We start from the raw sequence: 70,475 nt of genomic DNA, 5'->3' as shown, positions 1-70,475 counted from the left end.
TGGGATGTTGGAACGTTTAAAGATGTCCTGGAGGTTCCTAAGCCTCTCCTCATTTTTTTGAATTCTCAGTTCTTCATTCCTTTCTGGTCGGATGTTTAGTTCTTCCTTCTGGTCCATTCCATTGATTTGAGTCCCAGTTTCCTTTCCATCGCTATTGGTTTCCTGGACATCTCCCTTCATTTCAATTAGTTTAGCCTTCATATGTTCCTCTAATTTGTGACTAAAATCAATCAGTTCTGTGAGCATCCTGATCACCAGTGTCATGAATTGTGTATCTGAGAGGTTCACTATTTCCTGGTCGCTTGGAGTTATCGGCTCTGGGGCTTTGAGTTCTTCTTGAGCCATATTTTGGACTGTTCGTGCCTGTTACGAATAAGGAGCGGAGCCCTAGGTGTTCACCAGGGCTGGGCCACTCAGTCGCTGGGTTGTGACGCTGTATGTGGGGGTGGGGCCAAAGGAAAGCAAAGTCGGGCCCCCTCTGCTGCCACCTCGGCTTGCGCAGTGTGTTCCACTGCGCGTGAATGTGCGACTGCGGTCAGCCCGCCGCTGGGTTCGCTGCTGGGGCCTGCATGGTCCGGTCCGTCTCACTGCGCACTCCCCTGCTGGTTTATCTGCACACGAATGTGTGACCGCAGCCAGCCCGCCTCCCCGAGCCCTCACTGGGTCAGCCTGACGGGCTGCCTGGGCGCCTGGGGTCGGGGGATCCTTCCTGCCCGACCCTGCCCCGCTGCTGGCTCCGCCCCTCTTACCGGTTCAGTTGAACGGTTCGTTGTTGTCGGACTTCTGTATAGTTCAATTTTCTGTTCTTTGGCTGCATCTTTGTTCTCCAAACCTTTGTTGTATTCAAACTTGGTTGTGGGAGAAGGCACAGTGTTTCCACCTACACCTCCATCTTGGCGGAAGTCTCCCACTTTGACATTTTAATTATAATGTGTCCAGTTGTCGGTCTCTCCGGGCTCATCTTATTTGGAACTCTGCGGGCTTCCTGGATCCATTGTCTGTTTCTTCTCCCAGGTTAGGGAAGTTTTGAACCATCTTTTCCTTAAATAAATTATTGTCTGGGACCCCGCCCCTATCACGTGGACGTTGGCTGGCTTGACGTCGCCCGCTAAGTCCCTTCAGCTGCTCTTTTTACTCTTCATTTTTGCTGCTCCGGGTCCCTCTGTCCTTTTCCTGCCTCGTCCAGTCTGCTGGCGAGCCCTCTGCCAGATTTTTAAATTTCAGTTACTGTGTTCTTCAGCCCTGTCCCTTCTGTTTGGTGCTTTCTTGTGTTTTCTTTATGACCCCATTTTGGGGACATTTTATGAGGTAAGTCACTGACTTCCATCTCATCAAGGTTGATTTCTGAGGTTTTTTCTTCTTCATTTCCTGGACTCTGTTGGTGTCTGTGATTTGATAAAACCACCCCCGTCATGCCCTGGAGACTGCCCTGGCCCGAGGTGGTTTCTCAGTCCTCTGTGCCTCTCCCCACTGCCTACCCTACTCGCAGTGGCTGAGGGTGGCGCTGCCGGGGAGCCAGTCCCCTGCTCAGGCACATGTACCTCTCCCAGGGCCAGGCCGGGCGATGGGCTGCTGCGTGCACCCTCTGCACTGCGTCTCGGGGTGATGGCTCGGCAAGAACCCCTTGGTTTGCCTCTCGTTGGACCTGTGAGCCTGTCCCCCACTGGCCAGCAGCGTCTGGTGATGAGGGGTGGCACCTGGCAGCGGTGCAGAAGCTGTTTTGTGGTCCAAAGTCCCAGGTTCCCAGGAGACACGCCAATGGCAGCTCGCACTGACACCAAGTGTGAAGATGGCCCCTGCCACCTGTGTCCCCAGCAGCCTGTGTCCCCAGTGGCACCCCAGCGGCTGGTATAAGCGTGTGTGCCTGGGAGCCTGGCCCAAGACAGACAAATAGGCCGCTTTCACAGAACGGCTGAGTGTGTTCCTGTTCACTGTGCCATGTCCCGGGGGTGGCCCTTGCCAAGAACTGTCATTTACTTGGTCCGGTTTCATTATTTGATTTTGTATTACTTGAATGTGATTTTAATGGCTCTGGCCCCCCAGCCCTGTCTGTGGCAATCCCTCCTGTGTCCAGCAGGTGGTGCTATTGGCATAAACTTCCTTCCCTGACCTTCAAACTGGACTTTTACATTGAAACTTGAAAAAATTTCAGCCCCACAGCATATTCTTTCACAGTCTTCCTCACACCAACCCTCAGTAGGAAGCAAATCTAAATTTTAAACTCCTGCTTGGTTACTCATCTGTGACCCTGGTTCAGGACGTTCAGTGTGTTTTCTTCCCCCTCATGATATTTTGTAGTCTGAATAGTTCCCACCTTCTCTCGTGCCTCCCGGCTGCTCGGTGGAGCGCAGAGCACGCCTCTTCCCTAGAGAGGCTCTGGGTGTTTCTGCAGACGAGGTACGTGGCTCTCCTGCTTGAAACCTGGTAACAGTTAAATTCACGGACAGCGGTGCCTGGGAAGGAACCCTTTTCTGCACAATGAGTCCCCCTTCCCAGGTTTGATATTTGAAATGGAAGAATGTCCTAAACGTTTGAATTTACTTTTTTCCTCCTGTTTTATTCTCATACACGAATGTCTGAAACTACTGTCCTGTCTCCTGTAGACAAGTTCGTTTTCCCGAATTCTTTATTTCTGGTAGAGGCTCTAAAACCCGTCTGCGTGTGGGTCTCCAAGTCTGGGGAAGAGTTTCGTACCTCCTTGTGCCCTTCAGGTGAAATCAGTGAGCAGGTGCAGACCATCTCCCCTCCCTCTGCCTGTCACTGGCCCCCTCCTCCCCCTCCCCCACCCTTCCCCTCCTGCTGGGAACCTGGGTTTGGAATCCCCATGTATTTGGACGACCTCAGTGACTTCTTTGTGTTCAAGAAAGAGTTTATTCTCATCAAAGCAATAAAGACACCAGTGTAAAAAGTCAAACGGCATGAAGTTTCAGGAAAAGAAGCCCTTCTCCCCTCGCTTCCCTGCCCCGTCCTGCCCCCTTGGCGAGGCGTCACAGCGTCAGCCATTTGTGTCACCTTCCATGTGAGTGTTTTCCAGGCTGCTCAGTTGTATTTCTGAGCCTGCTCCCTCACTCGTTCATCTGGCCTCTCCCTGTGGGTCCCCTGCTGCACTCGACGGGGATGGGGACCGAGCTCCACACATGTTGACTCTTCCGAGCCCCTCCCTCCCTCAGTGACACATTTGTTCCTTGTTCCATCAGCGACGGGCAGCCTAGAGACTCCTCCTGCTGGAAGGGGAGGTCACAGGGACGCTGCCGCCATTTTTGGCCCCTTTCCACCTGCTGACTCCCGTCAGCTGTGGCTTTGCTTTTTCAGTGGTCAGGATTCACACTCTGTCTGCTGGCCTCTGGACGTCCCTTGTCAGTGTGTTGGTTCTGGAACTTGGGAATAGAAAAGGTGTGCCGGCTGACGAATAGCTAATCTGTGATTCCGTTTCCCTTCCCGAGCCTCGGGTCCCCTGCCCTGTGGCACCTGCCCGTGTTGTTCAGTGTCTGCAGGCGTCGAGGCTTGTGTGACGTCTGTGCCACCTTGCCCATGTTGTCTCCTGGAATTTCTCACCCGGAGCCCCTGTCCTGTGGTTGGATCGACTCCCCCCAGGCCACACTGGGGACCTCTAACACCAGTGCGTGGTGGCTGGCTCATACCATACACTGACATGACTCTCCTGGGATGGGTGGTTCCATCTTTCTAGAAGAGCCCACCCACCCGCCCTCTCTGTTCGTGGCTGGGGTAGGGGAGGGTGTTGACCGGAGAGGCACTGAGCTCCAGGGAGACTGGAACGAGAGGGAGGGCAGGGTTCAGACAGTGCCCCCCCCCCCCCCGTAGGTGCCAGGGGCATGTTCGGGCTCCCACGGGCTCTTGGCTCATTCCAACGAGTGGTCAGCATGCAAACAGCCGAGTCTCAGGTGGAAGGCGGTATGAAATTGTACCTGGTGAGAAAAAACAGCACATTATTTTCCAATTGGAAGGTCCAGAGGCTCTGCTCATAATACAGAATCTTTAAAGGAGGCAGAAAGTCATTATCTGAGCTTCTTAGCAATGAAATGGCTATTACTTTGCTTTTTGTAATTCTCCTGGAGGAGAAATGAAAGATCTTTTGTAGGATACGGCTTCCCACACAGTGTCCCAACCGTACTTCCTGCTGAAATCGTGGAACATAATAACACCATTATTATTTTAAGTGGGCAGCCTGTTTGAGAAGACGGTCTCGCTGAGTGGGGGTGAAGAATGTGACCCACGAATTATCTTTTGTCCCGAGCAAGGAACAGACTTGAGTGGCTGGGCTGCCCAGCTTCTTCAGGGAAGTGATTAGAAGGCTGTGATTCGTCTCCATTCCCAGGACCCAACCAGGGAGGCGCTTGCAGACCTTTGGTTGAGTGAGTGAATGGAGGCCGTCTTAGAGAAGTTCCAGGCTTTACCTCTAGGGGGCAGAATCCTCTTCGGTGCAGACAAGCGAACTAAATTCCAGAATTTGGACATTAATTCCAGCAAGGACTCCTCAATCTTTTCATACATGATTCCCTGATGTGACTATTTATTATTTTGACTTGTCTTTTTCTTTGGCTACTACTCAATGAGTTTGTTGAAAAAGGGTATTTGTGAAATACTTAAGTTTGTGCACATCTGTGAACGCCATTTTCTTGCCCCATCCCCCGCAAGACGACTTGGTTGTTTATAAAATCTCTTTTTCTCAAAAGCTGTAGGTGTCCCTTTTCTTCACTTAGTGATATAGAAGAAACAAAAAACCGAAGGCCGTCTCGGTAACCTTCCCTCCTCCCTCCACTTCCATCAGCCTCCCTGTTTACAAGATGTTTTCATTTATTATTTCAATTAAAAAAAATTTACCAGGATGCTTCTAAGGATGAATTTCTTTCCGTTAGTTTTCCTTGGAAAGAAGTGAACTGTTTTAATCTGTGAGCCCGAGACTCTCTTTCAAATTTAGGTAGTTGTTTAATTATAGGCTTGATTATTTTCAGTTGTTTTGGTCTCTTCCTGAGGAAAAGGCATAATTCTTAGGTTGAATCCCTTTTTGTATCCTGCTTGGCTTCCATTCCTTTATGAATCCCACTGTGCCTTGAGAATATCTGGAATTTGCCAGATATTCTGTAATGTTAATTCCGATCTTTTCTGCCTCCAGCACGAACTGCGCGGTGGAGCATCTGAATTAGAAGTTACTGACGATCTGTCGTCCTCCTGTCTGGCTTCCGTCCTGGCTTTGCCATCTCCCTTCAGGGTGTCATTTCCGTATGCCGGCTGTACCTTTTTCGTGCTGGCCACAGAGTTTACTCTTGTGTAGAAAATGTCAGAAAGTTCCATCCCTTTTAATAAAAACACTGGTTATCACTTTCAGAAGACTCTCAAATCTTGTTCTGGCAAACACAGGCAGTTTTCTGAAAAGGAAATTAAGAAAATCAATGATAGCTTGGCCAAAACTGTTGCTTGCTGGAGCGAATTCCGCCACCACTAAAATGTGGTGAGTGTTTGTGAAACCTAGTTCAGTGGGGGTGGTCAGACCCTCAGAACCTCTGTGATGGGAGGGAAGACAGCTGTGGGGCAGGAAAGGCTGCAGACCTGCGGCAGGGAGCCCAGCCTGGCAACGTGACACCCTTGCCCCCCGGGACACCGGTGTGGCCGTGCAGAGCTCTTGTCCCCTGGATCACATGCCAGCCTCCTGTCTCAGCAGCCGGTGTGGCTGCCTCCTCCATCCAGCGCCTCCTTGGAGGGAGACCCGATCGGACCCTTTTTCAGGCACAGCAGGGCAGGTGCTGGAAGGAGCAGGGGTGCTCGCAGGCCCTGCTCCGCCCTCTCCTGGCGGAGCTGCACTGGGACCCCGCAGTGTGCAGTGTGGGAAGGAAGAACAATCACTCCACAGTGCGGAGAGCTGGCAGACACCTCCGCCCGGGACCGGCAGCCATGGTGGTGCATCGCGGGCGCAGTGGGCACTGTTGACATGGTGTGTGTCCCCCTCCTCAACGCCTACAGCTCCGGTCACGAGAAACAGCGGGCAGGTTCTGTGGAGCGTCGCCCCGTAAAACCCTGACCAGTACCGGCAATCAGTCAAGGTCCTCAAAAACAAGGGAAGCCTGAGGAACGGGCGCAGTCCCGAGCGCCCTAGGGAGCCCTGGCGACGCCGTGCAAGGTGGGCTCCTGGAACAGGAAAAGCTTCATAGGTAGATGCTGAGAAATCTGAGTAAAGAATTGGCACCGGTTATTACCAACCATGGACCGCTCTCGGTTCCTTGATGTGGCCAATGGACCAAACCAATTAAAAGATGCTAATAAAAGGAAACCGGCTGTCCCGTGTATGGGAAAAACATTTTTTCTGTATCACTACAACTACTCTAAGATTTTAAAAGTTATTAAAAGAAGTAGATTTAAACTTTTTTTCAAATGCTATAGTCAGAAATCAAAGAAGAGCAGGCTGGGACGAGGTGGACCCAGGGAGGCAGGGAGGACAGGGACAAGGACACCGAGGACATCCAAGTGCGTGAGGGGTGGAGAGGGTTGCCTGGCTGACGCAGGTCCAAACGGTGCCTGTTCACAAGAAGCAGCGTCTGAAACCACAAAGGCTTGTGGAAGCCACTTATGAAACGGGCATACTTATGTTTTAGCTCTTACCCTGGGGAGATGGGGACTCATTCTACTGAATTAATTCTTGGGGCGCTGGTTCCTTATTCTTTTAGAAACTTTTACTACTAAAAGTTATCACTGTAGGAGCAGAGAAATGCACAAAGGTTTCGAGACCCAACAAAACGCATCTGTGTTCGCTAAACGTAGATGCCTATTTTTTAAAATTTTTATTTCTTTTTAGAGAGAGGGTAAGAAAGGAAGAAAGAGGAGAGAAACATCAACTGGCCACCTGCCCTGGGACTGAACCCCACACTCGGGCATGCGCCCTGCCAGGGAGCAAACTGGCGGCCTGTCGGTTTGCGGGACTGCGCCCCAACCCACTGAGCCACACCAGTCAGGGCAAAATAGGGGTATGTTTAGTCCGCAACACTGCTGGCTTCTCTTTCAACCCCAACCCCCCAGAATGTGCCCTGTTGAGCGTGGGTTAAAGAACTGGGTGTAGTGGGGGGGAGGCTCAATAGATGGGTGGTTATTTGTGCCTTTGCTGCAGCTGGGGGCCTGGGGGGGCAGAAATGTGGGTGATGCAAATCTCACTAGAGTGCCAGGCGTGTCCAACCTTGTGGCATTTCTGGGCCACACTGGAAGAAGAAGAGTTGTCTTGGGCTACACTTTAAATACACTGTGACATGTAATCACAAAAAAATCCCACAATGTTTTAAGTAAATGTGTGATTTTTTGTTGGGCCCCATTCACAGCCATCTTGGGCCACATGTGGGCTATGGGTTGGGCACCCCTGTCTGTCTCTCTCTCTCTCTCTCTCTCTCTGCGGTGGCACTGTGACCACACAGAGAAACCACAGTGGGAACAAGGAGTGAGCGCTGCCCAGGCTCTCAAAGTCACACCCGTGCGGGAGAGAGGCCCCACTCCTGCCCTCGCCCTCGGGGCTCCCTGGCCAGGCCCCCCAGGCCTCGCAAGCCCTGCTCTCTGGGTGCTAGTTATAGCCCTGGCCCCGCCCTTGCCCAGAGGGGAGAGCCTGGGCCCACGGGCCCACTGGAGTCACTACCCCCTCAGCCCTCACCCAGCACAGGGGCTCGAGGCCCTGGCGGCCGTCTCCACAGACAGCCAGAGGGTTTCTGCGGGGTGTTTGGCTTCCCCCACCATCACAGTGACACAAGCCCATGAGGCCACAACGCTCATTGGAGAAAGTGGCCGGTATGCCTAGCAACAGCTGAGGTTGCTCGGTTTCACTTCCTGTGATTTGTCCGGGAATCTCTGGTGCGCACACGCGCCTCCCCATCCCTGTCCCCTCCCTGCAGGGGGTGCACCTGCCTCCTCACCTGGCCACTGTAGGTGATTCGCGTCCACACGGATTCGGATTTGGCTCCCTTGTCATCGTCCTCGTCCAGAGAGCTTGGCGCTGTGGCCCGGGTTCCCGTCTGCTGGTATGCTCCTGGGCCTTCTCGGGTACATGCTGGTCCTGGGCTTCCTTTCGTGAAACGTGCAAGGAGATGCTGTTTTTAGTCTCTCTCGTCTCTTAGGGTTTTGTTTACGACGGCGCCCAGTGTTTTACCCTTGGCCCTTGTGTCCCCAGAAGCCCCGACACAACGGTGAGACGTGGCTTTGGACGTGGGTTTGTTGGGGCAGCAGAACCTGACCCCTCCTGGTGCTGCCTCGGGCAGCTTGCCCGGCGTGCACCTGTCTCACCCTGCACCTGTCTCGCCCTGCTGGTTCCACTGCGTCCCTCCGCTTGTTTTTACAGACTGGCCTTACCACACATGGTCTGGCCTGCCGCCCCTGACATCGCCCTCTGGTATTTCTGTGCACCCGGGTGCTGCATCCGCTCACAGGTGCCTTTCATTGAACTTGGCACAGTCTGAATGTGTGAGGCGCTCCATGAGTTCTTCCTGTTTAAAGAGGTGTGAGATCCTTGAGGGTGCTTCTTCCGACCCACCAACTTCTACAGGGCTGGCACACTCATTTATGTTTCCTCACTCGTTCAGGTTTTCTGAACGGATGAATGGAAGGAAAGAGATGGACACTTGATTATCTTCTTGCTTGGCCGCAAATGTTTGTCACAAACCCCCCACGTATTGTTCACCTGTCAGATCAGGAAGGTGTCGCAGGTCTTCCTCTAACTTTCCCGGGAGTGAACAGTGGCATCTGCCACCAGAATGAGCAGTGGAAAGAGAGAAGTACGCAGACTTGTGGAGCACACGGAACCGCACGCTGGCCCTGAACCAGGGCACCCGAACGCCACTGTGCCCCACTAGCCAGCACGGCTGACGCTGTCCAGTCAGGTATGGGGTTGGGCCTCCATGCAAATCCCTGTGGGCTCGGTCACTCTGTAGACTCCTGTGGTTCTCGCCTGCGTCACTGAATGTGCATTTGAGCAGATGTGCTTGTCAACTGGAAGAGTCCTCTCTCAGGTTCTGTGGCCCAGGAAGTAGAGATGTGAGGCAGGAAGGCCCCCGTGGCTGCCCTGGAACGTCCCCTCCCCTAAGGTCAGCAGCGGGAGCAGGTCTCTGGAGAAACCGCACAGACTGGGGACCCCGTCGAAGACCCGGGCGATGCAGGGATAGTGACGCAAGTCTCTTCTCCGTTTAATGTGCTTGTTCAGTCTCTGCAGAAGTGGGTGGGTCTTGGAGAACGACGGTGGAATATTCTAGGTGTCATCAGGGGACTTCAATTGCAGCTGTGTGAGCTGTGGTGCCTGTTACAGAAGTGAATCAGCCTTGACCTTGGAGTTCTCATGTTGCTTGAAAGTTCAAGTGTAGGGGTTGGGGTGGCCAAAAAGTTTGTTTAGTTTTTTTTTTCCCATAAAATAAAAGACACATTTTTTCATTTTCACCAATAACTTAATTGATCTGGATATTTTGAGCATGTCAGCTATCTCCTGCTTTGGCTTCTGGTGGGTAGTGGGCAGAGGCCAGGGGTGCAGCCAAACACCTTCCAGACGTAAGACAGGCCCACAGCAGAGAATCATTTGGCCACAATGTAAACAGTCCCAAGAAGCTTGGCAAACCACTCTTAACACATTTGATCAGTCACAGCGCCTTCTCTACACACTGCACACATCTTTTCGTTTTTTGCATTTCAGTTGTGTTTTTACCTTTCTTGAAATAAAGCATAATATGCCAAAAATGATGCATATTTTTTCCACCTCCAATATTAAAATGGCTGCACAAAAATTCGCCGATTTTGATTTTTTAAAAATATGTCAATATGACAGCTGTCACAATACAAAATAGGTTTTTTTGTTTTTTAAAAATATTTATTTATTTTTAGAGAGAGGGACAGGAAGGAGAAAGAGTGGGAGAGAAACATCAATGTGTGGTTGCCTCATGTGTCCCATAATGGGGACCTGGCCTGCAACCCAGGCATGTGCCCTGACTGGGAATCGAACCGGCGACCCTTTGCTTCACAGGTCCATGCTCAATCCACTGAGTTACACCAGCCAGGGCACAAGTAGTTTTGAATGCAGTTAAAGACAATGGAGCAGTACTCGAGCCATTGTACGGAAAAAACGAATTTAACGTTTTGGCCAGCCCAGCAGAGGGATCGGGGCGTAGCTGGGGGGCAGCTACAGGTGGGTTGCTGTGTGCCGGGTGCTGTGTGCTCTGTGCGGTGATGTCGGGGCTGGATTCTGCTCGTGGGGTTTGGGGGCCCGCTGGTTCTGTTGGGCTGTGACACAGGGGCACCCAAGAGACCCGGGAATCAGAGAGCCGAGGAGGGGGTCCTTTCCGCTTGCTCTCAGCGGGGTTCGTGTCGTAGTACTGCAGTGGTCTCCTACCTTCTATCCGAGAGTGACGCCTCATTTTGTGGAGTTTGCTTTGGACATTTCCTGCCTCTGGAGACCTGGGGGTCCGTGTGCCCCCGTGGACGGCAGCAGGGGCCGCAGGGGCGGGGACTCCCTGCAGTTGCTGGTTCCCTGTCACCTCATTCTTTGTTTTGTTGGTGTTTAGTTTTCTGGTTGAAAAATTCTTTTACCTAGTTTAATTCTTTACATTAAACCCTCTCTGTTTGTTTCCTAACAAAGATCTATATGTCAGTGTATATCAAAAAACCACCGTATTCACTGATTTTTAACACTGAGTAGACTTTAAAAACAAAAAACAGAGACCTGGAGTGACGAGTGCTTGTGAATTTGTATCACTCACAAACCGCTGGTGATTCTTGGTGCCCGCACCGTCCCGTTGTCAGCACTGGGAGACGCGAGCTGTTCGTTACCACCTGGCTTCCCAGAGACAGGGAGTTGGAACGGACAGAGTCGGTCCGAGGCCTTTTTGGCCAAGGTTTCGGATTTTGCAAACGGAATCTTTCCAAAGGGAGAAGCGCAGAGCTGGGCACCTGCTGCCTTGGACCGAGCGAGACACACGCCAACGTAACACAGCACTTGCTGAACCTCGTTTTTCGTTTCGGTCTTTGAGAACAAGTAGAGTTAGACATCGGGCTGAGCTGTCCGTCGCACCTTCTCCTTCGGCTCCCGGAAGAGTGTGGTTGCCCCGGGAATTCAGGACTTGGGAAGCAGCACCAGGAAAGTGGGGGGAAGGGCCGGAGATTCTGAGACAACCAAGGCAGCTGGCAGATTTGGGGACAGACGCACAGGCAGAGATGAGAGAATGCGTTGGGGTTTGGCTCTGAGAGGTTCCAGAGCACCCCTGAGGCCAGCGGGACCTGGGGATGGGGGCAGAGGTGGGGCGTTTGAACAACATTACTGCGGGTGATGAATTCAGCTGCCCTCAGGGTTCGTAGGGGTGTGCACACGTGTGAATGGCTTCTCACGTGTACCCGGGGCCTGGGCTCTGCCCCTCTGAGTGTGATGTCACTCAAGGACCAGACTTACTTTGGGGTTCCCTGCAGGTGACAGCTTGCTCAGCCTTGGCCCCGTCCGTTGTGTGGGATCAGGAAACAGCAGGCCAGCCCCTGCAGGTTCCATTGCTTAGGGGACGTTTTCGGGAGTGGCTCAGTGGCTCTCATTCTTCCTGCTTCAATTCACTGCAGTGCAAACAGGTTCTCCGAGAACCTAGTTTATCTTCACCCAGGGGACACGCTTATTGATTTTAGAGGGAGAGGAAGGCAGGGGAGAGAGAGAAGCACGGCTCTGTTGTTCCGCTCATTCGTGCACTCATTGCTCAAGTCCTGTGTGCGCCCCGACGGGGGATCGAACCCTCAACCTTGGTGCATCAAGACCACGGGGAGCTTTAATGTATGGATCTGTAGCCGTGTTTACTGCCTCCCCCCACTCTGATGGGTGACCCCCCCAGCCTGCATTTTTGCTCCGAGCTGGCTGGATGCTTCGGCGCTTGCTTTGGACCTAAGGCGGAGCGTTGTTTTAGAAAGATGTTTCCAAATGTTCGAGACAGCTATTACAGGCAATAAATAAATGTTGCCACTTCCCTGCTAGCATAATGAGAGGTGTTTGAGAAAAGCTTTGATTCCTCACAAAGGAGTCAAACTGTTGCCAATTCGGTGTTTATGTTTATGGGGGGAGGGCTTCGGGCTCCACCGTCTTGCTGACATTACTCTTTCGCCAGCCACTGTCTCTTGCATCACCACATTCTCTTTACAGCTTTTCCACCCTCTGAAATAAACCTCACACACAAATACGCTTGGTTATTTCTGTTTCTCCTCACTGAAAAATTATAAGCTGTACAAGAGCAGGGACCTAAGGCGTTGCCCCTGGATGTCTCAAGTGTCTGAACCCTGCCGGGCCCAGGGTAGACCTTCGGTAAGTCCTGGATTAACTCTCTCAGCAGGGTTATGTTGCAAAGGCATCTCTGCATTCCAAAGTGGAAAGGGCTCTTCCTGCTCCCAACGGAGACAGCACAGTCTGACCCACTTGGCGAGGGCAGGGTCAGGTTCTTCCCACTGTTTTTGAGCGAAGTCACACCCTTTATCCTTTCTGTGCCTTGTGAGGTCAAGTTTGAAGTCCTCCCATCCCTATTTCTGAGGAATGATACCAGGGTAAAATAAAGTCATTTCTGCAAACCTCTTAGACAAAGCTCACTATAAACCAGACACTAGGTGAACCAGACACTTCCCTTCTGCTGCCGGCTGGAAAATATCGTGTGGCCTGAGAACGTGTCTCAGAGAGGAGGGATGCAGCTACAGAGTTGCTCGGGGTGGCATAAATTCAGTCACGGACATAAATATCGTCTAGCAATGTCTTATGGGAATTGCCCAATATCCGCCCCCCCCAAACCCTCTAATCACTGTTAGGGTGGTTGGTGACCCGGGCTGTGAAAGAACTGCAAAGAGAAGAAAGTCTAGAGAGTGAAGTTTTATCCACTCTCCAAGAGGGGAGAGGGGTGGAGAGATCCGCCAGCCTTCAGGGCAGGGAGCCCCCTGGATTATAATCGGATTAAAAAAGGGTGGGGGCTGTGGTGTGGCCCCTGGGCTGCTGGGGTGTTGTAACCTGAGCCTGCCGTTTGCCCCAACATTCCCTTCCACCAGGACCATTGGGAACTACTAGTTCTGCTCCTGCTTCCAGTCACTTCCAGTCCTGGGGACATAAGCTCCCGGGTAAAACAGCCATCCATATAGTTGGGAAAATTGCAGTGAAAGCCAGGACACTGTGGTTAGATATTACTTTACATTTATTTTATTTTTCATAGTGTAATCTTGATTAAAAAAAGACATACCGCTCCAGTTCACTGTTAAACTAGGAGTGTATTGCCTGTAATTGTACTCTCTAGTCTTACGCGCCGCTGGGCTAAATGTTATACTTGTCATCTTATTTTTACACTAAATTCTGAAGCAGATGCCATTATCATTAGTGTTATTTTACATCCATTTTCCAGTAACAGTAGACAGATAATATTATATTAGTTCCGGGCGCACAACATGGTGATTACACATTCATACACCTTGCAAAGTGGTTGCCCCACCGAGTCCGGGGTCCGTCCCACCCCATGCCTAGTTACGGTGTTGCTGACTGTACACCCCCCGGGCCCCCACTGTGCTTCACATCCCGTGACCAGGGTTGTAACTGCCAGTCTGTCCGTGGGTGCTGCTGTGATTGCCGCTTCACAGAAGAGTCAGTGGAGGGGAAGAGGGGTACACCGACGTGTCCAGGGCCACACGGTGCCCAGCAGGGCTGGGGTTCAGACCCGGGCTCGTCTGACCTCTGAGCTCAGAGGTCACACAGCCTGATGCCTGTGGGGCGTGGATGGAGAACTGGCCCAGAGGGGACCCCGCGGGCGTGGCGCTTGGTGGCCAAACTGGCGGGCAGAATTCCCCATCGGGGGCACTGCCATTGCATCTGCAACAGCAAACACAGGACAAGGAACCACAGCCACCACCTGTACACCTCGAGGAGCCCGGTGTCCGAGTTGGCTCCGTGCGCAAACAGCAGGGGCCCCCGTGGGGACGTGCTGAGTGAGTGACTTCCGACCTGCCGTCCCGGCCACTGCTCGCTGTTGCTTGTTCCTCTTTGAGACACCTGACAGACAGAGGTGCTTTAGCCTGTGAGGAACACACTCCTTCTGATCCGGGAGATAATTCTGCATCATAATGCCTTTCTGTGCATCTAGCTATTTGTAAGAGGACGCAGATAACCCTGAAAAGTAGTTTGAGGGTCCAATAAAGGCAGTCCTCAAACTGACTGTAATTTAGCCGCAGTTGTGGCAACGAGGCTCTCTTTGGGCCGACTCGGGAAGCCCATGCCTGCTGTGGGGAGTGGGGGGCGCTTCTTGACCTTCTTTGCTTTTGTTGCTTTTTTAGAGGTGACAGCATCAAAGGAAGCCACGCGATCGATTTATACAAGGAAAGCAAAGTTTGATTATTGAGGGAAAGCTCAGTTTAATGAAATAATGTAGGCACATGCCGAAAAGAGCCAATTAATCATTTTTAGCGAGCAATGTTATTGATCTTTACCATAGAATAATTGAATGTTCTTCACCATTTGCTATCATGTACTTTGTTTTTAGAGGGTACGTAACTTAAAAGCAGTGTTTGTGTAAGGTTTTCCGGTAACTTTTGCTGTGACGGTTGTGAGTGCCGTGTTAAGACTGACACACTGACCGCCGCTCCAAACCGGCCGACATACAAAATTTAACGTGCACACGTAAGGCCCGAATGCCATTTTTGTTTTATCATCCTATGCATTGGTTAATTCAGATAAAAAGAGAAGTTTTGTCAGCTTTATAAGGCAACAACTACATTTCAAGTTCTAATGAATAACTTCAAAGTGAGAACAAAAAAGGGGCCTGTGGAGAGTGAAGTGGTGTTTCTAGCCGGCTCGTGACTTCCAGCACCTAGGTCATGTCCACTCGACTACAGACCCGAACCGGCTCCCCGTGCCCTCAGAAACCCACCGTCGACCCGGACATGTCCCAGCGCTCTCGCACTAAGATGACCATGTCCAGTGGGCCCCTTTCTGTTCGGTCTGCAGGGCCCACCGTGGTGCTGAATGCCACGGACATCAGCCAGAAAACGTGCTCCGGAGGCAGAGGCTTCCCGACCATTTGAAGCTGTGACGAAAGGACCTCTAATCTTACCAGTTCTGTGTTACGGCACTCCCTTAGAGTTCGATCTCTGGAAAATACACCCAGCGTTCAATTCAAAATGCCTAACATTACAAAGGCAACGTCATGTTGTCATTTCTCATTGTGGTTTGCGCTGGCAGTTCAAACTCACGATGCACCCAATACCCATTTGAAAGGCACCCGGAAAAGATCAAAGAGAAGCTTCAAGTTAAGATGGCAGATCGAACACATGCATTTAATGGAATTGCACCCTTTCTAAAACTCCACGGTGAACAACAATAAAAAAAGTGAAAAAAAAGAAAATGCAAAAACCAAAAACAAACAAAAACTCCATTGAAGCTACCAGAAGTAATTTTTTAAGAGATAAACTGATAAGGGAGGATAACAGGAAAGCAGAAAATTATAGTAAGCTTTGGGATTTTAAAAAGCAGACCTAGAAATAAGTGCGTTGGCAGACCTGAGGGGGTCTTAGCTGACGGGGGTCACACGGCAGGACCCTCAGACGGCCCAGGAGTCGCACTGGGTTCCTCTAAGATGTGTGGGGGGGGGTGCTCGGTGCAGACGGATGTTGCCCCTCTTCTGGACTCTCAGTGGGGCCTTCCACTCTGGCAACGGATGTGTTTCCGTTCTGGAAGGATGCTTCTCCCATCACCGTGTTAACGACTCCCCCATAGTTTCTCTCTTCTCTCCGTGAAACCTCTGGATGTTGCAGCCTCTGGGCACTTCTGGCCAACTTACTGCTCGGCGCCCCCGCCCCCCTCCCCGGCCCTGGGCAGAGGGCTGGACGTGTATTCTGGGGATAAAGTAGAGGAGAGGGCCTCTAGAGGAGCGGAATGGGTGTTATTCACAAAAAGGAGGGTTCATCAACCTTATACAAAATCGGTGCTGGATACACAGACCTGTGGGGCTCCCCCAAAGTGGGAGGCCAGGGTCCCACCTCCGGGACCTTCTGGGAAGGAGACAGAAAGTCCATCTCTTGGGCATTTGACCAGCCCAAGAAAAAATGGTTTAATGATGTTAACACCAAAGTTTTGCTCCCAGAACCAGCTCCCCCTGTGCCCCAGAGCACATCAGCCCTGCTCTCTGAAACTAAGCAGACTTCCCCAGGGCTCTGCTATCTTTGGCAGACTTTTAGCCTGGATGGTGACAACCAAAACACACTGCCAAAGCAGCAACGTGGACTAATTCAGCAGAAAGAAAACAACAACTGTAACAAACTGAGAAGAGAAGCTACTGCATGCACGAGACAAGAACAGGAGTAAAAAGAACCCAGAAAACAAGAAATGCTCACAGAAATTAAAAGCGTGGGAGGAATGGAAGAATAAAAAGTTGGAAGAACGTATTGAGGACACCTTTAAGAGACGAGAAGACAAAGACCAAGGGAGGAAATCACAGATACTGGGTGAGAGAAGCGGAAAGAAGCCGAGCACATCTCAGAGACGCGTCACAGAGTGTAGGAAAGCAGGGGTAACGTCCCTCGCAGTAGTCTGAGCAGCCTCCCAGGCTGACCTGAGTCGCCACCACAAAAGCCCGTCCTGGAGAGGCAGCTGTGATGGAAAGGAAAGTGGCTGGTTTGCAGGTGCCGGCCGCCTGGCAGGTGGGGCTCATGTCAGGAAGCCCATCTCCACCTCTCCGTGGAGGCCTCTCCGGCAGAGGCTCTCACAAGGCAGGAGAAGGCAACAGCACAGAGATGGAGGGAGGGGGTTGAAAAGCTCTCCACGTGCCGACCAGCACTGCCTGTTTGGATAAGGCGAGGGTCCTGTTTGCATCATCCTGGTTAGTCACCCCCGTGTCGCGTCCTCCTGCCTCCTGGGTTGAAGGCCAGCAAATCTGTTGGAGCTGGGACGCCTGAAGGTCAGTCTTCTGTCTTCTGAAGTCGCCTCCTAGGGTTCTTATGCTAACAGGCTGTTTATGTCCAAGCCACGTCTTAGACGAGTCAGCATGTACAGAAACTGCGTCAGGAGACCGCTGGGCGGGTTACAGTTTCCCACTGTTATTCCAGTGGTGGCGAAGTACAAGGACAATGGGGATGAAAAGCATCTTTTCATCTCCAAACTGAAAGACTGAAACTCCCAGACACTGAAAAAGCAGGTCACATACAAGAGGTCCGGAACAAAACGGTCTCGTTTGTCAACAAAACCACTAGACAGGGCAGGAAAATTCTGAAAAGATATTATTTCCAACACAGACTTGTATAACAATCGAACTAGCATAGCCATATGAGGATAACATAAGGACATTTTCATACATGCAAGTCCCCGAAACTCCATCTTCCCTGCACCATTTACTAAGAACCAGGGGAGGCTGAGCTGTGACTACCTGAGAGAGCATTCCAGAACAGGGGATGCAGGGAGGGCCCCCTCCCCCGGGTCCCGAGGGCTCACATGTGGGGCTGGGAAGCAGCCCCTGGAGCAGGGCAGCCCCAGCGACTGTGCCCGAGGCACCCGGTGCACGTCAGTGAGCGAAGCAGACAGAGCTGCGTGTGCCCCTCACGGGGCTTAAACTGCAGGGAGAGGAGTTTGAACGAGAGCAGTCAGTGAGTCCTAGGAGAGGCAAAAAGTCAGGGCACGTGACTCTGCCCACAAGCTTCCGAAGGCTTCCTATCGCACGTAGGGTCAATGCCACAGTCTTCACAGGGGCCCACAGACAACCCCCCGCCTTTGCTTCTCTGACATCATCATGGTGCTCGCAGGCTTGGTCACAGTGGCCTTTCTGTAGTTTCTGGAACCTTCCAGGATTCCAGACAAGCTCAGGCATTGCTGTAGCTCTTTCTTCAACCAGAACAATCCTCTTTTCAGACAACTGCCCGCCCAAAAGGGAAGCCTTTCAGTGTCCCTTCCCTGCCCCTCAGTCCCACTGCCACTAGGCAGGGAGAGGACGCGCCAGGGCAGAGGAAGGCCACCCCACTTACCTGGCCAAATAGCACAGTTCTCACTTACACCTGGGAGGAGGCCCCCCAGGAACGGCAAGGCGAGGGAGAGAGGCCGCCTGAAGGAGGGGAGCCGGGCGCACGGCCCAGAGCCTGGCCCCTGCCCCAGCGCCAAACCAGAGCGATCATGAGGCAGAAGAAATGATCAGAATTAGCATTTTCAGAGGGATTATTGTTGGCTAATTTATGCAAAGTCACTGATGTACAGAATGAGAATTCAGATTACTCAGCAATTCCCCCGCTGTGCCCACATCTTCGATGTCACCAAACACAGCCACCACGACCTGTGTCTTTCTTCTCTTTCCCGAACTGTGTCTTAGGCTTAAGCAGGAAACGAAACAGCAGCTACAAGTCAAGGCCAAAGAACAAGAGTACTTTAAAATTAAAAGCTAAAGACAATACAAGTTAAATATATTTTATATAGATATCAACAGATACAGCTGGCGGAGGGTTTGGAACACATTTTGAGGAAATCTCCTTCAGTTCGGAGCCAAAGACGACAAATTCGAGAAGCTTGCTGGGTGCGACAGGGCATTGGTCCAGGAGCTCTGACAATTTAAAGCAATTACAGACCTTGAGTTACAGCAGGGCTGCCCAGTCCACGGCCCGCAGGCTGCATGCAGCCCAGGGCGACTATGAATGCAGCCCGACGCAAAACCATAAATTTACTTACAACCTTTTTTGTTGCTCACCAGTTTTCGTTAGTGTCTGTGTGTTTACTGTGTGACTGAAGACAGCTCTTCTGCTTCCAGTGTGGCCCAGAGATGCTGGCCGAGAGGTCAGACCCCGCCGAGGGGAACTTGTGTTGGACCAGTACAGACCCAACCGAAACACCAGCCCCAACGAGACAAAACCCAGCTCTGCCCGGGGTGGGGGGCCGCGTCACCCAGCGAACACGGTCCTGGCCACCCGGCATCGGGCGTCCCTCCGAACCTGGACGATGGGTAACTGGTAAGAAGTATCGCCCCAGAACCACAGCCTGGGAAACAAGAGTCGTCAGCGCTTTTCCCTGGGCCCTTTCTTTCGGCCTCGTGGAGACCCTCACCTCGGGACTCTGAGATCATGGTGGCTCCGCTGCTCCAGACAGCAGGGGGGATGGAGACTCTCGCCCGAGGCCTGGCAGCTACAAAAAACAGCAAAGGGAAATGCTAGGACTGAAGCTTCGATAACTGAGATTGATAATTCAACACACAGGCTCACTCACACGCCACGCACAGCAGAAAAGAGGTTGCGTGGATGTGGGGAGACGCCGGAAGGGGGGTTCCTCCACACCAAGCCCAGAGGCCAGAGCACGGACAGACGGAAACTTGAGAAAAGAGCTTGGAGCGTTGCGGATGGGGTGTGAGGGCTGACTGACAAATAAGAGGAGCTTCTCAGGGGCAGAGGGGGGAATGCGAGAGCCAGGGGCCAAGAGTTCCAGGTAAGCGAAATATCAAAGAAGCCGTGACTCCCAAGCAGGGCGAAGTATTACAACTAGGTGCAGCAGGAGCAAAACTTTGAAGCCGAAGGGAACAAACTAAAATCGATGCCTTCAGAAGGGAAACCGTGGGGTGTCAGCTGAATTTTAAGCAGAGACTCTGAAGCCAGAATCCACTGGAGGGGCATCGTTAAGGTGCTGAACACAGCTGTGAACTTAGGTTTCTCCTCCTGTGCTAACACCTTCCCAAACGGAGGGACAGGTAAAGAAAAACAAGCCATTGCCGGCAGACTTGCCCCACAAGGAAGTTCCTCGCAGGGAAATGAAGCCAGGTGGAAGGAGCCACGAGAGGTCAGGGTGGAGTCAAATGCGAGCATCGGAAGGGCCTCAGGTCTGCAAACACAGATCTTAATGGATGCTGGAACCCCCGCCCAGCACGTCCCGCAGAGCGCAACCACAGTGCAAGCAGCAGCCGTGATGACCCTGCCCACCCGAGACTTCGGGCAGGAAGTGCATGGAGGACAGACCCCGGGGAGGCATGGGCTGGAGTCTGCTGTTGGGGCGCCCGTGTGATCCGGCTTCCTCCCCTCACGGCCCTTGGCACACATCCGAGGCCTCGGGGCACCTGTCCACCCTGGTGCCTGTCCTCTGTGTCCTGCCATGGGACCTGCCCTTCCCAGTGTGTCCCCTCCAAATCCTCCTCTGTGTTCAGTGGAATGTAAACACCCAGTGCTATACACACATCCTTATTTTCTCTGTTGTCTCCTCGAATGCTCGTCCCCAGTCCCCTCTGCCCATACACTCCCCTGCACTCCGAGTAGGGGACATGGCTGTTTTTGTAGCTTCACTGAGATCCCCTGGATTGGTAACAAACCGCACATTTAAAGGGCTCAGTTTTGCAAGTGTATGTATACATGTACATCCATGAACCTGTCATCACAGGAGAGTGAGCCTGTCTGTCACCCTGGAAGGTCCCCCCACCCCTGGCCTAGCCCTGCCCTCCCCCTGCAGGGCTCTTCCGTGCTCGAAGCCCACCACCCTCGGAGCAGGTGTCCTGCTTAAGGCCCCCGCTCCTCTAGGGACCCCAACCTCCCACAAGCTTGGACACTCAGAGGCTAAGCTGCCAGCTCTCCTCCGCTTCCCTGCTGGGTGTCGACCTTCTTCCAGGTCCTTGTGTCCACCAAAGGCCCAGTTGGCTGGTCAGCATTTCGCACCCCTGTGCCCAAGTTCAATGTTTTGGGCATGGCTCACCCAACACTGGCCTCTGAGTCCCTCCGCCTCCTTGTGTCCAATGATCTCCTCCAGCCACCGAATGCCATGGTGCCACCGCACGTTCCTCGTCACCTCACCCGCACCCCTGGCACACCGGTGACTTCAGGTGCCCTCCTCTTTGAGCATCCCCTCCCCCCTCTCCTCACAGCCCACCCTTCCCAGGACCCGCACCCCCCCCCCCGGCAATACTTCAAGCACATCAAGGTCTCCAAGCCACTGGCCTAAAATTGATGATTCATTTTGTGTTTTAAAAACATTATGCCTTCCCTCCCTCCCACCCTCACCCAGCTTAAAGTTCTAAGTTACGTCATGGAATCGCCGTCATACAAACACGTTTCATTCTCTTCTCCTTGAACACACTAACCTAGGAAACTTCCACCCAGTTGCAGCTGTGTATTGGCCTCCTCTTTGCCTGAGCAGCTAAGAATTCTTAGAGAAAATCAGACAACTTTTTTGATTCTTTTCAATTTTGAGAATGCCCACAAATCCCCTCACTCATACAGCCAGCTCGTCTGTGACAAACAAGGTAAAAATATACAGTGGAGCGGTGGTCTCTTCCACCAGTGGTGCTGGGAGAACCGGACCACTGCCTCCCACCGGGTACAAAAAGAAGCCCCCAGTGCGTTAGGCCTGAAGCCACTGAACTAAAAGAAAACAGAGGTGGTAAACGATGACATCAGTCTGAGTTTTGTCCGATACGTCCCCGAGGGTGAGGGAAGCAGGGGCAAACTGAGTGAGTGGGACTCCGTCAAATGAAAAAGCTCCTGAAGGCAAAGAGAACCGTTAGTGCAGTGGGAGATCATTTATGGCATAAGAGAAAATATTGACATTTCAAGCCGCGTATCTGGTAAGTGGTTGATACAAAAAACACATAAAAATGCCTACCACTCAGTAGCAAAAAACTTGCAACCTGATTACACAATGGGCAGAGGAGCTCGGCGGACACACAGAGGACCCACAGTGCCAGGAAGGGTGGTCCCCCGAGAGGGGCACGCATATCAGAGGCTCAGGGAGGGGCCACCACTCTGTTGTTACAAAGTGGGTGCCCGTGGGCGTGGCTTTGTTAAAAAGCCGGAAGTAGCAAGTGTGGGCAAAGGTGTGGAGAGGAAGAGAGCCTTGTGCACTGTGGGCGGATGTAAGTTGGTGCAGCTACTATGGAAAAGGAGTGTGGGGGGTTGTTAAAAATTAAGAACAGGGCTAACATGTGATCCAGCAGTCCTGCTTCTGGGCACACACCCACCCTGGACGTCAGGTCTGGGCTCCAGGGTCATTGCTCACAGCCATCGGGTTGTAGAGACCACCCAAGTGTCCCTCCATGGACGCACAGATACAGATGTGGTGCAGAGCTCACTCACACCCAGGGGCACACACACACCTATGTGTGTGTGTATGTGGAGCAGCAGTCAGCCACCAGGAAGACACTGATCCTATCATTTGCTTCAATTTGGACGGACCCGAGAACACGATGCCGCCTGAAATATGTCAGAGTGAGACCAATACTGTACGACAGCCATCATGGGCAGAAGCTGAAAATCAGGGGCTCGGTGGAGTGGCGGTTGCCCCTTGTTGGAGAGGGGATGGGTGGGAAGAGACCGGTCAGAGGGTACAAACCTCCGTTATGAGACTAGTAAGCGTGGGGGTCCAGAGTCCGCCACGGTGGTCACAGTGAGTGGTTCTCACCGCACGTTACAGTGCTGTTAGGAGGGTCTTCAATGTTCGCACCCCGAGCAGAAAGGGCGACTCTGTCTCGGGAGGGAAGTGGGAGCCCTTCCCACCTGGTGGCTGCCATTCTGAAGTGTGCGTGTCAGATCAGCACACCTTGTACACCCTCGAATACTTAGGAATACATTTAGCCACAGAGGGAAGATCAGTACACTGCGAACTACGACATTGATGAAGGAAAATGAAGAAGATGCAAATAAATGAAAAGAGCACATGTTCACAGATGGGAAGAATTAAAATGTCCATACTAACCCAAGCTATCTGTAGATTTAACCCCTATCAAAATTCCAACAACAAGGCTGGAGGGGTCCACTTCCTGTAGTTTCAAACTATACTACAAAGCTGTGGTAATCAGAACAGTGTGGTACCGGCAGAAAAGCAGACACATTAATCAGTAGAATAGGATAGAGCCCAGAAATAAATCTGTGGGATCAACTAGTGTTTGACAAGGGAGTCAAGCATGCTCAATGGGGAAATGACGGATGAATGGGCATGGAAGATACATTTTATATACATACGCATACCTATGCGTATATACACATACATAATATAATATTACTCAGCCATAGAACAAGCAGCCCTGCCCTTTGTGCCCCCACCCCCACACACCTCGAGGGTTTTGTGCTGAGGGAAATAAGTCACAGGAAGATCAGTGTTGGATGATCTCACTTATCTGCCAAACAAGGACAACAACAAAAGCCAAACGCACAGGAAAGGAGAACAGAATAAAGATTTCCAGGGTGGGGGTGGGAGAAATGGGGGTGCCTGTGCTGGTTCCCAGTGATGAGATAAATGAGCTGTGGAAGCAAATGCGCAGCATGGTGACGACAATGTGTTACATGCTCGCAGTCTGCCTGAGAGAGTAAACACCTTCAATTGCTCTCCTCCCACTGAAAAATGCACGCGAGCGAGGTGATGGGTGTGTTAGCCGATCTTGCACCAAATCTTCGCACCACGCGCAGCAAACTTACACCAGGTCGTGTATCGACTGTATCTCCGTAAAACTTGGAACAGTGATCTGACCTCATCAGATATAAGAACTCAGTGACACCGGAGTGGAACTGTCACAGCGTATGGCTGACAAACAAGATTGTCAGTGTCCTGCTTTGTCACCTTTAACTCAGGGGATATTTCCAAATACTTCCTGGGATGTGTACGAGGAACTTTGTCCATTTTCCTCTGGCCACACCCTGGTCGGAGGCCAACTCATGCGGAGCCATCTGCCGCAATTCTCCTCTTTAGCCCTCACAACAAACAGCCCTGGGCAGTGGGCACTCTTATAACGCCCGGTTGGGAGGAAAGGGCAGCTTTGCGCTCTGTGTTAGATCCCCAGAGCCACCGTTCTTTCAAACGCCAAGGAGTAAAACAGCCGAACGCCTCCTGAGTTTCTGGCTTTTCCCCCGTCACAGTCCCTCTGAGAGCTCTTGGCCCTGCACACTCGGTTCGGTCTCTGGCCTCCCGCCTGCTCTTGGCCACACACCAGCCGACCCTGACTGGTCGCACAGGTGTTTAAACTCCGAGGGCGTGTGCTCTCCTCTCGGGTCGCCCTCACGTGGAGAAGCATCTCGATGCATTGAAAGCCCGGGGTGGGGGGAGGGGGAGGGCTGGTGGGTCTCTCTCAGACCCCACCCTTCACTGAAGAAACGGGGAGACAGAACACAAAATGTGACCAGGAGACAGGTGACAGCATCCCAGACACTGCTGAGCCGCAGACGAGACGGAGGTGGGTAGTGTTTGATTTTCCTTTGAGGCCAAAACACTGAAAACATTCTAAGTTTAAGGTACTAACTCAAGCACTTCTGACTCTTGCGGAATGTTCTAAACATCTCTCAGACCGGACGCAGAGGAGCACCTAATTATTGTTGATTTGAGTATGAAAATAAACTAAATGAGAAAATGAAAGGTTGCTTTCAAGATGTTCTTACGTTGACTTTTTTATTTTTCATATTTTTTAAAGCAATGCATGCCCATAAATAAAAAAAATTAGCTTTTCATCAAAACGTACAAAACTCAGTTAACGCACCAATAATTTCCCTTTCAGTCTTCAGTCTCGGTAGAAATGAATTGTCCCCTAATAACCCAGGGAGAGGGCGGCTTGGTAGACTTCATTTCAGTGTTATGGCCTGCGGTCCTCAGTCAAGCTGAACTGTCAATCAGAATTTTATCATTCCTGAGACCTGCTCTCAGGTGCAGGGATGATGTAACCATGGCAATTAAATTCTTCCCACAGAGCAGGAAAAGAGACCTGGATTTATTTTTGGATTGCTCTTTTAATATTGCCCGCTGCCTCAGGTACACTGAAAATACAATAGAATCCTGGTTAAAAATCTAAAAGAAGAGTCATCGCCTGTTTGATGATTTCCTCTACTTTTCTGCAGTAAAATAGGGAAGGTTCTGACACTGGCCATGCACACGCTGTCCTTTATTTCCCTTTTAATGCCTTTGCCTCCTAACTCTGAGAAGCCTGCCGGAGGGAGGAAGTGTCTGCTGGGGCCTGGGTCCAGTCCCCTGGGGACGCAGGTGGTCAAGAATGTTCTGGCCCTGGGGGTTTGAAGGCTCTTTCTCCCCTTCGTCTAGACCTTCTGCCAGGCCTTCCCAAGTTGCCTCTGTGGGTTGGGGGCAGGGTGGGGGGAGTGCGGTGGGTGGAGAGGTGCTTGGGGCCACACAGCGCTGGACTTGTGCTGGGTTACGAGACTCACTTTTCTCAGCTGAAAAGAAGGGGGTACTTTCTGGCTTGAGAGAGGGGAATGCACATGGAGCCCCTGACCTGCTGTAGCGGTCAATGCCAGCTGTTCACCAGGGATAACCGACACTCCCTCCTCCCCGCACCGCCTCCCTGCCCCGAGGTCCCCGGCACACTTGATGCTAACTTAGTATTTCATGCGTCTCTTCGAACCCCTGGAGTACAGTGCCACCTAGTAGTGCTTTGCCTCTGGTCATTAAGTGTCTGATGGATAAGCGCGTCTTCGGCTTGTCTGTTTCATGAAGGGAGGCATGGCGTGTCACTAAACCATCCTTGAACACCGTGATCTATCTGAATTCAGTGAACAACATATTTGGCTGTGCTGAGCCAGAAAAGGGCGACAAAGCATCTTTTAGGAAGAGAGGTGAGAAGAGGCTCTCCATTGTAGAGCTGGGAGAGCTGTTTAAAAACCTGGAGTTCTGTGTAGCACCCCCTGGGCCCCCTGCCCCCCCCCCCCCCATGTGGGAATGTAAGCCAAGGAGCAGAGCTGCCTTCCCCTGCAGAACTAGCTCCCTGCGGGCTGCCGCCAGGGGCTCTCTCCCCAGCTTAGCCGCGGGAAGGAAGTTCCAAAGTGTGACGTGCAGACCATGGTGAGGGGGCTCCAGTCCATCGCTGGTCTCTGGCTTTGTTAGGGGGTCCCAGACCCCACACAGCTGCCCCCCACCCTTCAGAGGACTGAGGACCCAGCTCTCTCAGGTGAGGAAAGGAAGGGCTCTCTGGCAGCTGTGGGTGTTTCCTCCTGTCAGGCTGGATTTTTCTTGTGCCCAGATGGCGCCGCGCGTGTTGGGAACTCATGGGTGGGACAGTGTTCTTGGGGCCGGGGNGCTGGGAGAGCTGTTTAAAAACCTGGAGTTCTGTGTAGCACCCCCTGGGCCCCCTGGCCCCCCCCCCCCAATGTGGGAATGTAAGCCAAGGAGCAGAGCTGCCTTCCCCTGCAGAACTAGCTGCTGGCAGCTCCCTGCGGGCTGCCACCGGAGGCTCTCTCCCCAGCTTAGCCGCGGGAAGGAAGTTCCAAAGTGTGACGTGCAGACCATGGTGAGGGGGCTCCAGTCCATCGCTGGTCTCTGGCTTTGTTAGAGGGTCCCAGACCCCACACAGCTGCCCCCCACCCTTCAGAGGACTGAGGACCCAGTTCTCTCAGGTGAGGAAAGGAAGGGCTCTCTGGCAGCTGTGGGTGTTTCCTCCTGTCAGGCTGGATTTTTCTTGTGCCCAGATGGCGCCGCGTGTGTTGGGAACTCATGGGTGGGACAGTGTTCTTGGGGCCGGGGCTGGTTTGCCTGCTCTATTTTGATTTTTACCCGTGGGCTGCCAGGTCTACCCTGCGCTCACTTCTACAAATTCTGCAGAGAAGGCACGACTGTTTCTCCAGGCAAATGTAATCGTGCGGATGTTTGCCCTTTTCCTGCTCACATCAGGCCTTTGGGCCCTGCAGGTCTGACGTTTAGCACAAGAAATCAGCATCTTTGCAGCCCACAAAACCATCAGGTGCAATGAAAGCAACCGATGACTATGAGGTGACCTTTTGCCTGTGACCCTGTTTCTTTTTTTAAAATTAACGTACCTTTTAAATTCATTGATTTGAGAGAGAAGAGAAACTTTGATTTGTTCCACTTATTTATGTGTGGGCTGGTTGACTCTCATAGATGCCCTGACTGGGGATTGAACCTGCAACCTAGGCATAGCAGGGCAGCGCTCTAACCAACTGAGCTACTTGGCCGTGGCCTCTGTGACCTTATTTCTGTGCGAACTCTGGGTTCGATCAGGGAACAAGGAGGCTAGTGGACTGGGCGAGTCCTGAAACTTGCTCTGTTAGCAGTGACCAGGAATGGGGGGTGCTGTGGAGTTCTGGTCCAGGAGTCGGGGGGCTGTGGAGCTCTGGTCCGTTAGCCCCCCCACGAATGGGAACAACTTACAGCTGTGTGGTACTCACGAGTGAGTCATCTGATGCACCCATTTGCTTAGTCTGAGGACAAACACTTAATAGGAGATAAGGAAATGATAGGGACCAAAAGTTTACTAAAAATGAGGAGAAAAAGTTCACGCTCCAACTGCTACTGTTCGGGGCTTCTGTGCAGGGCTTTGAGTGGGAGACCACTCAGAGTGGACGTGCAAGTCCAAACTGGGGACCGCGGTGCCTTCCAGGGCTGCTCCCCCCAGAGGAGGTGAGAGGTGAGCGCAGGGTCTGGAGCCTCTGGGGCCCATTCCACACATGTGGCAGCCCTGAAATTGGGATCCCATCTTTAGGATTTACGCAAGAACATCTCATAACAATTACCCATTATTTGTCACCAGGAAGAGTCCCCTGCCGGTGGAACTGGGTTCAGCTGGCTGTGCACTCCCTGGACCTGCTCCTCTGGGGGGGGGGTGGGGGACAGGGGACAGGGGGGCAGGGGATACGTCCTCAGCCAGCCTCACTGTGGCTCAGGACACCCTTTTTTCTATTTGGCACAGACCCACCATTAAATGCCACGTCAAGGACAGAGAAAACTTTAAGCCACCTCCAGGGAGAACACTGGCAGCTCTGTGACAGATGAGTTCTATGAGCAGAGAAAATTAAACTTTTGGTAAATGTGAGGCTTCGTGTGCAGATGAAACACTCAGTCTCCCGTGTCTGTGTGCTCGCCCAGGTCCTAAGTGACTCACGGTGCCACCTCAGGGTCGCCGTTTTTCATGGGAATGGACAAACTTTTCCAAGCGGGGAGGAGACTCTGGTTTGTGTCGCCTGAATTCTGTCTGAAGGGAAACTGGTAAAAGGCACAGGAAGGGAGAAGTGGGTGAAAGTGCATGTTAACACGCGTGTGCTCGCGTCCCCAAGGTGGCGCTTATAAGGCGACCCGAGCCAGTACTGAGATCGGTAAAGCCCACATTAGGAATACTCAGTTAGTTGAAATGACAAACATGCCTGTGCTTTAAATTAGACAATAACCTCGAGGTTTCATGTTGCTTTCGTTGTTCAGATCACCACCAAATGTCTAAGAGAGATGTCTCACCTGGAAAAAAAGGAGAAGGAAAATGAGGGGGAAATTGCCTATTTGCTTTGCTGGATCAAGATTAAATTATGAGACTAGTAAAGATAAGTAGGGCCCCCATCACCACCCCAAAATCTCTTGCCTCTTCATCCTTTCAAGGGAAGCGTTCTTCCGTGAATTTATTCAACACATCATTTTGAAGTGTGCGAGATCATTCAGACTGGGCTGCAGGCCCTGGAGAAACAGGTGTGGAGAACGACCCCCAGCCTCAGGAAAGGAGCACAGCAGGGGCGGGAAAGGGCGCGCACACCCCGGGCAGCGGTTAGTGCTACGCCTGAAATACACGGCAGGACGAGGGGCTGGAGAGAGCCCCGGGGGGTCAGCTAGAAGGAGCGGCCCTCGAGGGCCTCTCTAAGACGTGCCATCCCGGACATCGGCCTTGGCAGCGATTCCGTGCATTTGGCACCAGAACTAAAGGCAGTGAAAGCAAAAATAAGCAAGGGGGACTGCGTCCAAATAAAACGTGCTGCACAGAAAGGAAAACACTGGAACCATGAGCAGGCAGCCTATGGAACGGTTGAAAAAATATATCCAACAAAGGGTTAATTTTCAAACGATATGAAGAACTACAACCGGAACGGCACCCAAGAGTCTGATTGTAAACGTGGGCAGGCCGGCTGAGTAGACAGTTTCTCAGGAAGGACATAAAGATGGCAAATGGGGAGGTGGAAAGGCACTGAACGTCAGAACCCCGGGGAGATGCCGCCTCACACACTGCTCTCTGTGGCTGGGACATGGGGACAACCTAAGTGACCCCGACACACGAGCAGGTAAAGAAGGTGTGGCGTGTGCGACATTCGCCACGAAAGACTTCGTTCAGAGGGAAGTCCTGCGTGTGCGGTGGCATGGCTGGGCCTTGAGGGTGTTGTGCTGAGCGAGGTGTCAGACGGAGAAAGACTAACACTACACACCTCACTTTTATATGGAATCCTAAAAAACACAAAACCCAAACAAGGAAGGGCCTCCTCTCTGGCCGACACCCCAATTTCAGACTTGTGGCTCCAGGCCACCGAGTTTGTGGCTATCGGCTGGGCAGCCTGAGGACGCAAGCTGGGGAGTTGGGTACAGGCTGCGTTGGGGAGATGAGGCTGGAGCTCGGGAGAGTGGGGGCTGGGGACGGACGTATGGTCGTGGTCTCTCCGCATGGTAGTCCCACTGCAGCGGGGCAGGGCGTGGGGTTGGCAGAGGGAAGGGAGCGGCCTGTCCCTGGAGGTGCACGGGGGGGCGGGCAGGAAACACGGGGCCACTGCCCGGATCCACAGGAGGAGCGGGAAGAGTGCGGGTGCAGGGGGAGGACCAAGGACACGAGTGACGTCGTTGGCACTGGGGACAGTGTCAGAGAGTGCAGCCAGCCTCACAAAACGCTGCTAGGAGGCTGGGTGGGACCAGGCCCTGGACTCAACCCTGCGTTTGCTGGTGGAGGTTATTGGTGAGCTTCCCTGGCTGGTTTCCCGGGCGAGGCCGGAGAGCACAGCAAGAAGATTCCCAAGGTTGTGCAGTGGGAGGAGCTTCGGGGCTCACAGACACGGGGCCATCTGGACCCTGTCCAGGCTCGTAGGTCCCCCTCTGCTTCCTGACAGCCTCCCAAGGCGCGAGCACTGTGGAACCGGGGTGAACGCTCCTTAGCCAGTTGTGGCTATTGTGGCATCGCCGTCATCATCGCTGGTCTGGATTAAGTGCTTACTGTGGGCAGAGCCCTGTGGTAAATGATGCACACATGTACTTGTGTAATTGTATTATTCCATCAACTTTGAGAAGTAGGCTTTGTGCCCAGTTTACAAAAGAGAAAAAAGTATAGTCAGAACTCCCACCATCAAATGATTCTCTAAGGTCAGAGGCACGCGGCATTACAGTGAGGACGTCGTCGCAGCATCTCCTGTGGGGGAGGGAGAGATCCCTTACTTTTTTTCCCCCATGTCCACTGGATGTCTGTCATTCCAGACCAAAGGTATTGAAGGTCAAGGTGCACCTGGAATTTGTACTGCTGGGCTTGGCGGGTGATGCTCTTTCTGACCAGCTGCCAGAGCCCAGTGGGCGAAAGCAGTGCCGTGGGTTACGTATTATGCACCAGACCCCGCGCCAGATGGTTTTCCTCGTGAGCTAATGTCAGCAATGCCCACTGGGGCCTGGAGTGCTGAGTGATTTCAGCCAAGGGCCCACACCTAACAGGTGAGACTCAGATGTGAGCACCTTGGTCCCTCCCCTTAACCACGAGCGACTTAAATACCCTACACCTGGGGATGTTGCTCGTTACCGTGGAGAGGAGGGAGCCTACCTTCCTAGCCTTTTGCATGTGTTCCTCACATGCTCTCTGCGTTTTAGATAAATGCCTTCTGTTTTCCTGCCCATCGAGGTTTTCCTTCCAATCGCTCCCTTTGTTTTCAAATTCTGCTATCCTCAAGGACCCAGCGCACGTGTTCCTGTGAGTCATTCGGAGCCCTCTCAGGGCAGCCCCCCTTAGCCCTCCATTGTCCTCTGCCAGGACCCTCCGCAGATCGTAAGTCCTCTTCTGTCTCTCCTGTTCTGGTTTGTAACGTCCTTTCGAGGCGAAGGCTATTTTCCGTCGTACTATTCAGTGTGTTGGGATGACGGGTTAGGGAGATGACCGAGGTTTCAGGCGGGCGTCTCTGTGGCCTGCGACCGTGCATTGCGCTGTGTGCCCACGGCGCCAGGCTGTCTTCCTGAGCTGTGTGTGTGGGCAGTGAGGCTGTCATTCCCTTCAGTGACACTCGATTCGTGGACTCCATGGCTCTGAAACAAATTTCTGACCCTTTATGAGTTATGATTAAAAATCCCCAAATCCACTGTGCTTCATGAGTACAAAATCAACTTTAGAAACAAGTACAGTGAATATATATATACACACACACACAGAAAATGCTTCTAACCAACACAAAGCACCTTGAGAAACCCGCGCCTGCAGCACATAGAAGGAACCACCGCCAACCCTCCGCCATCTGTCCATTTCCTCTGCGCGTGCGTCCTCACCCCTGCTGGACGGAACCCCACCTTGTTCGGTCAGCAATAGGTTGTGTGAAATCTCACTTTCATTAAAACGACGCGTGGGCAAGTCAGCTGACGTTGGGGAGGTTAGAACGGACACGTGCAAGTTCCCTGAAGGGCCCAAAGGCCTCACTAAATGTCGGCTTTAATACCACTCTTGTGCGCGAATCCTTAAGTAAGTGACCCTTGTGTTTGAAAGAATGAACCTCAGGAGACCTTGAACTAGAGAGACTTACTCTCCAGCAACCATGGATAGGGACCAGACAAAAGAGGTTGAACAAAAATGACAACATTTCCTGAGGATTTTGAGTGTTAAGCTCGGCACAAGCTTTGAAACCCATGCTTGCTGTTTTGACAGAGGAAAATCATTAACAGCTAATGTGCACCAACTGCTTCTCACTGGGCCCTGCGCCAAACAGTTTACACGGAAATGCTCGCAGGTAAGTGCTCACAACAGAACCATTAACATTACGCAGGTACTGGAGTCCCCAGGACACGGCCGCGGCCACGGAAGCTTAGGCGGGCCCAGTGGCAGACGGCTGCTCCTGCCTCGGTGCTCTGCCGCCAGTCTGGCAATGCCATTTAAAAGTGCGGCGTTTCCACGAGACTCCTTCTCACCGGAAACCTGTGCCGGTAACCGCCCTCTCTTCGCCGCGTCCATCTGGAATTGCCCTGGCCTCACCGAGTGGCTGAAACCCCCATTTCCCCTCCTGGGGCAATTGTCGATTCCCTCACACCGAGCAGACGCTGTTTTTCCCGGTCCTCTGGGTCCCTCCAGGTTTTCAGTAGTGCCCCACCCCGTCCCCCCACCGCTTGGCTGGGCAACCCTGCTTTATGGATGTCACAGTCTGTCGCTGGCCTGGTCTGAATCGGGAGGCTGCCCCTGAACGGTGGGCGGACCACGTAGCTAAGCCCCTCAGGGGGTGTCTACGACGAATCCCCTCCCCCGTGCACACGCGGGGCCCAGTGGGGGGCGCTGTTCGAAGGCTACCTCCAAGAGCCAGGGTTGGGCTACTCGAGACACAACAGGTTCAGCTTCCCCAGAGGGCGGCCCAGCCGCCTGCGTTCCCCTTGCCTGGCTCTTTGCACAGGTCGCTTTCTAGAGCTGCCGAGTTGACCCAGACCCCAGCTGGGAGCCCGTTTCCTGTGGCGAGTGGCCGCAGGCAGGATGCTCACCGCTACTGACCCTGCCACGCACTGTGGGCCCCGACACGTGCTGCATAAAAACGGGGTGCTGCGTGCCCCCTGGAGCCCAGCGCCAGGACAGGGGTGGTCCCCTCTGACATGTCTTTTGCTGCCTCTCTTTCCTAAGTCAGAAGGACGGCAGTGCTCCTTGAGATTGTTGCTTGGTCCCCTAGTTGCCGGGAAACTGGTAGCTTCCTGTCTCGTCCTGTAGCCCGGGTCTGCGGCCCAGGTGCCTGCTGGGCTGCCTGCCTTAGCAGCCTCGGGCCCCCGCTGGCCCCCCACTTTGCTTCCTTCCACTAGGCTTATACCTCGTGCTGCTTCGCGATGAAAACAGCGTGGGCTCACGCATCTGGCTGCCTGGGACTTTGAGAATCACGCTAATTGTTTAGCATGCGACGCTGAGTGAGTTCCATAATATTCTGCCTCCCCTTCCCATTTACGTGGACTCAGAGAGCCCCTGCCGAGACCGTCCTTGTGAAAATGAACTGAAGTGACACCTGAGAGCATGGTTCTCAGACATCATTATTGCACTCTTGTCCTTTTTAAAAAGTTGTGGTAAGACATACGTCAGGCACGGAACTTGCCCTCGCAGGCATTCCCCAGGGCGCAGTACAGCAGTAACTGCACCCCTGTGGTTGTGCAGGGCTCTCGGACAGGCAAGCCTGAGGCTCTGCGCCCACCAGGAAACTGCGCGCCCCCCCCCCCGCCCTGCTCCCTGCAGACCCCGCAACTACCTTCTGCTTCCCGTCTCTGTGAGCCCTGCTACTGGAGGGGTCTCGGGGGCATGGGACCCCACTGTGAGTGTCTTTTTCCACCTGGGTGACGTCACTGAGCCTGATGTCCTCAGGGCTCATCTGTGAATTAGCGTATATCAGCATGTCCTTCCTCTTTGAGGCTGAACAACACTCTAGGGTCCGTCTGGAGCACATTGGGCTGGTCTGCTCCTGCCTGATGGGCGCGTGGGTTTCCGCCTCTGGGCCCTGTGACCGGTGCTGTATGAACACGCGCAGACACCCTGCCTCCTCCTCGAGGCCGTCCGCGCCTGCTCCGCTCTGTTCTCCCCGCGGCTCTCTCCGACTGTGCCGTGAGAAACGCACATTTCAGAGCCTGCAACCTTCCTCAGTTAGGTTCGGTTTTGCAAACTCAGGCCAAGAGGTCAGAGGACCTTTTCAAACACCATTCGCTTACTTTCTTGGACTTAGCGCCCTCATCTGAAGGAGCGTGGCGCCTCCTGCCCGCACTCACACTCGGGGTGGGGAGAGGATGGTGACAGTCTTCGCACACCCCCTATCACCCCGCACTGGACAGAATTAGAACAGAACTCCACTTCCACCAGGTACTTGCTCTGCCCTCTCAGTGACAAAGTTCTCAGCCAAGCGAGGAAAACATTTACCATGTTATGTTTTTCCTTTGGACGGTGGATGTCTGGTTCAGCCTCTGACAATGTTGCAATTTTTGCCGAGGGAGCCTGGGTTGCTGCTCGCTCTGGAGGAAGGAACCCAAGGCCGTCCTGTCAAAGCTCCGCTCGCCTCTCAGTCCCGTTCATCCCGGTCGTCCCGCCATGTTCCTGCCTCCCCGCTGGGTGCACCACCCTGCACTCTGTCAGCGCATTGCTGGCGGACAAGGGCCTCTCTCCCCTCACGCCGCTGCCATCGTGAGTATGGGCAACAGTGTCAGGTGCCAGCTGCTGCCATCGTGAGTATGGGCAACAGCGTCAGGTGCCAGCCCCATGGTGCCAGTCCCCTGGTCCCCGACTCCAGCAAAGCCTCTCCGCCTCTGTGTGCAGGAAAGAAGCGGCCTTTCTTCCATCCGCACCCCCCACCCCCAGCCCGGCCGCGCCCTGCTGTATCTGTGCGGCCTTCGTGGGCCCAGATTGGCTCTCGGGTCTAGAGCTCGCCTCTTGGTGTACGGATGTGGCCCAGCCCCCTGGCTCTGGGCTGTGGATTCTTGTGTCCATCTGCCTCTCTGACAAGGTCGGGGTTGGCAAACTTGTCCTTCGAGGGGTCAGGCAGTACCATTTCCCGCTTCGAGGGCCACCCAGTGTCTGTCACAGTGTCCTGACTCTGCGCTGGCACAGGAAGCAGCCGTAGACACACTGGGGGAAAACAGCCAGGGTGGCTCCTGTCAGAGTTCCCTTTTTACAGACCTGAACATTTGAATTTCATCCAGTTGCCATATGTCATGAGATACCACTGCTTTAGGACTGTTTTTCAACCATTGGAAAATGTAAAAACCATTCTTTGCTCACGGGCTGTATAGAAACAAGTGATGGACCATCCCTGTCCAGGCTGTGGTTTGATGGAGAACTGCCTGGAGGCGGCACTGTGTGCTCTGTGTCCTTGGGTGCAGGGGCCGGACCATCGGGAGGTGGACCACCTCCTCCCAGTGGGTGTTGACTGTCAGAACCCACCTTAGGGCAGGGCTGCGGTGTGAAGCCATCCTCTCCTCCAGTGACAGGGCTGTCTCTGTAGAAAGATACCAAGAAATCCACCACGCGCACACACACACACGCACACAACCAAACTTCTAAAACTAATAAGTGAATTCAACCACCTTGTAGGTTTCAAGATCAACATACAAAATCAATTGCATTTCTACACAGTAGCAATGAACACACGGACCTCAACATTAGAAATACAACACCACGCACAAGTGCTAAAAAAAAGCCACTTAAGTGCAAATGTAACAAAACATACAGGATTTGTATGTTGGAAACCCTACAATGCTGCTGAGAGAAGGCAGAAAAGATCTAATTATACTCACAGATGGGAAGGCTCAGCCTAGTGAAGACGTACATTCTGATGAAAATCCCAGCGAGGCTATTTGTAGACGTACACATGTTTATGGTAAAAAATGTATCCGAATGGCACAGGCCCTAGCCTGTCTACTTAGAACAAGAAGAGGAAAGTGGGAGGAACCTCTCCAGCTGAGTTTGGCTACCGAGTTCCAGACCGTGTAGCCTTGGAGTACAGCCACACAGAGCAGCAGAGCAGGCCAGAGAGCTCAAAATGTCAACTGTCGAACCGCGAAACTTTTAGAAAAAGACCCAGGAGAAAATTTGGGGGCCTTAGGACTTGGTGGAGGGTTACAATGGACATCAAGAGCATAATCAATAAAGGGGAAAATTGATCAATAGAACTTCATTGAAATTAAAAATGCTGATCTGTGAGACCCCGTGAAGAGGATCAGTGAAAAGGTCAGACGGCAGAAAATACTGGCAAACCACTCCTTTGGCAAAGGATCAGCTCCTGGCTTATAAAGGGAACCCCCAGAGCTCAGCGGCAAATAGACCAAACAGTTCAAGTAGAATATGGACACCTGGAATGCCAAATGCACACACAGGAAGAGGTGCACCATCGCTGCTATCGGGCAAATGCAAATTAGGATTTGATGAGATACCACTACACGCTCTGAACAACAAAAATAAAAAACAAGAACAACAACAACATCAGGTGCTGGCAAAGATGTGCAGAACCTGAACCTCCCGCATCGCTGGCTGGGATGTGAAATGGGGCCGCTGCTCTGGAAAGTAATCTGACAATTTGACAACCTGAATATACAAACCGTAGGCTGAACAACCACACTTCTCCGCATTTCCCAGAGAAATGGAAGCGTGTGCCTACAGGAAATGCTGGACATTCGTCTTCATAGCAGGTGTATTTGTCACAGCCCCTAACTGGGAACACAAGGCCTGTCCTTCTGTCAGTGAATGGCTGTGGAAACTGTGGTTCATCCCCAGAGAACAGCAACGACAACTGTGGTTGTGCCTGATGACTTGTATGGATCCGAGGGACCGTGTACTGAGTGAGAAAAAATACACCATCCAAAGACTACCCGCTGTGTTTTTCCGTGTCCACAACTTGTAGAAACTGGAATTGGGGGACAGGTTAGAGGTTGGGAAGGGGCGGGGCGGCCGGGGGGCGGGGCTTCCCGGTGATAGAAGGGATTCGATCCCGGTGTTGGTGGTGGTCCCAGGAATCTTTGCTGGGGATGAGATCGCACAGGCGCGCGCACAGCACCTGCGCCGAAGCCGGGGGTTTGCACCACCCCACCCCACGGTTCAGTGAGGTCGAATCAGCGGGAGAAACCAGGTGGGGGCACACGGGACTCTCTGTGCTCGGACTTTTTCTGAAATACCCGAAACAGACGCGCCCTGCGTTATTTCCTCCTAGGAAAGAAAACGCCAGGTCTTGGGTCTGCGCTCCCCGGGAGTCAGACTGAGGTGGGCGCCGCGGCCCAGGGCGAGGGCGGCCTCTCCTTGGGGCGGGAGGCGGTGTCTGTGCAGGGCGGGGCAGCGCCCCTCCGGGAGAGGGAGAAGGTCGGAGCAGCAGCACTTTCCTGGGCCGCCCCTCTCCATACCTGCCTGGTGCCCGGCGGAGCCGGGGCTGTCCAGGCGTCAGACCCGGCGCGGCGCGATGCACTCGCTCAACATCACTCCGGCGCTGCTGTCCCAGCTGCTGCGGGACCACAACCTGACCCGCGAGCGCTTCATCGCGCAGTATGGGCTGCGGCCGCTGGTGTCCGCCCCGGAGCTGCCGGGGCGCGCCAAGCTGGCCTTGGCGCTGACCGGCGGGCTGCTCTTCGCGCTGGCGCTCTTCGGCAACGCGCTGGTGGTCTACGTGGTGGCCCGCAGCAAGGCCATGCGCACCGCCACCAACATCTTCATCTGCTCGCTGGCGGTCAGCGACCTGCTCATCGCCTTCTTCTGCATCCCGGTGACCACGCTCCAGAACGTCTCGGACACCTGGCTGGGGGGTGAGTCCTCCGTTCCCAGGTCCCGCCGTCCAGGGGAGACCCCCCTTTCCCCCTGCGCCCACACACTCCGAGGCTGGGATCTCCTGGCGTTTATCTCTAGCAGAGCAGTTCGGGGCCTTTCTCAGAACTTCCTCACCTGCGCTCACTGGAAGATAAGTTTTTGCCGCTGGTGATTATGCAGCGTGGAGATGTCAGGAGGGTACTGCTCTGCAGGTGTCTCAGCTCCCCTTTTCATAGTTACTAATATGTTTGAATTTTTAATAAAAGATAAAACTATCCCCGCGTTCCCAACCTCCAGGCTCACTCCCCAACGTGCTGGTGTGGCTTTCAGATGGTTATTTGCTGCCCAAGCAGGCACATGGACTTAAAACGTGAGAAAAGCAAATATAATACATTCGCAGAAAAGAGTATATGGGACCAGTCATTGAAAAAGGGGAGAGTAGCGGGGCCAGGCCAGGGCAGGAACCCCAAACCTCAGCCTTCCTGCCAGAAAGGAGGTGGCTTCCTTCCCTTCCCCAGTAGGGGCTGCAGTGGGGGGGGCTGGGGAGTCAATGAGCCCTCCAGTGTGTGGAGGCCCCTGCCCCGAGGCCTGTGGTGCACCTTGGAGGGGAAGGGGAAGCATCCGTTGCAGCCACAGTCGTGGGTGGGCGCATTCCTGTGGCCACCGGGACATCCTCACAAGGTGTCTGGAGACAGAGGGAGGCTGTGAGAGAAGCCGACCTGGGCCTCCAGGCTCTGCGTTTGCACCCCTTTGCCCATTCACTGTCACCTCACGGAGGGTGTCCCTTCCATCCCACCGTTGTGGCCACCATGAGAACTTTGCTGTGTCTCGCTGGCACCTCCTTTTCCATTGATTTGCACTGGGGTTATTGTTCATGGATCAGGGTGCTGAACCTTTGATTCCCATCTCACCAGTGATGAAAAATTTCTCCAAATGCATAAAACATTTGAGCATGTAATGTGGCCTTGAACATGACATGTAACTCGAAGAGTTAGGAATTAATTTATGGACTCGAGACTTCTGCATGTGCACAGACTTCTAAATCCCTGTACTGGAGTGTTTGCAGGTTGCCCAGTGCAGTGAACCCCATAAAGTGTGTGTGCGATCCCAGTGCTGGTGAAGACAGGTGTAGGGAGTGTGCCCGTGTGCCGGGCGGCTGGGATTCCGTGCCTAAAGGACAGCGTCCCTGAGCAAAGTGGGACATATCCTGGGAGGGGTTAGACTGGAGCCTCTTGGGGTCCATTTCATCAACTAGTGGCTCAAAAAGTTCACTTGTTATAATTATTTTCTAGTTTCTATACCGTTTTGGAAACTTTAGGGTCCCTGGGAACATTTAAGTAAAGTAGAATTAATAAAAAAATCAGCAGTATTATGGAGATTTTCAAACATCTTTTAGTTGGAACGATGGAAGCTATTAGCGAAGAATAGGCTCATGGAAGCAGAGAGGTGTAAAGTGAAAGGCGGGGGGTGGGGGTGCCTGCTCAACAGCAACAGTGCTTTGGAAGTAAGATAAAAACCTGACCCTGGGGGCCAGCCTGTGGGCGACTTTCCTGGAACCAGCTGTGTGGACACTGGAGAAGAAAAGCTGCTCGAGGTTCAGGGAGGAGGAAGTTTTCTTGAGAGGTGGCGGGCGCAGCACCAGGATTCGAGTAAAAGATTCTCTCTACTTAGCACCACAGCACGGTACAGTTCATGTGTTTAGCCATTCTGCTGTTTTGACATTTCTTTATACTACATGAGGTTATTACATATTTGTAATAAACACTTTAGTACAAAAATTACATAAAAATTCCACAAATTGTATTATTTCTGGGGAAGGACACTTGATAATGCATTTGGTTTGGTCGATAACCTTCACACTGAAGAATTTTTTCCTAACATCTAGCTTGACCTCCTACATTTCTTCCCTAGTATACAAAAAAAAAAAAATCCCTCCTTTATTACCTGACAGTGACTTCCGTTGACATTTTAAACCAACTGGAACCACCTGGCTTCCTACTTTTCTACCCAAATGTTATCCTGGGGTCATTTCATTCTGTTTTTTTAAAGTCTATTGCCATTAGTGGGGAATAAAAAACCAATTTAGTTATCTTTCTAAAATAGTGTTTGTAGCTCTTAGAATAATGGAAAGTAGGAGGAAACTCCAGAGAAGAATAATTTTTCATCTTGTTTTCTGGCACAAACGTACAGCCAGAGGTTCTTCTTATATCGTGAGGAAGGGTGCCCTGGGGGGAGAACTGAAGGATTAGAGGGAGCTTGGGCAATTCGAGAAGTAGGTGTTCAGGGCAGGCTCTGAGAAACGCAACTCTGACTTGAAACCAGATGATCCCAGAAGGGAAAGAGGGAAGGACGGCCCAAGAATATAGTGCCCCACCCAAGGAATGCTAGAATTACCCCAGTTTAAAACGGCCACTTGTAGGAAAAAAGGTCACCAAGGACATATTCCTGCAGAGTAGCTTAGACCTGCACGAGTCACATGGGGAGGGCCGCAGTGCAGCAGGAGCCGACCAGAGTCACCAGAAAGAAAAGCTAAGAAAGGCCGACGTGTCATAAAGGGCAGAGACCGTTCTCATGCCTCTTTTGCTTCAGATTTCTAGATCTTGAAAAATGATCTCCACATTAAAAAGGGCAACGCAAAGAAGGTTAGAAACAGAAGTAAAGATCAAGATAAATTAGCAGGCAGCAAAAGAGCATCTACCTGCTTTTAAAGGAACTCGTGTCTTGCACGTAGACGTTGGTGGAACTTCCCTGCAAACTCACGCTGGGACTTGGATGGAACTTGGAGACTCTGCTGGTTCCGTGGTTTCTCGGGAAGCTGGTTGGAGAAATGTCCGGAGGGAAGAGCTGGGCAAATGCTGCCTCGGTTCGGGGTAATGCTACTGGGGTAAGATGGCAGCTGGTCGTGGAACTGCGGTTCGGTGCAGAGCTCTCACATGGATTATTCCATGGGCGATCAGGGAGCATGTTAGCCAGGGAGCCCCCCCAGAGCTCGGGGACTTGAAGGTAGGCGGGGGGCGACGCAATAGGAAGAACCGGAGCCGATGGCCTGGGCTGTGTGCCTCATTCTGGGTCCCAGCAAGTCCCGGAACCCCTCGGAGCGGCAGCATCTTTGAGAAACATGGTTGTACAACGGGATGCCCTTTGGGGGCCGTTGGTCCACAAACAGTTGTCAACTCAGATGTGCCAGGTTTCCCTCAGTCCTGTGAACCCAGCTGCCTGATGACTAAAGAAAAAGCTGCCTTTAATTAAAAACACACCCCGTCCTGGGGGCTTATGCCATTGTGGGAAGCACTCAAACACTCAAAGCTGCGCTCGCACGACAAGTGGGCGTCACTCACCCCTTTTCACAAATGATGACTTTGAGGTTCAGAGCACCTGACAAATAGGTCAGAGGAGTCAGGGTCACACTGTACACTGACCTCGGGAAGTCAGGTGACCAATGTCCTGTGCTTTATGATGGACGAGATGGGTTACGCCGCAGGGAGCGAATGCTGCAATAGTGACTCGTATTTGGACGCCTCCTCCTGAAACCGTTATTGACAGACTGGTGCCCATTTCATGGGGAGTTTCTTCTGGTGTTCATTTAGCCTTGACCAGCCCAGGTTCTGTTGTTTTTTTACAAACAGTTTGCTTGAAAGAATAGAAGAAATTCTGATCAAAATTTCAAAAAAAGGGAGAACTATCCAGATACAGAACTTATTCGCATGTTCTACTATGCGAGTATTGCATCTCAAATAGGATTTGAACTTAATTTATTCACAGTATTCAAACAGCAAACTATATTAGTATTGAAAGTAAATTCCTACCCTTAGCATCTGCAGTGTGCTGATGGACCAGAAAGGGCCTTCACTCCGAACCGAAGATGGAGGTGGGAGGGGCTGGCTCTTGGGGTGCCAGGTGGACTCCCGAGGGCTGGGAAGTGAGAGCTGGAAGAACCACACCTACAGGCCCTTCCCCTTGAGTCACAGGACTCCTGGATGAGCAGAAATTGTCCGTTAGATGGACCCAGTGCATTTCAAGTTCAACAAAAACCAACCATTTGAAAATTCTAGCATTAAAGGCACTGTAAATTTCTGTTAAATTCCCAGAACAGGGTGTTTAGACCAGGGAGACAGGACGGTCTTATGGTTTCTGCCTGAGCCAGATCATGCCCTGAGCACAGGGTTGGGGGCGTTTTCCTGTTGGGCCATGGAGGGACAGCTGGGGCAACTAGGACAGACTGGGTGGTGACACGAGGCTTCTTTTAACTCTGGGAAGAGCTCCTGATGGAAAAGGTGGCTGGTGGGTTCTGAAATTCTCTCCGAAGTAAAGTGGCTGAGAGCCTTGTAGCCACTCACTGGTCTTCAATGAAACACATGTTTGTGGAATGCCTGCTGTGAGCCATTGTAAATGCCCTGGGCACTCCTGTGGAGGTTGTGGACCAACGTCCTTGCTCCGGGAGTGTTGACCGTTGAGTAGGCTTGGGGGACAGTGTCCGTAAACCAGACAGCAGACACGTCAGTAAAGGAGACAGGAGGCTGGCAGGTGAAAGGATCAGGAAGAAGAAGAGAATAGGAGAGAGGAGGGATGAGGGGGAGGGTATAGGCTGCCGGCGCCCAGGAGGGTGTCCAGCAGGAGGGCCTGACTGAGGAAGTGACATGTGAGTGAAGGCTTCTGTGCAGTGTGCGAGGGAAGAGCCCGTGCAGCGGGGCTGGGAAGGGTGCTTGCGGGAGACGGGGAGAGAGGAGTCCTGCGTGGTGACGGCTTGGACCACGTGACCTCCGTGGTCTTTGCCGAGTCTCTGTTCCTGAGCTGGTGATCCCACTGACAGTTCAGAATAATTAATTCGGAAACAATGAGCACAATGGATTCAAGAGCAGAGATGTCAGGCCAGGGCTCATAAATACAGATCAGCAGGGTGAGGATGCCAGTCAGATAAAATATGGGCAATGAACTCAAATATTTAAAAAAACTATTGCATCGGCCATGTCTGCAGACCAAATCTCTCCCCGGGGCGGGGGCCGCTGGTTCGAGAACTTCACCTCAGAGAAAGTGAAATCAGCAGGAGAGTGATGGTGAGACCTGGACGGGAAGTCCTGGGCGGGAAGTCAAAGGTGAATAACAGGTAGAAGAGGAGATGCCAGCGTGCCTCTCGAGGACCGCTCCTTTGTGGCGACGTGGCCGGGGACCAGGGGAGGAACCTGAGGCTACTCTGTATCTCGGGACCCAGGAGAGCTGTTGCCCAGGCAAAGGTTGCACAGCTTTTTCCCCCGACCTGTTTTCAAAGGCCCAGACTCACTTGCCCTGTCGTTTTGCTCCGTTGCCCGTAAGTACCTACAATTTAAGACTCAGAACCCTCGCAGGGGGAGAAGCCGTCGGCCAGTACGCGCTGTCTCCATTCTTTTGCATCTCCCTTGTAATTGCAGACTTAAAACTTTTGGGCGGGGCTCACAGTGCATGAACTGAGATAGTTGCAGAGAGACAGAGAAACGGTCCTTCTTTCCATGTCTGCCCTGATTTGCTGCCGCAGGTGCCTTCGTCTGCAAGATGGTGCCCTTCGTCCAGTGCACTGCCGTCGTCACCGAGACTCTGACCATGACCTGCATCGCTGTGGAGAGGCACCACGGGCTGGTGCACCCTTTCAGGATGAAGTGGCGCTACACCCTCCGGCGGGCTTTCACCATGCTGGGTGAGGGCCTGCCCCGGCTGCCCAGTGCGGCCCAGCCCCGAGTAAACCAGGGGGCAGTGGGGCAGCTTCTCTCCCAGCTGGTTGGCATTGGAGGGCTAACACGAGGGCTTTGGCCCTCTCCCCGCCCACGCCACCCCTACCCTCACCCCATCTCTCCCCGGGGTGCTCTATCTGCCATTTCTGAGGTCCCTCCCTTGGTTTAAGTCTCAACCGTGGAAGCCCGGCCTCCACGGACCGTGGCCAGTCCCACAGTGGTGTTGCCACAGTGACACCGATTAGGTCAGGAAACTGCTGTACTGACCTGAGGGGCCGCTGAGACGCCTTTGCCAGGGCAGGCAGCTTGTCACCGGAGCCAGGAAAGGTGCCTTAAGAAGGGCAGAGAGCAGGGTGCTGCCCAGAAGGTGGTGGGCCCTTGGGAACATTGGGTGCTGGGGGCTGGCAACGCCGGACAGAAATATAGCCCAGCCACTTCTCATTTGCTTGTGGCATCCCCGAGTCAGCCGGGCTGGTGTGCAGGGACCTCGGGACACGCAGGCAGCCGAGAGCTGAGCACAGTCACGCAGAGGAACTCTGCGTAAGCATCACCACTGGGCTCTTTGTAAAAACCTAATGGGCCTCGCGGTGGTCTGAGTGCACGGCAGTCAGATAATTGGAGCTTGAGTGAGTGATGAGAGCAATCAGCAAAGAGAACAACTTTTCCCAACTCGAGAGCCGTGCGTGGGCCTTTCTAGCCAGCATGGGGTCGCAGGAGGACAGAAAGAACCCCCGAAGGCTTTGCAACACCAGACTCACTTGAAGTAGTTTGAAATGAATAGACAAACCAACAGGGAAAAGTGGCTAGTTTTAGTGAGTCTCATGTGGCCTCCTTTCTACGAAGAACTCAAAGACCTCTTCGCTTTCAATAACGGACTCCCTCCCACCGCCAGAACATTTAGAAGCAGGTAGGTGTGGGAAGAACTCAAAGACCTCTTCGCTTTCAAAAACGGACTCCCTCCCGCTGTCAGAACATTTAGAAGCAGGTAGGTGTGGGACGAGGCCAAGGAGAGACACGCTTAGTGGAAGGGAATTATTTTAAAAGGGAAGAAGAGTACAGGGAGTCAGCACCCAAAAGCAAAGTTGGAAAAAGGCGGTCCGTGTGGGGGCGACTTCTCTCACAAGTCCCCCTGGGTGCCACAGATGAGAGTGAATATGGCTGAGATGCAGATATGATCTGCTTAGGGAGGAGGGGTGGCCATTTTCCCTGCTGGGAAAAGGCCGTTGGCTGGTGGCCAGTTTCTCAGGGGAAAACGAAGGCCAGCAGCGGCCAGTTTCTCCGAGGAGAAAAAGGCCCCGAGCGCCCTCCTCCATAGCCTTTTATTGGGTTGTAATACACAGGAATACAGGGCAGCAAGGATCAAACAGTGGATTACATTTCAAAGAAATCTGAGGGCTTTGTGTGAGTCAGTGTCTGTCAGGAAGAGAGTTGCAGAAACTTTGGGAGACATACTCATTTCCTCTCGGACCCTTAACATATGAATGAAAGCACTTTTAGCAGAGCAGATTTCACAGGTTTATCAGCAAGTCTTTGTGGTGCCAGATTTTTCCCCAGGACACGCTCTAGCAAGGCAAGGAGCTGCACCCCTCCCCAACAGGTATTCGGGCTTAAGGGGGTTAGAGCCAGGAAGTGCTTTTCCCAGAGAATATGGGGACTTGGGCTTTGACAAAGCAGGGGTGGGGGCGAGAGTCCATTGCTCTTTGTTGCAGCCCCTCCCACCTAGTCCTTCCATGAAGGCCTCCCAAGGGATCGAGTCTGGCTTAGGTTGCCCCCCACTGTGAGGGGTCTTACCCATCACTGACTTCTGCCCAAGCTTTGGGGGCAGGGAGAGGAAGTTGAGGCAGTGTTGGCTACCAGAGACAGGCTTTGTCCCTTGCGGCTCACATTCCAGAGGTCACTCGTTCACCCTTAGCCACAGGGGGTAGAGTTACAATTCCTAGAACCAGGCAGAGCCGTCCACGACAAGTCCGGGCTGTTTCCACTCAAAAAAGCCACTGGGCAGGGAGGGTTTTAAGTCAAGTGGGCTCCTCTTCCACGGGGGCTTCCCTGCTGGGCTGCCCGATGCCCTCCCCGCCCCTGCCCCCAGCTCTGGGACACTGTGAAGCAGCGAGTCTGTGACGCCCAGCTCCGCTGTCCAGTGGAACTGTGTGCCCTGGGCTGGGGCCCTGTCCCCGAGAAGGCGTGGACCTGGGAGGGCTGGCCCCGAACTGAGCCGGTTAGAGTCAGCTCCTCCCAAAATCCTGCTGAAGACTAGGAAAAGGGTTGGGCACAAGGGAACATCGTAAAGCTGGGAGAGGACTGGAACAGGGGTACGGGGCGTGTGCAGAGGGGAGGGGGAGGCGAAGGGAGACCTACTCGAGCCTCGGGGCCGTCTGGGACCGCGCTGGCCCGGCCGCGTCTTCAGAAGGGGCACGGTGAGGGCCTCAGCGAGTGAGTCTCTGTTCCTTGAAATCCAGGATCGTATGTAGTTTCCTGGTGCCCCCACCCATCTAGAAAGCACAAGTGAGTTTGAGCTGGGAAGTCTCCCTCAGAACTGATGTTGGGCCTTTGTCAAGGTCTTCTGTTGTCTATTGCAAGGACACCTCGTGAAAGCAGGTCTCTCAACCAGCTCTCTGGTCTCTGAGGCTGTGTGTGTTACGTAAGCGACGCTGTAATGCCTGTATTAGGTTAAGGTGAAGGCCCTTTCAGTTTTAAGCAGGAGTTTTGGAGGGCGATCTATATCACGTTTGAGATTTTTATTCGTTCAACAAACGCGTTTCTGCTCACCAAGTGCCTGTGATGGAGCGTCTACGGGAAAAGCCAGGTGGTCAGCGCCACCTGGAAGGGGCCGTGGCCTTCAGGGCTCCTGGAGAAGGTGACTTGAGCCAAGTCCTGGAAAATGAGCGCACAGGTGGAGAGCGGGTTTAGGGGCCAAGCCGGGGCAGCAGTGGTGGGGACATGGGGCAGCCCAGCACCCTCTGGGATGTGGGGATGGAAACCAAGTCATTCAAGTCTCCGGGGAGGACTCGGTGTGATGGACGTGGACAGACTCGAGGGAGGAGAGAGAGGCAAGTGAGACTCAGCCTCGGGGGCTGTGGTGGGCAGTTGGGTTCCCCAGAGGCAGTGGGACACTGTGAAAGATGTTTAAACATTGAAACGTGTGTCTGGGACACTCTTCTGGCGGCAGCTCTGAGGGCAGCGAGAGGGTGGTGGTGGGCACCTGCGAGGAGACCGCCGCTCTCCTCCCGGGTGGCGGGTGGGGCCGGGGCAGAGCACCCTATCCAGCTCGAGAACGCGGCACCACGCGCTCTGCTTGGATGCGTCACACTCTGACCGTGGGACCCTTTTCATAGGTGTGGTGTGGCTGGTGGCAGTCGTCGTGGGAGCCCCCATGTGTCACGTGCAGCGACTGGAGGTAGGTTCACGGCTGGGACTGATCACACTCTGTGGGAGATGTGTCCTGCCCTTCATGCAAGGGCTTTACAGCCGACGGGCACGGTCTCAGTCACTGCTACGGGGGTTTTCAGGTGGCCTCAATATGTTCTAAGACTTTCCCACCCTCAGCTTTATCTAGCTCTTTCTGGATCTTTTATTGGTGAGACTAATACCTGAAATACACTCTACCAGGGTCACTTTCTGCATTTTCCTGCCAGCCGCACGTGGCTTTCCCTGTGTCCTGCAGTGTCCACTTACGTTGTAAGAGTCCAGGGGTCACTCCCAAATTTATTTTAAGTGACATAACTTTCTTCAAGCTGTGTATCCTTTTATGCCTTTTGAACTCAACCTAGGCACGCAACGCCCGTCCTCAAGGGTACCAGATACGCCCTCAGGCTAGGGAGATTTAAAATGTGGCGTTACTTGCTCGTTTATTTATATTTTTTAAAATTTGTTTTTTTAAAAGTGTGGTTGATACACAATCTAATATTGGTTGCACTAGTTTGGGTGTACAATAGTGATTCAATCTTTTTATCCCTTACAGTGTGATCACCCCACTAATTCTGGTCACCATCCGTCACCTTGCAAACTTATCACAATACTGTTGACTATATTCCCCTTTACCTCTCCTACCCATCCCTCTGCCCTGCCGGCTGGTAACCATCCCTTTGGTCTCTGTACCTATGAGTTTGTTATGTTTGTTTTTAAATATATTTTATTGATGATACCATTACAGTTGTTCTATTCCCCCCCTTCATTCCCCTCCACCTGCACACTCCCTCCCCCACCATTCTGCCCCCCCTTAGTTTATAACCACGTGTCTCAAGTTCTTTGGATTCTATATTTCCCCCACTATTCTCGCCCTCCCCCCTATCTATTTTCTACCTACCATCTATGCTATTTTCTGTGCCTTCTCCCCCCTTCTCCCCCTCCCACCCCCCTGTTTCTAACCTTCCATGTGTTCTTCATTTCTATGGTTCCACTCCTGATCTAGCTGTCCTCTTGGTTTGCTTTTGTTTTAGGTGTGGTTGTTAATAACTGTGTGTTTGCTGTCCTTTCACTGTTCATGTTTTTCATCTTCTTTTTCTTATATAAGTCCCTTTAGCATTTCATATAATAAGGGCTTGGTGATGATGAACTCCTTGAACTTGACCTTATCTGAGAAGCACTTTATCTGTCCTTCCATTCTAAATGAAAGTTTTGCTGGATAAAGCAATCTTGGCTGTAGGTCTTTGGATTTCATGACTTGGAATACTTCTTTCCAGCCCCTTCTTGCCTGTAAGGTCTCTTTTGAGAAATCCGCTGACAGTCTGATGGGTACTCCTTTGTAGGTGACTGTCCCCTTATCCCTTGCTGCTTCTAGGATTCTCTCCTTCATTTTAGTCTTGGCTAATGTAATTATGATGTGCCTTGGTGTGTTCCTTCTTGGGTCCAACTTCTTTGGCACTCTCTGAGCTTCCTGGATTTCCTGGAAGTCTATTTCCTTTGCCAGACTGGGGAAGTTCTCCTTTATTATTTGTTCAAATAAGTTTTCCACTCATGGCTGTTTCTTTCCCCCTTCTGGTACCCCTATAATCTGGATGTTGGAACGTTTAAAGATGTCCTGGAGGTTCCTAAGCCTCTCCTCATTTTTTTGAATTCTCATTTCTTCATTCCTTTCTAGTGGGACGTTTTGTTCTTCCTTCTGGTCCATTCCATTGATTTGAGTCCCCGTTTCCTTTCCATCGCTATTGGCTTCCTGTGCATCTCCCTTCATTTCAATTAGTTTAGCCTTCATATGTTCCTCTAATTTGTGACTATAATCTACCAGTTTTGTGAGCATCCTGATAAATAGTGTCTTGAATTGTACTTCTGAGAGGCTGGCAATTTCTTGGTCGCTTAGAGTTATTGGCTCTGAGACTTTGAGTTCTTCTTGCACCATCTTTTGGGCTGTTTGTGCCTGTTCCATAGCAGGATCAGAGCCCTAAAGTGTTCACTAGCGCAGGGCAACTCAGTTGCTGGGTTGTGACGCTGTATGTGGGGGCGCGGTCAAAGAGGGACTATGGCGTCCTGTCTGCCGCCTGCCGCCGTGGCCCTCACCGGTGCCGCAGTTGCTGCCGTCACCGGGCCCACGCGTTTTGTCCCACTGCACGCGAGTGTGCCACCGCTGTCAGCCCTCGCCCCCTGGGGCCTGTGTGGTCCGTCTCACTGTGCGCGAATGTGCGACCGCGGTCAGTCTGTCCCGCACCCCGACTGCTTCCGGCTGCCTCTGCGCCTGGGTCAGGGGGCCCTGTCCTGCCCGACCCAGCTCCGCTGCTGGCTCCGCCCCTCTTACCGTCCCTGTTGAACGGTTAGATGTAGTCGGACTTCCGTATAATTCAATTTTCTGTCCTTTGGTTGTGTCTTTGTTTCTCCAAACCTTTGTTATATTCAAACTTGGTTGTGGGAGAAGGCACAGTGTTTCCACCTATGCCTCCATCTTGGCGGAAGTCCGAGTTTGTTATGTTTTATTAGTTTGGGCTTGGTTTTGATTTTGGTTCCAAGTGTGAATGAAACAATATGGTGCTTGTCTTTCTTTGCCTAGTACGATTTCATTCAGCATAATTCCGACTAAGTCCCCCCATGTTGTCACAAATGGTGAGGTTTTATTCAATTTTTACTGCTGTGTAATATTCCACTGCACACATATGCCACACCTTCTTTATCCACTCATCTACTGAGGGACACCTAGGTTGCTGCCTCATCTTGGTGATGGTAAATAACGCTGCAGTGAACCTAGGGGTGCTTGTGTTCTTTTCAATTAGTGTTGTCATTTTCTTCAAGTGAGTAGCCAGACGTGGAGTTGCTGGGTCGCATGGTAATTCGATGCTTCGTATCTTGAGGACCTCCCATACTGCTTTCCACAGTGGCGGCACCAGTCTGCATTCCCACCGACAGTGCCCAGGGGTGTGGCCGACCCTGGCCAGCAGACTCCGCCTGTTGTGGCTGACGGCAAGAATGAATGCACAGGTGACAACAGTCCTGTGGGGAAAAAGGGAACAGCATGACTACTCTCTCAAGGGGAGAGGGCCTATGGGTGCCTCGGCTACTCCCTCAAGAGGGGAGCGCCATGACCCTTGCCTAGACAGACTTTTATTGTTTTCCTGGGGTATTACATCATAGAAAGAATTATTATCTATCACATAGAATATTATTGTCTACATTCTAGGTACAATCCAGGAAATAAAAATAACATGCAGAGGGGAATGACGATGAGCTCATTAGCTCTGTCCTTGGGAGAACTCATACAGGCTTTGGAAATTACCTTGAAGATAGACAATACACATTTGTTGCTTTAGACCAGGGTGACGGAGTGTTAGCAAGAGCAAGCTATAACAATCTGTATGCATTTTCTAGGCCTGATTTTCATGGGAAAACTTGGTTTGAAGGTCTGGCTCCTGCCCACCACTTTGCTTCTGTAGGTTTTCCATACAGGGCTGAGTCACATTTGCCAGGCCAAGACAAACCAGTCCCCTACAATTCCCCCCTTTTTTTCTTTTTGTTGAGGCTGTGGCAATGCATCCCACAAGACTTGCTACTTGCTGGTCTCTTTTGTGACCCTGGGCAAATCATTTGTAAATGCATTGCAATATACAAAACATCATTAAAATCAGTAAACCACCAGCCGCTCCAGTGACCCACAATCTCAGGTTGAGTTCATCAAACCAGTGTTTTGGGTTTAACGAGCCAAGATTATCACTAAGGGTTTGAAGAATCTCCTGCTTAGTTAAGCATTAAATGTTGGCGTAACCCCAGTTGCAATTTATTGGTTTGTCCCTTTAAATTAGTAGAAAAAGCTCATCTTAGGTGATGTTGAATATCACCCCAGGAGTATCAGCTGGAGTTCCATTGTAGTGGGGTGACACACAGTTCGGAGAAACCAGGATCACAGGTCAGCTGCTGACGGATGACTAGTGCATCCTGGCGTTCACCGATCCAGTCGAGGGCTCATTCGAGTGCGGAAAGTGGAGTCAGGATTTCTTGACCAATCTGGGCCTGTTGGAGCATTTCTAAAGTGGAATTGGTTAAGAGAACATCAACAGTATGAGCAGTCTGAACTGACCCAATGAGGGCAGCGGGTGCCGTGGCCGAAGTAGCTCTGACAACTATAGCAGAAACAATAAATGCAATCAAGGTGCCAACAAACCGTTGGACTCTTAAAGAGGCCAGCATGTTGTTAAGCACTATTATGCCATGGGGATCTTCCCATTCTCTGATTACATCAACTGGTACCCATATCTGAGTTTGTCTTCTAACTATATAAACTGTAGTGAGGCTTAACTGAGTGATAGATGAGCAAGACAGCTGGCATATATGGAGTCTGCAGGGACAGGCAAGGAATAAATTTTTGATGATTTGTTTTAAGAGACTTGAGCTGTCCCTGGAATTGCCAAAAACCAGTAAGGGTGAGAGGCACAAACTGGGACCCAATCTTGTTTTAGAGAGTCAATTTGATAAAAACATCCTTGGATACCTTTAGGGTCACATACAATTCTTATATACAGATGCGTTCTAGTAATAAAAGGCAAGCCCATTTTCCAAGAATTGTAATGTCAAGGGCTGGCGTGGTTGGGAGGAACAATTCTGATAATAGGTGCCTCGGTACCGGGCCCCTCCCACCATATTTTAGTATATGGGATTTCAGGCAGAGCTGAAACTATTGTTGTGCCAAACTTAGCCAGGGCTTTCCAATTAGCTCCCCAGTTCTCTACTATAAAAGGACTTTTATGCTATAATCTCCTGGGTACGCAGGCCAATTGTAGTTACTATGGAAAGCTGATAGTAATCACTGTATTGCTCTTTGCTTGCAGCATAAAGCTGCTCCTTTAAAGGAAAACACAAAGTGTCAATAAGAACAGAAAAATAAACTGGTAAATACTTAGCAATATAAACTGCATTTTTGGGCACTGGAATCCAGTGCTTGTTTTCTTCCAGTGGCTACCTGATCTGTTAGCTGATCGGTTTTCCTTTCCAGGTAGCAGAGCTTGACGTCTGTTTTGTTCATGATAAGGCTTCACCCTTTTAGCTGGAAGCCAGACAGGACCTGTAGGGATGGGAACGCAGGTACACCCACTTCCCCATGTTAAGAGATTTACAGGGGCTTGTCAAGAGCTGTCTCTCAGCAGATCTCTGTATAAAACTTGAGGATAAGATGACTTTAGTTCTTTCTTCTGAAAATGTTTCTCAGTTGGCGTACAAAGTGATTCATCCCAGTTTAGAACATTATAGGTAAACAGAGCTAACATAGTCAAATTTGGGGGGGTAGACTCCTGACTCCCCCTTGTTTGTTTGTAAGAAGATTTGTAAAGGTGTGATGCGCCCGTTCAACAATTGCCTGACTGGTTGGATTATAAGGTATTCCTGTTTATGTTGGTTATTCCAACGCTGAAGGAAAGCCTGAGTAGAATGTGCAAGGTATCCAGGGCCATTTTCAGTTTTAATTTGCTGAGGCCGACCCAAGTGACTGAAAGCCTCGAGCCAATGGGCTTGTATATTTGTAGCAGATTCTCCTGTTAAAGTAGATGCAGGTAGGGCACCAGAGTGAGCATCAATAGGAATGTGAATGTATTTGAATTCTCCAACGGGAGAGTAGTGAGTGACAGCTGTTTGCCAAATCCTTTGAGAGCTTAGTCCTCGAGGGTTCACTGCTGTGGATGGAGGTGCCTTAGTAAGGGCTCGACAGTCAGGGCATTCTTTAATAATTTGCTTAGCTTGGGAGTGATAAAGAAACAGTCTTTTAACTTTTTCTATTACTTTTTCTGTTTAGCTTTGGGGGTTTGATTTTCGCCCTTCTGGAAGGGCTCCTTTAAGCTCTTAACCTTTGGCTTTCCGGTTTGCAACAGGTAGGGAGCAGTTGGCTGAAAAATAGCCTCAGTTTTAAAAGTGTCATTTTTTTCTCTACTGGCAAATACACTTACTTTTTTTAAATTCTTGGTGATTACTGCGTTCTTGCAATGTGCTCAAAAGTGAGCTGTTTCATTGTCTAATGCCTTTGAAAATTTTTAGGGAGGTTGAAGAAGAGGGAGGGAATATGCTAAGTTTGTTCCCAGAACCGAATCAGTCCCTGGGTCTTCAGAAAGAGGATTCAGAATGGTGAAAAGACACATTTTCTCAATGTTTTCATTCCTGCATTTTTTACTATCTGAGGGAAGTGAGATCTTTTTTTTTAATAATCAATTTAAATTCTTTTTGAATAGAATCTTTATGATATAACAATATTAGAGATCTTATTCTATTTACTGAAACATTTTGAGACTGAGATGTTACTTTTAAAACAGAAACAAAAATAAAACTCAGGCAAACCAGTATTTTCAAATTAAACCCTCTAAAGGAAGGAGTGAGACACTGGTCTTTATCTCACCCCACCTGGTGCTATTTCAACTTCTGTCCAACTTTTTCCTAAATAACTAAGTCTAAAGATCCCTATCAGGGAGATACTTAGCAGCTTTAAAAAACTGCTAAATTAGCATAAAGCATTGCTCTTGTTCTTTAGAGAGCCCGTTCTTGTTAAAAGGTTCCATTTTTACTTTCTATTTCTGCCGTTTCAGACTCTGCAGCCCGTTCTAAACTTTAATCAATTAGTTGCTGGGGAGTGTAGTGTGGTGAAAGAATGTACTGTTGGTGAAAACCGTCAGGGAGGGCTGCCTGGTATCCAGGGTGCCCTAACCCCGCTTATGGGTTTCAGGTTTTTCCCATGTGTCTAAGACTGCATGGGGCTCAAAGCGCCAGGTGACCAACCTTTACATTGTGCTCCCTGACCGAGCCCAGAGTGAAATTACTGTGATTAGAATTCCCCATGAGGCCCCTGCACATCTCAGGGATGGACCCCAGACACCTCCGCAAGGTCCCTATTCACATAGGAGCGCCTGAGATCTCAAGCCGGAGGGAGGATTTGCCTCTTATCTTCGGTGCCCTGTGCACTCATAAACAACCCTGTGAACTAACTGTGAGTTCTCAGAGCAATCTTCGGAGTCCGGTTGAAACGGAAACACTCATCGACTATCTGCTTTTCTGTTTCCAGGTAGGCGGAGGGAAAAGGCAGAATCAAAAGGGCTGCAAAAAGCAGCTTTTAAAGAAAGAATGTGCACAGACTCTTGTAAAAAGCTTGTTGAAAGGAAAGTCCATTGCTCTCTCTCCCAAGCCTAAAACCTGAGTGGGGATTGTGCCGCGGGGATGGGCGCGTGAGTGTTTTTGACAGTGGACCTCTCGCTGCGCGGGCTTTTGCTGGCACTTGGCAGGGAACCTAGTGTGCTGTCCTGGCCCACGTCCAACTTATACCTGCCACAGGTGACTTGGTTGCCGAGAGCGCCCTTGTGGCTCTTAAATGCTTGACCTGTGCCCGAGGGGTGCAGCAATCGACAGATGGAGAGAGGAAGGCTTCTGCTTACTAAGGAGAGTGTGGTCGCAACAGAGGGCGACCTCGGAAAGATACCATTTTTCCCTAAAATACAGCACACCCTACGTCCTCTGAAAAGCACTCGGGGTCCTCGGCCCTCACCTGGGCTGTTGTGCGTGTTCCACCTGCACTGGTGTGTTGACCACAACGGAAAATAGCCTTGCGTCCCTGTTCCTGGGCGCCAGATGTGGCGGCCCTGGCCAGCAGACTCCGCCTATTGTGGCTGACGGCAAGAATGAATGCACAGGTGACAACATCCTGTGTGGAAAAAGGGAACAGACACGGCTGCTCTCTCAAGGGGAGAGTGCCTATGGTGCCTTGGCCACTCCCTCAAGAGGGGAGCGCCCCGACCCTTGCCTAGACAGACTTTTATTGTTTTCCTGGGGTCTTACATCGTAGAAAGATTTATTATCTATGACATAGAATATTATTGTCTACATTTTAGGTAAAACAAGGAAAATAAAATAAGGAAATTAAAATAACATGCAGAGGGGAATGGCGATGAGCCCATTAGCTCTGTCCTTGGGCAAATTCATGCAGGCTTTGGATATTACCTTGAAAATAGACAGTACATATTTGTTGTTTTAGACCAGGGTGATGGAGTTTTAGCAAGAGCAAGCCATAATAGTCTGTATGCATTTTCTAGGCCTGATTCCCACGGGAAAACTTGGTTTGAAGGTCTGGCTCCTGTCCACCACTTTGCATCTGTAGGTTTTCCACACAGAGCTGAGTCACATTTGCCAGACCGAGACAAACCGGTCCCCTACACAGGGGGTCACTTTTCGCCACATCTTTGACTCCACCTGTTTGCTGAATTCCTGACGGTCGCCAGTTCTGACCGGTGTGAGGTGGTATCTCCTTGGGGTTCTGATTTGTATTTTTCTGATGATTACTGATGTTGGGCATCTTTTCATATGTTTATTGGCAATCTGTCTGTCTGCTTTGGAGAAATATCTTCTCACTTCCTCTGCCCATTTTTTGATCAGATTGTTTATTTTTTTGCTATTGAGTTATATGGGTTTCTTTTGTATTTTTGCTATCAACTCCTTATCAGATAGACCATCCGTGTATCCATTTTCCAGTCAGTGGGTTTTCTTTTTGTTTTGTTGACAATTTCCTTTGCTGGGCAAAAAGCCTTTTAGTTTGATTTAGTTCCATTTGATTTGTTAAAAATTGTGTTTCCCTTGCTTGAAGGGATGTGTCCAAAAAGATACCATGGAGACTTACTTCCAGGTTTTCTTTGAGGGGGCTTATGGCTTCAGGCCCTGACTTCTTTAACCCATTCTGAGGTTACTTTTGCATATGGTGTAAAAGAGATGTCCAGTTGCTTCTTCCTTTCTTTTTCTTGCATGTGTCTGTGCAGGAGAACACAGCACGGTCTGTGCCGTGAGTGGTGCACTGAGTGAGGCGGGCTCCGCGGGTGAGCGCAGAAAGCAAGTTCATTCCGTCGCTCACTCGCTCCCTGTAAACACGCCCTGGGTCGTGGGGGGCGGGGGCAGCCCTGTCACTCCTCTGATCATTCAGATAATAATAACATTCCTCCAGACACTGTCAGTCACAAGCCCAGGGACAGTGTTGTTACTGAAATGTCCAGTCCAGTGTCACAGTCAAGTCATCTGAATTCTCAGTGAATTCAAGCTGTCACCTCCTCCCTCCCCAGCACTAAGGAGGGGTGATGTGCCCCCCTTCGTCTCTGCTTTCCCACCTGTTTCTCTGCCTCCCCTCAGCCAGCTGGCTGCCCCGGCCCCCAGGAGCTGCCCAGGACAGTGGGGAGAGGACCGGGCAGCTGCCCTCTCCCTCCCCAGCCTCTGCTCCGGCAGGAAGCCACCCAGAGCGGCCTGTCAGGAAGGCCCAATCCGGCCCCCCTGGGGGTCCATTTCACGCCCACGAACTCTACATTTGCCCATTTAAAATGAATTTATTTCAACATACGCTCTAAGTGTAACTTAAATAGATGCAACTCATTTTGTTTATGGAAAACGCACCTAGCCCAATTGGCAAAGCCAGTCCTCACTGTCAGATCAGCCGAATTGGATTTGCTTTCTGTCAGGAAAAGTATGACTTCATTTTCCTAACCAAATACACGGATTTATATGCACCCTGCAGCCTCCACTCGCCCCTGCGTTCTGTTGGGGACAGTGTGTGCGCGCAGCACCCAGGCCTGGATCCCCGCCCGCGTGAGGGGGAAGCACCAGCCGCCTCTTCGCTTTGCTGCCACGGGGCTCGCTCTCGGGCTTGGAGTAGGAGGCCAGGGGGTGGAAGCAGCCAGGTGGCCTCACTGAGATGGTCACCACTTCTGCCCCTTCGCTGCGTGACACTGTGAAAGCTCAACGTCTCAACACCCATCGAACCGCCTTAGGTTCAGACGTTGAGCTTCCCCCTCAGTGGGAGCACGCCTGACCCAGGGCAAAGCACAAAGCCCTAGCTACCGTGGTCCGAGGGGGCCTTGGTCAAGGGGGCTCCCCTGACGTTGGTGTGGGGACACGTCTGTTGTTGGTGCCCCAGGGTCCGGGGTGGGGCGGTGAGGGGACTATGTAGCTTGGGGGAAGGGACTGTGAGAGGAAGTGGGAATGCAGACCCAGTGGGGAGTGTCCACCTGGGCCACCCTCTGAGGCGGTGGGACTTCAGAGAAGGGTATGTTTGGAAGTATTGGTTTGGTCAAAAAGTCAGTTTAGTTTTTTCCATACAATAAAAGATTTTTCACATTTACTGGTAACTTTATTGATGTGGATATTTTGAGTATGTCGGCCATCTCCCACCATTGGCTTCCAGTGGGCAGAGGCCGAGGGGGCTTCTGAACACCCTCCAACGCACGAGACAGCCCCATGGCAAAGGGTCATTTGGCCACAATGTCAACAGTACTGAGAAACTTTGCAAACCACTTCTGACGTGTTCATCAGTCACAGCGCCTTCTCCGCACACTGCATGGATCTTTTTTTGTGTTTCAGTTGCATTTTTACCTTTCTTGAAACGATAAAGCTAATATGCCAAAAATGTCACGTTCTTTCTTCCATCTTCAATATTAAAATGGCTACACAAAAACTCATCAATTTTGTAAAGTTTCTTTTGTAGCGCATGCAATATGACAGCTGCCACAATGCAATCTCACAAATTTGTCGCAAAGGAAGTTAACGACCACTAAGCGCTAATAGAGCCATTGTGTGGAAGAAACTAGGTGAAGGTTTTCGGTCGCCCTCATGGCAGATCTGACACTGGTTTTCGTGAAACCCTGGGCGCATGCTCCCGGGGCGTCTCTGTTGGGTCTGGACGGCTGCGCCTGCTCAGGACGGGCCACCTGTGCGCTCCTGGGACACGGTTGTCTGCGGGCCCCGCGGCTGTTGGCCTTGGCGGCGCCATCTCTGGGACTCAGAATGCATTTCACTTCCATCCGTATCCTGGTTCCAGGGAGCTGGGATCTCGGAATAATCACTCACCCAATTCATTCCCAATTATTAGTGTTTTCATTCCCAATTAGTGCTTTCATTCCCAATTACTTGCATTGGTGAATAACACGTAGATCAGAACCCGAAGTTTGTCTTTGGTGAGTACACAAACAAGCTTTTCCCCCTTCGACTGGTGATACAGTTTGCTGGGAATAGAGGCAGAAATACGTCTAAGATGTAAACATTTTTCATCTGGAAAGCTCTCGAGTAAGAAAAATGACAACAGTTTCGATAAATTCTCTAACTCTTATTCCTATTATCCAGAGAAGCGACTTGCTCACCGATTAAGTCTTTGTCCCTTACTAGCGCTTGCCATTTTTATGAACACTGTCACCATGCGTTCACACTGATGAGACGCGTCTGTCAGAAGTGGGGTTAGCCAACAGGCCTTCCGTACAATAGACACCTCAAAGGCTACAACCGAGCCCGAATATTTATAGATTAGCAGTAGAGCGCGTTCCAATTTCTCATTGATCTTAGACCGCAAAAGCTACTGGCTGCTTTTCTTTCTTCTTTTTTTAAAAGATTTTATTTATTTATCTTTAGAGGGGAAGAGAAGGAGAGAAGTATCAGTGTATGGTTGCCTCTCATAAGTCCCCTGCTGGGGACTGGCCTGCAACCCAGGCATGTGCCCTGACTGGGGATTGAACCGAGATTGTGTGGTTCGCAGGCCGGGACTCAATCCACTGAGCTACACCAGCCAGGGCCTGGCTGCTTTTCTAACACCCGTGCGAGCAGCTGGGACAGAGCGGCCTGCAATGGCCTTGACTTCCAGACGTTGGTTCTGAGTGTTCGTGGGCCGTTGCCGCCTGGTCAAATCTGTTTCGTCAACGATGGAGGAGGCCAGCTAAGGTGACATTGGGCCGGCTGGCTCGCCGCACGAAATGCTAGCTTCACGCCCACTCTGGTCGTTGAATTGCTCCTGCACCTCACTGAGAACGCGTGGCTAGAGTGTAGAAAGTTGAGACAGACCAAAAGAACAGGTGTTGGGCCTCAGTTCCGTGGGGAGTGGAAGAGGGCACTAAACTCTGAGGAGTGCAGGCAGTGACGTGGGAAAAGCCATACTCCCGAATGGAAGCACCGAGGAGACTGCATGTCTCTTAAGGCAGCAGCCGAGGTGAACGTGGGTGGGGCAGGCGCCGCGCTCCGCTGGCACCTGGCGGCCTCCGCCCGGACGCTGCCTGCCGGCTGTTCTAACGGCATCATTCTTGTTCCGAAGATGAAGTACGACTTCCTGTATGAAAAGCAACATGTGTGCTGCTTGGAGGAGTGGGCCAGCCCCGAGCACCAGAAGGTCTACACCACCTTCATCCTCGTCATCCTCTTCCTCCTGCCCCTGGGGGTGATGCTCGGCCTGTACAGTAAAATCGGCTACGAACTCTGGATCAGGAAGAGAGTGGGGGACAGCTCGGCGCTCCGAACCGTGCACGGGCGAGAGATGTCCAAGATGGCCAGGTTGGTTTCACGAAATGTTCATCTCAGCTTAAAATACGCTGCACGGGTTGTGCTGGGAGGGGCGGCGGCCAGGGGTCTGGGAATTCCTGGGTCATTTAGGCCGAGCCACGTGGTGGGGACGGTAGGGGGAACTGTCTGCACTTTTGAGATCCTGTGCGAGGCTGGAAACGGGCGAGCGCACCAGCTCCCAAATCCACCGTGATCGTTAGAAACTTTCTTGGAAGTTAGTCGTTGTTCTGTTTTCATCAGCACGTCAGGTAGGAAGAGCAATGGGTGCTCGCCTCTCTGTGGCCCACCAGCCCCACCCAGTGGGTAAGTCTCCTCCCTCCCCGGCCTCGCCCTCCTTGGGTGCCCCTGGGGGCCCAGCATGACGCTAAAATACACAGATGACAGGTAGGGAAAGCCTTTGGAAACCCAAAGTATTTAATTATCAATATATTTCATTTTTACCTGAGGGCATTGCTTTCTGATCCCATTCATTAACAGAAAATATAAAACACAACTTACTGCTTGTGGTGCTTGTAGTTCATACGGTTTATTTTATAATCTACAAAGATCAAAACGAAGATTCAAAACAAAGAGAAAAAACCTGGCAAGAATTCTGCCTAGTTGGTTTGATGAGGTTTTAGCTTTTCTTCAAGTGTGCAGCGCCCTCTAGTGCCCAGTTTGCATGAAGAACCCCTCCCTCTCCGGTTCCTGTGCTCAGCCTCTCAGAACTGCCTCCTGGTTCAGCAATGCGGCTTCCTGGGAGAAAGGGCTCCCACGGTGGTGAAATAAGAAATGATGACTGTGACCTTTTTTTTAAGGATTTTATTTATTTATCTTTAGAGGGGAAGGGAAGGAGAGAAGGAGAAAAACATCAATGTATGGTTGACTCTAATGCGTCCCTTGCTTGGAACTGGCCTGCAACCCAGGCATGTGCCCTGACTGGGAATTGAACCGCGATCGTGTGGTTCTCAGGCCTGCTCTCAATCCACTGAGCTACACCAGCCAGGGCTGACTGTGACCTTTTATAAGTGTAAAGCACCATGCAAACGTGCAGACTCCTTGCGCATGTTTATCTCCTTCACGGGAGTAACAGAGAAAATGAGTTGAGGTCCTGGTGAATTGGGTTCTTTTAGAGACCTAGTAAAAGTCTCCACTTCACTATATCCTTGGGGCTTGCCCGATTTCATAAATGTGGATGTTTTTCCGTCACAGGGAGGGGTGCTCTTCGATATAGAATGGATCGGAGCTTAGACACCAAAGTTAGATTGCCCGTGTTTAGTTTCCCTGGGCCCTGGTGCGTTGGCATCCCTTCCTTGCCAGTCCCACTTTGCCAGTTCCTTGGCCTTCCCCGTCCCCCCAAGTTCCTGCATCTGTCAAAGGCTTTCTGGGAGGATTAATGGTACGATCCTTGCCAAGCATCCGGCAGGAGGCCAGGGGCATAAGGGGCACAGGCCACGGCTCTCTCCATGTTTACCATGGGAGAGGTGTTGGGGTGCGGGGGAGCGGCGATGGGGAAGATGACAAAGGGCCCCGTGTGCCACATCCTGAACTTCCTTAACGTGGGTGAAGTCGGGGCAGAGAGGCCTGGGCTCAAACTGTGCGTCGTGGCTCTGTGATCGAGCTGACACCTTTGCCCTGGAGAGGCTGGCCCGTATGACGTGTCCTTGTGGGTCCAGGAAGAAGAAGCGGGCGGTCCTCATGATGGTGACGGTGGTGACCCTCTTCGTTGTGTGCTGGGCGCCCTTCCACGCTGTCCACATGGTGCTCGAGTATGGTGAGTGCTCGCCGCTCTCCTGGGGGGGCAGCGCTGCTTTGTTCCCTGACGGCACGCAGGTCGAGTCGCTGATGCCTGCTGCTTTGCCCTCGGTAATCAGGTATCAAGTGTGTTGTGGTTTCAAGACCACCAGACCAGGGCACGGTAGATAATGCTGTGTGATGACGGCCACGTCGTCCACAGCTACAGAAGAGCAAGGAGAGATTCTGAGATTCTCCCTGCAGGCTACGCCGTCTGTTCTTTCCGGGTTATTCACCGTCAGGACAGAGGGCTGGGCTGCGTGCTCCTGTTTAGAGGCTTCCCGATATGAGCCATGGGAATTCGATCACATCGGGGGCCCTGCCCGCCCCTCGGTGAGGGCTCCCAAATAGGCTCAGCTGGTTCTCAGGTGGCTGTGTTTCTAAATGCAGGTGAACCTCAGAGAGCAACCATTGCTCCCGGTTTACCTGCAGCTTGAGACCCCATTAAAACGCAGGGACCCCCTGACCATGTGTGCCAGGCCCCAGGTCTCGCCTGTCAGGCCGAGACCCGCAGAATGAGGACGACACACGGAGGCGGATTTTCCTCAGATGTCATCACTGGCTCCCCCGAGGAGGTCTGGAGAATTTCTCACCGCTGTCCCCAGGTGTCCCCGAGGTGGGTGGGGATGGGTGGCAAACAGGCCTTTTACTATAGGGTCATTCACGCAGGTGCACCCTCTCAAACACGTCTCTCTATTTCAGGCGACTTTGAAAAGGACCACGACGAGGTCACTGTCAAGATGACCTTGGCCGTTGTGCAGATCATCGGGTTTTCCAACTCCATCTGCAACCCCATCGTTTACGCGTTTATGAACGAAAACTTCAGGAAGAACTTCCTGTTTGCAGTGTGTCGCTGCGTAGCAAGAGGACCCCGCCACCCTGCGCGGAGGAGGAGAGCCAGGTGCTGCCCCGGAGAGAGCGCCGTGCAGGAGACCAAGGGAGAGGCGTTTCCTGAGGGCCACGTCGAAGGCGGGCTGAGAATTCTGCCTCAGGCTCCGGGCATTGGTTACAAGGTGCAACCCTGTCTCCATAATTAACGCCACTCACAGCTTCACCCGAAGAGAAGAGTGTTCTGAGCAAAGGTCAAAGACGTTTGTTCCATCTTTAAATTCTGAGAAGAAGGAACCGTAAGTCATAAAAATAGGACATTGCACATGAAGACAATTCTGAAAAGCCACTGAGCTGTCCTCGTGGCGCAGATTAGAAGAGTGGGTTTTAAAAGGTCTTGTACACACTTGGCTAGTAGTTTTCCCCCACCCCGTCGAAGTGATGTGGCTCTTTCCGTGTCGTTAAACTGGACGAGAAAATAAAAACGTATCTTCGTCCCTGAAGGAGAGTTGCGCACTGTGGATGTGACTTTTAAGGCCACTGAATCTTCAAACTCAGTGACACATTGTTGGGAAGATAAGGCCTGTCCAATAATCCCAGTGCTGAAGGAGGTGGGAATGCGGCAGGTGACGGGTGCAGGAGACTTGGAGGCCGACACCAGGCACCCCCGCTGTGCCCAGGTCCTGCCAGGCACCCCTGCTGTGCCCACTGGTGCGTCCCTCCAGCCCTACCGCGGGGCACACCTGTGGAATAGCAGGGGTCCTTCAGTCCTTTGGTCCTTCGGTCCCCAGTCCTGGCCCTTCCATAGCTTCTCGGTGCTCAGGCTTCCCCTGTCCCCTCCGCCACTCTGCCACTTGTCCTCCTCTCTGCCCAGCCTCCCCCATGTGCCTGCCTTGTGATGGCTTCTCTGCTCAGAAGGAGACAGATTTTCTGCTGAGTGTGATATATTTAAACTGCTCTGTCTCAAATATTTGCACTTTTAAGTCCTTCACTTTCACCAGTGGGATGAGATGTCTGGTTTGAGGGGGCTGTTTGGGCGCTTAGTACCTGAGAGGGAATCAGCTCCATGCCCTCGACCTTCACTGCACCCCCGACTGGCCCCCACGAGGGGGCTCAGGCAGACCAGTAGGGCTCCCCACTCCCGCCGCTCACCCAAACCCCCCTTTGCTCCGACTCCTCCCTTCTCAGCCTCCTCCTCCACCTCCCACACATGGACCCAGCGCCCTGCTCTATCCCCATCAGCATCTGACACTCCCACGCCAGCGGCCGCCTCATGGTCAAGGCTTCTCTCCTGCCTCGTTTTCCCACACTGACGCTCTGGCCAGGGGACGGAGGGGGCGGGGAAGCTCAAGGACTCCCGGGGACTCCCGCTTGCTCAGCTTCAAGGCGTGGGTCCCAGAGAGCTCAGGCCGCGGGGATCTTGCAAGAGACAGACACTTTATTTCACGTGCGTTAACGTCAGCATGAGTGGAGAAAAGCGCAGGTGAAGCAGCGTGTGCTGTCGGGAGAAAGTGTGCACTCGACACAGGGAAACGAACGCCGCTGAGAGGAGAGCTGTGAGCTGGCGTGTGCGGAGACCGACGCGTGCAGTGTACTTCGGTGCACTGTCCTCCTGGGTCGCCAGGTGCCCTGCAGCTGGGTACCCCACAGAGGTGGCCTCTCCCCCGTTAAACTGTTAGTGAAATAGACACAGTGACTTCGGGGATTCTTATTTGAACAGCAAACGTCCACGCGACTCTTGCTAAAGCTGATGTGTTCATGCTCCAAATAGGACGTTGGTTCGTGGGAACCAAAGGGGTCCCCACTGCTGCTAACCATGAGTTTCAACCACAGCACAGCTCGATCTGGAACGTTTAGAGAGTAGGTCATGATTTCGGTGTTTACTGCAAAGTTGCCAGCGAACGCTCTCCTGCCTGTCTCCCGTCTCTGCTTTTCCTCACCTTGTATAACGTTTCAGAAACAAAAGTGGTCACGGCACATTTGTTTTCCGTTGGACAGATCTCTTTGCTCTGTTATAAAGGTTTGGAAGAGACAGCAGGTCCAGCCCCTTACAGGGAAACCCGTCCTGAATAAGCCAAAGCAGCCGTGTCCTCAGGTGGAAGGCACACAGCCCCTGAGCCCCTCGTACCTGTGCAAGGAGCTGGGTACAGCGCTTCTCTCTCTCCTCCCCGACGTCACAGTCCCCTCCCCCCGAGTCTTTTAACCCCCTTGGTCCTCCACCAGGGGTCTGCTCTCTTCTCCTTTCCCCCCTCATTTCATTCCCTCTGTTTTTCCCTCATCTGGTGCTTGGAGTGAGTTGAAAATGTCTCTCTGGACCCAGGAGGTAGGGAGGGTAGGGGGTACAGACAACAAGCCTCCTGCTCACGAGCACTCGGGTAAAAGGACTCCGGAATCAGTGAGAAGAGACGGACCGCCGCTCAGACAGCGAAGCCCTTTATTTCACGGTGGGTCGTTTTGCCAGAAACAGTGCTGTCTTTCCTCCCCGCCGACCAAAGCCCACCCCTTCCCTCCTCCCAGTTCCCCGTGGACCCGGACACCAGCCCGCTGCACGCCAGCTTGACTTGAGACTGGTTGCTAAGTCCGACACGACTTTAAAAAGAAGGACCAGGCTGTGGGGCTTGCTCACCTTATCTGAAGATTCCTTATAAATCCCAATAATCAAGAGCGTGTGGCCTAAGAATAGGTGTAGATTCCAAAGAACACAGATACTAGAAGTAGAGACAGGGAACAAGCAGGATTCAACTTGGTTCGACCACAGTGGCGACAAAATTCAGTGGGGAGAGGGGAGGTTTTCACCTGAACGGCTCTGGAACAATCAGACATCTGAGCACCAGAAACGGGCCCTCGATCCTTATGCGTCGTGAGTGTATAAATAACTCACAATGTATCACAGACTGAAATATAAGAGCTAAGCATATAAAACTCCAGGATACGACAGGCGAGAAGAGTTTTGTACCCTGGAATTGGGTGAAGCAAAGATTTCCTAGGCAGGGCAGGAGAAACTGGAAGGCTGAAAGAAAGAACTGATCAAATGAACTCCATCAAAATTCCCCCCAAAACCAGCAAGGAAGCAAACAAACAAACAAAACCTGGGCATGAAAATTCATAGCAGCTTAATTCAAAATAACCAAATACTGGGGACCCCAAATGGTTACCAGCGAGTGAATGAATGAACACATTGTGTCCAACCCTTCCAACTGAAGTCATCTGGTAGCTCTGCGACAAAAAGAATGAACGATTGCAACAAGAAAGAATCGTTTCCGAAGTATTGTGCTCAGTGAAAGGAGTCAGGCAGAAAAGACCACACACCCCGTGATTCCACACCCCGTGATTCCACACCCCGTGATTCCACACCCCGTGATTCCACACCCCGTGATCCCATTCGCACGAAATTCTGGAACAGGCACAAGTTCCAGGACGGCAAACGCCGTTGCCAGGGGCGGGCCGAGGGCAGGAGCTGGAACCAAAAGGGCACGAGAGATTTTTGGGATGGCAGCAATGTTCCCTCTCTCAGTTCTGGTTGTGTGCTCGTCGTACTGGATGAAGTTGTTAAAATTTGTTGAATCATATACTTTAAAAGGATGCATCTGTGGTATGAAAATGATACTTTGATTTTCAACAGTACATGAAGGAATTTTCATTTTCCAATAAAAAAACGCCCAGTCCTTATATTGGTTCCTCGACTGGGAAGAGAACCTGCAATCCAGGCATGTGCCCTGACTGGGAATTGAACTGGTGACCTTTCGGTTTGTGGGATGACACCCAGCTGAGCCACACCGGTCAGCACTTGATCCATTACATTTGTGAGATTATAGTACTTAGGTCTGGTAAGCAAAAAAGAAACAAAAGGGCAAAGACTCCACTTTCATAGCCACGCGGGCCCCGTGGATGGGGGATGACAGAGACAAAACTGAGAATGACGTAGAGGCCGGCCCATTGGTGAGGTTTGGAGAGCCTCTGGGAGGTGCCGGGGCGTGGCTTTCAAAGTAAAGGGCAGGTTTGTGCCTCCACACCCCCGTCACTAACGAGGAGGCCCAGGCCTTGGTGGGTGTCCTCGGGTCTGGGAGGCATTGGAACCCATTTGCCCTTCTGCGGGGAATGGCCAGCTTCTCATCTGAGTGGGTCCCCGATCGAGAAATGCTCTGCGTCGGCTCTGCCTGGGGTCTGATGGTGTTGGCTGCGGCGTGGAGACCTTGACCCCTGGGTCGCGTGGCCCATACCCGGCCATCCTGGAGCATCTGGGTCACACAAAGATGCCTGCCCACGGAGCCCCGCGGCCCAGCCCTTCCGCTCCTCCAGGAGACCGCAGCGCAAACGTCCTTCCTGGTCACTCCATCCGGGGCTCCTTCCATGCTCGCAGCTCGGCAGAGGGGCCTCAACTCAACCTTCTGCTTTGCTGCTTCAAGGTCAACCTGGAGCTGTTGAATTCCATTATCTGTCAGGTCTGCCGGCTTTTTAAATACGATGGTGAGGAGTTATCGATCAGAGTCCCGAGGAAAGAGCAGTTTAGCTGCCTCTCAGACGGAGGGTCTGCAGGTCCCTGAGGCCCGAGGGGGTCCTTAGAACGCAGAACGAAAGCAGGCCCACCCCCTCCGGTGCCCGGGCTGGTGCTGTGTGGCTCCCCTTCGCTGGCTCAGCAGCTGTCTCGGAGGCCCCACTCTGCGCCAGACCGAGGCACCCTCCTCCCCTTTCAAGATCCAGACGTTCCTTCTACTCGGAACTGGGTGAGGCTGAACAGGGTTGGTTGGCAAGTGAGAACAGGGTTAAGAACGTCACTAAAGTCAGGGAAATCCACCAACTTCAAAAAAAACACAAAGTTTGGCTGAGATCTCAGGCCTTTGTAACTTGTGCTACCAAGACTTTTGTTCTCAGAGCTGTGGTTGTGACTTAGTTATCGAAGCAAAAATCAGAAAGGACCCAAACTGATGTGAAGATGCTCCCAGCTGCCTCACTCACTAGGTTGGGGGGGTGGGCCGGGGGCGGTGAGCTCTGCTCCATCTCACCCGCCTCTGGTCGGCCAGGCTGGGCCCTCAGCGGCTGCTACATCACCAAACCGCGTGAACTCAGGGAGGCCTAGGGAGAAAAAACTCTAAAATTGGTTTTTAATGAACCGTACGTGGAAACTTTCTGAAATCGATTTTTAATAACCTGGCAAAGGCGATTTTAATAGAGGGGATTTCAAGGGGGAAAAACCCGTCCGAGAAGCCTGCAATTACACTGTAGGCGTTTCAAGAACGACGGTTGTTCTCTGACCTCCGCCTGCGTGAGTGGGCTCAAACGCAACTCAGGGACTGAGGGACGGTGACAGATGGCAGTGGGGGAAGATCCCACGCTCACCTCCTCCTACAGACACCGAGTCTGCAGCCACCTATAGGAAGACTCCCTCAGAACAAGCCCGAAAAAGCCGACCTGCTCCTTGGCAACACGTGGACAAGGGGCCCCATCAGGGCGGAGGGGAGAGGCCAAGAAGCAGCCTCACAGCAAACCCCACCCCCGGCATGACACCCCCAATCGGGAGGAAGCTCACAAACACGAAGCTGCTCTCTGAGGCGAGGGGTCTGTGCCCCACATTAGGCCCCACATCAGACCATCCTGGGGAATGAGCCTCTGGCACTTGGCTTTGAACACCAGCAGGGTGGGGAGGACCACAGGGATGTAGGGAGCAGAGATCTGCTCTTAAAGCGTTTGTGCCGAGACCCGCTCGCTGGGGACCGAGCACAAGAGCAGCACACAGGCTGGGAAGGGCTTCGACGGCGGGAGGAGACGCGTTTGCTCAGCTTACGGCATCTGCTGGTGGGGGTGGGGCTGCGGGACTCGCCCCTCGCCGTGTGTGCGGCCCCCTCGAAGCTGCCGCTGCCAAGGGCGTGCCCCGCCCCCACGTCCATCCTGGCCGACACTGAGATGGAAACACAGCACCCCCGATCTGAGGGAGACCGCCGGAGCAGTTCCGAGAGGGCAGTGGATAGAGGTCTGCGCATCCCTTGGGAGAAGAGAAGACTGTCAAGCAAACACTTGAACCTGGCACCCGAGGGAACGGGAAGAAGAGCAAGGCCCAAAATTAGTGGAAGAAAATTGCTGGGGACCGCTCTGCCTGGTGTCAGGGGTTGTAACTGCCTCCCATGGCTGAGGATGAGTGAGCGACCTCTGGAATGCAAGCCACAAGGAGACAAAGCTTGTCTCTGCTTCATCCCCTGCCCCCAAAGCTTGGGCAGATAGTCAGAGATGGGTACGACCCCTCAGAGAGGGGGCAACCTAAGCCAGACACGATCACTGGGGAGGCCATCATGGAAGGACTCGGGGGGCTACAACTAAGAGGGTGTGATGGACCCTTGCACCCTAGCTATTCTGACATAGCCCAAGTCCCCATATTCTCTGGGAGAAGCGCTTCCTGGCTCTAATTCACTTAAGCCTGAAAACCTGTGACGGGGGAGGTGCTGCAGCCCCTTGCCTTGCTAGAGCAGTATCCAGGGTAAATCAGGCATAAGAAAGAATTCCTAAAAGTCCTGTGAAGCCTGCTTTGCTAAAAGTGCTTTCATTCATGTGTTAAGGGTCCGAGCAGGAAATGAGTCTGTCTCCCAAAGTTTCTGCAACCCCCTTTCCTGACAGACACTGACTCAGACTAAGCCCTCAGCTTTCTTTGAAATGTTATCTACTGTTTGATCCTTGCCGCCCTGTATTCCTGTGTATTACAACCCAATAAAAGCCCCTGGAGGAAGGGGCTCCTGGCCTTTTTCCCCTGAGAAATTGGCCATCTCTCCTCCCCAAGCAGATCACGTCTTGGTAGTGTTACTTTCATCCATGGAGGATGGGGGGACTTTCGGGCAAAGTCGCCCCAACAGGAACTAATAGAGATTCAAGCACAAAGAATTGAAACAGAGACAAGAAGACGCTAGGAAAGGCCACTGGGGCTGAGAGCTGGTGCTTTGAAAATGTAGACAAAGTAGACAAAACTTTAGCTAGACTAAGAAAAAAGGACCCAAACAAGTAAAATCGGAAATGAAAGAGGAAAAGTTACAGCTCATACCAAAGGAACTCAGAGGATTATAAGGGACTAGTATGAACATCGCCAACAAATTGGACAACCTAGAAGAAATGGCTGAATTCCTAAAAACATACAATTTTCCAAGACTGAGTCACAATGAAATAGAAAATCTGAGCAGACTGAGTACTAGTGAGGAGTCGAATCCAGAATAAAAAAACCTCCCAACAGACCAAAGCCCCGGACCAGATAGTCGCGGGTGAATTCTCCCAAAGTTTCAAAGATTTAATGCTTATCCTTCTCAAATTTCCCCAAAACTGGGAAGGAGGGAATACTTTCAAACTTATTTTATGAGGCCAGCATTACTTGGATACAAAAGCCAGATAGGAACACCAAAGAAAAAATTATAGGCCAAATATCCCCGAGGATCACGGCACCAAAGCCCACAGTGAAAAGTCAACAAACGGGCGTCCATAATAAGGGCTGGGGGGGGGTCGTGAGCCCGATTGAGGGGGGCTTTTTCCAGGGGTGCAGGGCTGGTTTGGCATCTGTAGGTCAGCCACCTGGTACAGCACGTTAACAACACGAGAGGTAAAAACCACGTGACCATTTCAACAGGTAAAGAAAAGCACTGGGCAAAATTCAGCATCCATTCCCGATAGAAACGCTTCACAAGGTGGGACATAGAAGGAACTTACCGCAACATAATAAAAGCCATAACTTTGCTAATAGTCATTTCTTACGCTTCAAGAACATGATAAAGCTCGAATTTATAAAATGGGCAAAACCTAGAATACTAATGCCTGTAAAATATTTTGTCCTTTAAAATGCAGCCTTATCAAGTACAAAGTCTAAGAGGCTGCAGTAAGAATTATCTTATGATTTCTGCCCTTGACATGTCTGTTTCTCAAGCAGGCGGACTAACCCTATAAAAATACAGTTAACATTGGAACAGCACAGGGTGCGTCCAGTGAGAGATAGAATTCTCACCGCGCAAGTTTAGAGAAGGCCCCGAGACAGTCAAGGAGAAAGAATTGTGGGGGTGGCGGCTGGAAGGAGAAGGGTTTCAGCAGGGCTCGTGCTGAGCGGTCTGGGGAGGAAGGACCATTCTGGCAAGGAAAGTAGTGTGGCAAAGCTCCCTGGGGGCGGTGAGGGGGAACTGGGTAGCAGTTCGGAGGAGACCTTCACAATGAGTGGGGCTGGTGTTTGGAGGGTCTGATTGTGGGATGAGGGGCTGAACAGGCAGCTGTGGGGAGTGCACCCCCAAGGGAGGGAGAACGGAAAGGGTTGCTGAGCCGGCAGGTGGGCCAGCGTAAGGCCCTGGTCAGCCTGGGCAGGGGGGCTTGTAATACTTTCTAGCAGCGCCCGAGAGTGAGCCGGGTGGTCTGGGAGACTCGGACCAGATCGGCCGAGGAGGCGAACAAACCCACAAAGAGCACTAAAATCAGAGGCACTGTCCTGAAAATGCCACAGCTGTTCTGTTTTTAACAAGGCAGAAATGATGAGCAAATGGGGAAATAGGTGGGGAGGAGGAGGAGAGTGGATTTGGGCGGGAAGGCCGCCCCTCCATCATCAGGCCTGGGGGACGGCTGGCTTCGGAGGAGGTTGTGAGCGGGAGTGTGGCCCAGAACACTCGGGCAGGGCAGCCTTTTGTGACTCGGTGAGCCTGGGGGCTGTCTGAGTATCATGGCTCCAGGGGGCAATGTGCTGGGCTGAGCCCCCTGCAGCCACCCCCCTCCACTCCTGCTTTGGGGAGGAAGGGAGGGTGTCCCTGGCTCTGGGGCTTTGGCCTTGCTGGGCTGGAGAATTCTCCCCTGAGCCTAGAGTCTCCGTGAGGCTTCGAACTTCAGCAGGGGAAATGCTAGCTCGTAAGATGGTCGGAGAACTGAAGGAGGCTTTGTGTTTCCATGGTTACACCTTACCATGGTAACATCCTTACCTTCTGCAGGTCCTTGGCATTCAATACGTGCCCGGACCACAAAAAGGAGAGTGATTCGTGGCTGAATCACTTCTAAGATGTACCTACTTAGTGGGCGCGGGAGAAAATCCAGTGAAAGCACTCAGGGTAATGTTTCCTGCTCGTCTTGGGACGTGGATGGAAAGGCGATCATCTGCATTTGTCCCTGAAGAGCCTGGCCTTCGCGGACCCCTCCCCCAAGTCCCCAAGTCTTCAGGCACATTTCGGTCGGTCGGTGGCGCGTCTCGGGCAACCACCAGTGCCACTCTGCGTTCTGCCGCCTCAGCTCCCATTAGTCTCTGTACTCTCGTGTAACACGCGTGCATGCCCAGATTTCTGTAAGAGCAGGGGCGGCTGCACCGGCTACCCTCGGAGCCCAGGATGTGAGGAGC

At 52.1% G+C, this 70,475-nt stretch overlaps 1 protein-coding gene across 1 annotated transcript; it reads left to right on the top strand.

Annotated features, from left to right (window-relative positions):
• Positions 1-36,768: 36,768 nt before the first annotated feature.
• Positions 36,769-61,356, top strand: QRFPR (pyroglutamylated RFamide peptide receptor). The gene is made up of 6 exons (XM_037036326.1): positions 36,769-37,108; positions 42,619-42,777; positions 46,144-46,205; positions 58,302-58,537; positions 60,202-60,299; positions 61,022-61,356. Exons 1-6 carry the CDS (start codon positions 36,769-36,771, stop codon positions 61,354-61,356), a joined length of 1,230 nt encoding a protein of 409 aa, XP_036892221.1.
• Positions 61,357-70,475: the final 9,119 nt, after the last annotated feature.

The sequence above is a fragment of the Sturnira hondurensis genome, unplaced genomic scaffold (genome assembly GCF_014824575.4).
Source record: "Sturnira hondurensis isolate 20B ecotype Veracruz unplaced genomic scaffold, ASM1482457v3 Scaffold0022766, whole genome shotgun sequence".
NCBI lineage: Eukaryota > Metazoa > Chordata > Mammalia > Chiroptera > Phyllostomidae > Sturnira > Sturnira hondurensis.
Note: the sequence above shows the minus strand (reverse complement) of the source record. Positions and strands in the feature narration are given on the sequence as shown.

Excerpts from the sequence above, each read along its gene's own strand:
- QRFPR (XM_037036326.1), top strand. The coding sequence starts at position 36,769 with ATGCACTCGCTCAACATCACTCCGGCGCTGCTGTCCCAGCTGCTGCGG. Across the intron at positions 46,206-58,301 it reads GTCACGTGCAGCGACTGGAG|ATGAAGTACGACTTCCTGTA; the intron begins GTAGGTTCACGG and ends CTTGTTCCGAAG. Across the intron at positions 58,538-60,201 it reads GAGATGTCCAAGATGGCCAG|GAAGAAGAAGCGGGCGGTCC; the intron begins GTTGGTTTCACG and ends TTGTGGGTCCAG.